The 72,089-nt window shown below is 37.1% G+C and overlaps 2 protein-coding genes and 1 pseudogene across 3 annotated transcripts; 2 read left to right on the plus strand and 1 right to left on the minus strand.

Annotated features, from left to right (window-relative positions):
* Window positions 1–12,914: 12,914 nt before the first annotated feature.
* Window positions 12,915–18,865, plus strand: LOC143561136 (putative cyclic nucleotide-gated ion channel 5). Its single transcript, XM_077049270.1, has 8 exons — window positions 12,915–13,009; window positions 14,565–14,615; window positions 14,783–15,359; window positions 16,729–16,941; window positions 17,012–17,313; window positions 17,395–17,506; window positions 17,595–17,831; window positions 18,070–18,865. Exons 2-8 carry the CDS (start codon window positions 14,587–14,589, stop codon window positions 18,760–18,762), a joined length of 2,163 nt encoding a protein of 720 aa, XP_076905385.1. The 5' UTR covers window positions 12,915–13,009; window positions 14,565–14,586; the 3' UTR covers window positions 18,763–18,865.
* Window positions 18,866–22,320: 3,455 nt separating this feature from the next.
* Window positions 22,321–27,449, plus strand: LOC143561145 (ARF guanine-nucleotide exchange factor GNOM-like; annotated as a pseudogene). Its single transcript, XR_013140245.1, has 2 exons — window positions 22,321–24,857; window positions 25,642–27,449. The product of XR_013140245.1 is annotated as an ARF guanine-nucleotide exchange factor GNOM-like (transcript).
* A 3,487-nt stretch (window positions 27,450–30,936) lies between these two features.
* LOC143560658 (putative WRKY transcription factor 32) lies at window positions 30,937–39,760 on the minus strand. Its single transcript, XM_077048919.1, has 5 exons — window positions 39,756–39,760; window positions 39,370–39,720; window positions 32,417–32,827; window positions 32,187–32,339; window positions 30,937–31,430 (listed from the first exon to the last, which is right to left on the minus strand). Exons 1-5 carry the CDS (start codon window positions 39,758–39,760, stop codon window positions 31,286–31,288), a joined length of 1,065 nt encoding a protein of 354 aa, XP_076905034.1. The 3' UTR covers window positions 30,937–31,285.
* Between the last annotated feature and the right edge of the window lie 32,329 nt (window positions 39,761–72,089).

The raw sequence follows: 72,089 nt of genomic DNA on the forward strand, positions 1-72,089 counted from the left end.
TCTTGCTTGTTACATAGAATCGGCTTGGTGATTAGTTTCCGCCTAATCATTGAGTATCTTGATATCACATTGAAAGATCCGTCACGGGACTTACATACCCTTCTTCGTTGCATACAATAACTCCATCTTGCATTATTTCACCATCTCAATCCGTGGCAAGGTTTAGCTCCATGAGACTATCAAAATGTTGCACACCATAAGCTCTTCTTACTGCAACCTTCCTGATTTTCTTCAAGTAAGCAATACTTATACAATCACCCAAAGCAACTTCTTTATGTTTCTTATAATACTTCAACGGTTAAAGGAATTGCTTCACAGAATCTGTCCTTTCTCTATTAAACCATCCTCTTTCTCATCTTGAATCTCCTCTTCATCGACAATCTGAGCATTTTCTTTCTCAGCCTCTTGACTTAGCATTTCAAATTCCTCATCAAATTCAGTCAAGAATCAATGGAGAGAGTCTGAGCATGTATGTTTGAAAAGTGATATGTTATACGGTGTGTAAGGATATATATAATGTGACATGTGCGCCGTATAAGTATCATCAAGTTATGCGGCGTATAAGTATCAACTTATACGCTGCAAATTGAAATTTTTCTGTGGTTTCAAAAACAGATGTTCACACCCATGTGTTTGATCAAGTCCAAGTTAATGACCTTGATTAAACATGATTAATTTAAAATTTAACCTTTTTTGCAGAAAATATATTGTTTACCAAGTTCACACTAATGACCTTGCATAAACAAATGATGTTTCAATTCTCAAACAAGTTATGGTTTAGAGACACAAGCTCAGCCCATATAACCTAACATATTTCACCATAGATAGTATTCCAACACCAATAGTAAAAAATAATTCAGAAATGTAAAATCTTTTGTTTTAAAGAAAGGCAGTAAAGATTGAAATGTAAAGTAGACAAAGAAATTTAAAACTATTTACCAACTTGTAAATCACACATTTTTGTGAGTTTGAGCAGTGAATCATATTAATCAAATTGCCCTTCCATCACAGTTTTATATTTCGGCTTTATTATGACTGGCGGTAAGTCAGTTGTTGGTATTGTTGTTCATAGGGCTAGCATATCGTGTATACCCGTACACGATAAGACACGAACATGATAAGACACGAACACGAAATGGGTATACCTGTACACGACACGAAAACTTTTCGTGTACCTGTATCCTAAACACGAACCTGTTAATACCTGTAATACACGATAATACACGATAAGAGCTGTTTAGTAATACATATTTGACAACCTGTTTAGGGAATAATAGGTAGGTAAAGATTAATAACTTACCAAGTAAGAGGAAGCACCAGTGGGCGGCGGCGGCTCTGACAGCGGAGAGGAGAAAGTCCGGTGAGGAAGTGGTGGCAGTGAAGGAATCACCGGCAGGCAGAGAGGGGCGGCGGCGGCGAGGGAATCACCGGAGAGGGGCGGCGGGCGGAGAGGGGTTTGTCTAGAGAAGTGGTGGCGGCGATGGAGTGAATGTGGATATCTGAAATCTGAATGTAGAAAATGGAAACGTGAGTTAGGGTTTGAGGATAATAATAGTTTATAATTATAATATTATATATATATATATATATATATATATATATATATATATAATTATAAAAATTTAACCAGGTACTTACAGGTAAACAGGTATTTTACCTGTTTAGACAGGTATTTTACCTGTTTAGAAACGAAAATTAACAGGTAAATTCGTGTCTACCTGTTTAGTACACGAAACCTGTTAAGGCCTTACCATTACCTGTTAAGGTCGTGCAGGTACGTGTCGTGTATTCGTGTATAAATTGCCAGCCCTGGTTGTTCACTTAAACCTTTTAACAAATTATTTTGAAATTTCTGTGATACGATTAAGATTCAACTAAGGCATAGAATATTCATATGGTTCCTACAATATCAAGACTATCACCCTCTAATCCTGATTCAGAAGTAGTTTTCATTTTCACCATGTCACCACAACTCGACTTAAACCCGACTAGTCTGATCACAAAAACTGACATTATGACACTTTTTGACTCTTTTAACACTTGCACATTTTCATTTTTTTGCGCACTTTAATCAATAGAAAAATAAATCACAGGGTTTAAAAACCTTAACCATCAGGTCGGATAGTCCTATCGCGCAGGAGAAAGTCCAAGGTTTTCAAACGAAAAGACTAACCAAGAAAATAAAGCAGAGGTTTCAAAAACCTTAACAATTATGTCGGATATTCCTACCGTGCAGGAGACAGCCCAAAGTTTTCAAACAAAAAGACTAACTAAGAAAATAAAGTTGAATGTCTTTTATTAAAATGATAGATATTTTGCAGTCATTTTCTTTTTACTATTTTTCTTTTCCTTTTGACTTTTGTACAATACTTAACTTCTTGACAGACACAGACTTTGAGCAGACATAGCAAGGCTTGAGCATGACAGACTATTACATTTTTGCCTTCATTACCAAGACTTTGCTAGAGACTAGCGCCCCATCAATCATGTTAATCCACTAATATTTGGCAATATTTAGGTTTATATCACATATTTTTCCTTACTTGTAGCAGTGGCGGACGCGACACGCAAATTGACTACCTTTTGATGAGGCGAGGAGACCGACGTTGGTGGAAGGACTGCAAAGTCATACCTGGGGAGGCAGTTGTGACTCAACATCGACTACTAGTGACTGATATAGCCTTCAGAAATAAGCTGACTGTTCGAGAGAAGAAAGGTACACCGAGAATTCGATGGGGAAATTTGAAGGACGAAAATCTCCTACTGTTTAAGGATAAACTCATACTGCATACGCGGGCTCAACTAAATGGGGACTCAACTCATATATGGGAAGCTATGGAGACAAAGATCATCCAAGTAGCAAAGGAGACTCTCGGGGTCACAACAGGAAAGTCAAGTGGGCATAAGGAGTCTTGGTGGTGGAATGACGCAGTGCAAGACAAGATAAGGGACAAACAAGGATGTTTTAGGGAGCTAATGAGGTGCACGAATGAGGAGGAGTGAGTAGAATTGAGGGACAACTACAAAACGGCCAAGATAGAGGCAAAGAAGGCAGTGGCGGAAGCAAAGAAGGCGGCCTTTAAACGGATGTATGAAAGTCTAGAAACAAAAGAGGGGGAACATGCTATGTTTAAGATTGCCAAAGCCAGGGAGCGTAGAAGGCAAGATCTAGGACCGGTGAAGTTCATAAAGGATACAGATGGGCATGTACTGGTCAAGGAGCAGGACATCAAGTTAAGATGGCAAACCTACTTCCACAATCTTTTTAACAATGGAAGAGCTTACCAAGAAGAACATGACAACACAAACTTTCAACGACAACAATCGAATAACTGCTACTGCCGACGGATCACACGAGAAGAGGTGAAGGACGCACTTAGGAGGATGGGAAGGTCTATGGCGGTTGGCCCAGACAACATACCCATCGAGGTGTGGAAGTGTCTGGGGGAGGAAGGAGTCATGTGGTTAACTACTCTGTTCAATAGTATTCTCAAATCAGGTAAGATGCCAGACCAGTGGAGGAGCAGCGTTGTAGTTCCTATCTATAAGAACAAAGGAGACGCCCAATGTTGTGGTAACTATCGGGGAATCAAACTACTAAGTCATACTATGAAGCTATGGGAAAGAGTGATTGAGGTTAGACTTAGACGAGAAACTCAGGTTACGGTCAACCAATTTGGCTTCATGCCGGGGCGTTCCACCACAGAGGCAATACACCTTATAAGAAGATTAATGGAAAAGTATAGGGAGAAGAAGCGTGATCTACATATGGTGTTTATTGACCTAGAAAAGGCCTACGACAGTGTGCCACGACAGGTGCTCTGGGAGTGCTTGGAGGGTAGAAGATTGCCCAGGAAATACATAGAGATAATTATGGATATGTATACCAGGAGTGAAACAAGTGTCCGTGCGCCAGTGGGGGATACTGATTTCTTTCCTGTAGAGGTAGGTCTTCACCAGGGGTCAGCGTTGAGCCCGTTTCTTTTTGCAGTAGTCTTGGATGGGTTGTCAAAGTCGATTCAGGGGACTCTCCCGTGGTGCATGATGTTCGCAGACGATATTGTGTTACTTGCTGAGAAAAAAACAAGATCTAAACATGAGGCTTGAGGAGTGGCGAACAACCTTAGAGACAAAAGGTTTAAAGATTAGCCGATCTAAGACGGAGTACCTACACTGTGATTTTGGTGAGATAAACGACAGTGAAGACGCACACATCATAATTGAAGGGCAGGTGGTCCCGCAGGTAACGAAGTTCAAGTATTTAGGATTATTTGTACAGAGCGATGGGGAATTAGACAGTGATGTGACCCACCGAGTTCAGGTAGGATGGTGTAGATGGAAAGCAGCCACATGTATATTGTGCGACAAGAGTTTCCCGACTAATCTGAGGGGAAAATTCTATAGGATGGCAGTTAGACCTGCAATGCTATATGGAACAGATTGTTGGGCCATCAAGAAGGCACAAGTGCGGAAGATGGAGGTAGCAGAAATGAGAATGCTACGTTGGATGTGTGGGCACACAAGGCTAGACAGAATAAGAAACGTTGTGCTTCGCGAGAGATTAGGGGTGGCGAACATAGCAGACAAGATAAGAGAGTGGAGATTGAGATGGTTTGGACATGTAAAGAGAAGACAGACGACGAATCCTGTTAGATCCGTAGAAAACATTACTATAGAGGGGAGGAGGGGTAGAGGACGACCGAAATTGACTTGGGATGAGAGGATTAGGCATGATTTGATAGACCTAAACCTCTCCGAGGACATGGTTGAGGATAGGAATTCGTGGAGAAGTAGAATTAAAGTTAAGGATTTTTAGAGAGAATTGAATACCTTAGGGCTTAGACTTAACTTATTTAGGTCACATACCATAATGGTATTTCCCTTACATATTTTATTATTATTATTATTAGCTTTTATATTGCGGTTAAACTGTGACCTTATTATTAATATTATTATAATTAGTAGTAGTTTTTTATATAACTGTTAAACTTTGATTTCCTTTTTTTTGCTTCATACACATGTTCTTAGAGCTGAGGGTCTCTCTGGAAGCCACCTCTTTATTCCTTTGGATAGAGGTACGGTGTGCCTACATCCCACCCTCCCCAGACCCTACCTATAGCTCTGCTGTCGGTGGGATTTTACTGGGTATGATTGATTGATTGATTGATTGATTTTTCCTTACTTGTTTGTCTAGGGCCTACCAACACACTGATGAAGTTAAGCACACAACCTTTTTCGCTTACTTTTACTGGACCTGGGACTAAGATGACCAATGTACTATCATGTTCCCTTTATGATTCAAAAACTCATTTTGAGAAGCATTTTTTAGTGTTTTTGGTTTTTAAAAATATCTGAATGTTAATATACTAAACCAAAATAGACAGAATGTAATATTATCACTTAGACACATACAATGCCCCAACTAATTGATCTATAAAGATTTTTAATTTTCTTAAAACTTTATCACACTTTATAACTATTCAGCTACATCTTCAAGTCCACTTTCAACTTTTTTTTTCTTAATGGCAATATGATTCCATGGTAAAACATTAAGCCTATCAATCACCAATACCTAAGTTCGAGCTTCAGAATTTAAACCGTCTATTATTAATTTGGCGCTCCATATATTTAAACCCATGACCTCTCTAGCATGAAACCCCTAAGGCTAAAGGGTATACATCACCATTCCTCTCATTCGCGACGTATGCGTCACCTCAGTGCCTACCCAGTTTTTCCTCCATTATCCAACGCTACACTTCAACCCTTGTTATGGTTAATTCCCCTCATTCTCCATCATACCATTTTATTTAATATAAGAAAGAAACAAAATGAAAAGGAGATAAAAAAGAAAAACAAATTTGATTGGTGGATGGAACCACCACCCTTTAAATGAGAAGAATGATCGCCCTTATTTGGGTCATGTCGTTAGTGAGATGGTTAAGGACGAACTAGTGTTCAAATGGTGTCACACGTAAGACTAGTGATTGACCCACCCACACCCACGCGACCACACCCTTTAGCCTAACAAAATCTTCTTATCGCCAGACATGACGGGAAGTCCACTTTCAGGTAGATCCACATCGTTCAGTTATTTTGACTCTACCAACAGGATAAAAGTAAAACTTATTATGCCCCACGTCAATAGTGTAAACAACCAAACATGGTGAACCAATCATGACTATTTTAACAAACCTCTAGGGTCAGCTACAAAACACATTAATTAAATAGTTTATTACTAGGGGAAAGTGAATATGGGGCTGTTAAGCATCTAACCTTAGATGCGAAACCCCCCAAAACTACGTAGTTTTGATAAAATACCTAATTAAATCTTAAATTAAATTCCTATTTTTTATGTTCAACAAAAAACGCCGCATACAAGGAAGGTTCTCTCCTATCCTAATAATCTAATTCAATCACTATTCACCTATTCGTTGATGCTAACTCTTTGATTGGATCCTTCAATCTCCATGAATAAATCACAGGTAGCACATAACAAAACTTATTTTATTACTTCAATATTCATGATATTAATTCTCTTATATTATTCTAATGCACATAACAAAACTTGATATCAATTATTTAATTACTCTAATGTATCGAACGTAAATCAGAAAACTTGATAACAAACCTGGATATTTTTTTTCTTTATATAGGATGTACAAGAGGATTTACAACCTCACTTAGAGGAGAAAGCTATTGAAACAAATGCAACTGGTGGTTTGAATGCTGAAATTGAGTATCATAATAACGTGAATGTTGATCCTGGGTTTAATAAGTATGACGAGAATAATGTGGACGGAATGGTATTCGATAGTCCTGATGATGCATATGATGTAACGTCCAACTTTTGTTAAGCATTTAATAACAAAAAGTTTTGTTAATAGTTGTGTGTCGTTAAATTAATCGTGTGTTACGTATTTGAGAGTTGGAAGTGGGAGTGAGTGGTGGGACCCATGAAACCCCTATATATATAGACCAACCACTTCTTTTCTTTCTTCCATTTCCTCTCAAAACACACAAACACCCACACACTCAAGAAACACACACCTTCCTATTCGATTAAATTAAGGAAGAGTTTGGTGATTCAAGTGCCTTCAACTGACAAGAATCACGTCCAGATCCTCGAGTTGTCAAGATCTGAACTCGAACCCGCAAGCAAAAGGTGGGTTTTAGTTTAAAATGGTTAACTTTTATGGTTAGAATCGGCATGCAAACAAATATAATGATAGATCGGGTTGTGAAATGTAAGAAAAATATAAACTTGGTAAGTTATAACCTCTCGGGTGCACTTTGTGATAAAAAGATGGTGTTTAGACTTTGAGAGATGGGTTCAAGATCAGGTGCATGGGGTCAGAATGTGTCAAAAGTTGGGCAAGAGTAAAATCAGGTCCTGAGGAAGAGCCACGAAGTAAAATGGCTTTAAAATGGTAAAAAACGAAGAAAGGAAGGCATTTCGCTTCGCTCAGCCTTGAGAAGCGAAACAGGCATTTCGCTTCGCTCAGCCATGCGAAGCGACAGTTTCATTCGAAGCGAAACGCTTCCATGCGAAGCGAAACAGTTTCATGCGAAGCGAAATTCTTCCATGCGAAATTTTATAAAATTCATTTTCTGATGCATTTTTGTTAAAGGACTGTTAATGAAAATAAAATTTTTCCGGGGCACTGCCCCTTGGACCCTGCTAGGGGCTGCCACCCCTAGACCCCGCTACCAGGGGCGCTGCCCCCGGACCCCCGTTAGTTGAGGGTGTCATTGACTTAGATATAGAAGTAGTAGTAATGGATATTTGACACTTGTAATGCGTTATACAGTTAGCCGTGCACAGCTAAAGAAGGGCATTACTATTAACGGCGAGAGAAACCGACTTCATGTGAGTTTCTAGCCCCCTTTATCCGTTATGTTTTTGGGGCTGTGTGCATACTCCTTTGTGATAGCTGTTAATACACTTAACTTAAGTGGTAAGTGTATGATATGTGTATGTTATATGTATGACTAAATATTGAATGTTATTATGGAATGTTTTTACGAATGAATATGTATATATACGTATATACATGACCAGAAGATATGTAAAGTATGCATGAACGAAAATGAATGGGTGATCGAGTGACGTGACATGTATAGTTATTGGAGACAAAGGGACCAGACCCTAAAAATATATAAGATAGAAGGGACCAGACCCTGACAATATTTGAGACAGAAGGGACCAGACCCTGATAATATTTGAGACAGAAGCGACCAGACCCTAACAATATCTGTGATGGTAGAGATAGAATAGCCTATGGTAAATTACAAGGCCTTATGAAAGAAAGTATGTAAGCGTGTGTGCATGTATATAAAGTTTGTATGAAAGAAGTAAGATTAAATAAGGTATGAATACGTATCTTCGGATGCGTATGAGTAAAGATATGAATGTATAGTATGTTAAATGATTAAATAGAACTCACTCAGCGTAACTGACTTTTAGTATGCACGCATGCAAATAGATTGAGGCAGCTGGCTTGAAGAGGGACACATGGCATGGACGGAAGAGATTGGCATCTACGAAGAAGTGTCATGACTGTTTTAATTAATGTTAATGGAAAGACAATTTGTATGTTAAGACAAAAATGAATGTTTGTAATGTGATGTTGAAGTTTTAAATTATTCCGCGAAAGTTTAAATTAACTCTGATTTTAGAACTGTGTTTATGAGTAAATCCAACACCAAAGTAGGGTTACCGAGAACGGGGCCTTACATATGAGTTCTACAATCAATATGCTTTGTTACATGGATTCGGAATACGTATTTTTACAACTTTTAAAAACAAGACGACAGGTGAGCCTTATCGAAAGAAATATGTATGCAACAAAGAGGGTTTTAAAGATTTAAAGTCTAATAGCTCTAGTAGGGATGTTAAGAAACGTCGTAGGGATTTAAGGACCGGATGTGAAGCATTTATTCGGATTTCAAAAAGTAAAGATGGAAAATGGAAGTGGACATGTTTAACGATGTACACAATCATGAGCTAATTATTACTCCGACCAAAGTTATGAAATACCGGTCACATGGTAGGTTTCACCGCTAAATGGCTTGCAAATCTCTAATGTCGGAACTTGGTTAATCTGGGTTGAAACCGTGTCAAATCAAGAAGGTCATAAATACCGTGAAAAGTCCACTTGAAAATGATGTTACATCAAAACAATGCGCTGACATCCTGGCCGAGGAATGAAAACAATACAAAGGTAAGGAGTTTTATGGACTCATTAAGCATTTCCAAGATAAACTATTAGAAGATCGTAACCTTTATTTTGTTGTTGATTTATTTGATGATGGGTCTCCAAGAAATATTTTTTGGGCTGACGGGAGATCAAGAGACTCTTTTGTAAAATTTGGGGACGTTCTTGTATTTGATGTCACGTACATGACCAACAAGTTTAAGATGCCGTTCGCTCCATTTGTTGGGGTGAACCATCATCGTCAATCTATACTATTTGGCAGTGCACTGCTGGAAAATGAGAAACAAGAAACTTTTGAATGGTTATTTAAAAACTTTTTAAACTGCATGTTTGACAAGTATCCGTTGGCAATAATTACTGATCAAGATAAAGCTATTGGAAATGCAATCAAAAGCATTTTCCCAAAAACTAGACATCGTTTTTGTTCATGGCATATTAAGAGACACGAGATTGAACATCTTTGATCTCTCAAAGTTCAGTACACTAACTTTCAAGAGCTACACAGACAATGGGTAAATAGTAATCAGTTGAAGAATTTGGGAGTCGATGGGAAATTTTATGTGGTAAGTACAATTTCCTAAGTGGCAGTTGGATAACGGAGATGTATAACCAACGTAAATATTAGGCTAAAGCCTTCTTAAAAGATTGTTTTTTTGCTGGTATGACATCAAGCGGAAGAAGCGAGAGCATTCATTCCTATTTTGATGGATATGTGAATTCAAAGACCATGTTAAATGAGTTTGTAATATAGTACGATAAAGCTGTTGAGGCTCGAAGGGCTGCCGAAGAAGATGAAGACTTCAAAACCATGGACTCACAACCAAATCTTTCTTCTGCTAATCCGATAGAGCCAAAAGCAGGTTCACGTTACACTAAAAATCTCTCTGATCTATTCAAGAAAGAGTGGACCGAAGCTACATTAAATTTAACTCATAAGACGATAAGCAAAAGCTCAGAAGAAATCAAATACAAGGTTGGACAATTAAATATTGATAAAATATACTGGAGACATGTTAATTTCTATCTCTCGGATAAGATAGACGTCACATGTTCATGTGCAAAGTTCGAAACCTATGGGATGTTATGCAAGCATATCTTATATGTCTTGAAGAAGAGGAATGTTGAAACACTTCTTGATCATTATATTTTATCTAGGTGGACACTTGATGCTAGATATAAGTCAAGCAATTGCAATACTGGGATATAAGATATTGATAATGAAAATGAAGTTAGTGCGTTAACGTTATGGTGTGTTCAGTCAAGTTTTAGAAAAGCAATCGAGAATGCATGAGACTCTCCATTTGAGATAAAGAAACTAAATACCATGTTGGTGAAGTTTTTAGACGAAAGGTCGCCCTAAAAATGCAACTAGAATCAAATCTTCTCTTGAAGCACTAAACAAGAGAACTTGTTCTTATTGTAAGGAATTGGGCCATTACATCAGTGGATGTCCAAAAAGGAAGGTAAGAGTGATACATATTAGTATTTAAATACAAATTTTCTTTGAAAGTGTAATATTTGTTTTTTTTTTGTTTCTCCAAAAGGATGAGGCTGAGGCTGAGACTTTACAAGAAAGAGAAGGATAATATGTGAATCAACTTGAAGAATGACTTGTTTTGATGATCATTGCAATGCTTGCAGTTGTTTAAGTACAATAGTTTTATTTTATTCAAACTTGGATTGATTCTACAAATTTTGAAATTTCTATTGAAATAGCAGGTTTGTTTCACAGACTCACCAGTGTTCTCATGTGGTTGGATGATTAAGGGTGGTTTGCTAGAATCTCTATCTACATCCTTTGCACAAGACTAATTCACCTTTGCAACAGAGGGTTCTTTTTGTTAAATTTTTTCCTTTGCACGCCAATTTAGTTCTTTAAAAAAAATCATTTTCTCCTTTGCACTTCAATTTAGTTCTTTTTTTTTTTAAATTTTATTTCATGTTAAGTCTTTTGCTTACTAATTTATGTTTACCATTTTGTGTGAACATCATTGACACTAACCAAATTCATGTCGGTTCATGGCTCGTTACTAAAATGATTATGAAAAAATCAAGAAAACAGATTAGGGGCCCAACCCACCTAAAATAACTACAACAACAATGTCATGAAAAATATTGTATTAGATAATCATATCATATTACAAAGAGTACCCACAACTCACAAGTACATTACAAGATAAAATGCCAAGTGAACCACAACTTATAAAATGCAAGCAAATGTAATCTAACAAAATATTCCATTAATTGCAATAACTCATAATGAGCATGGTTGTTGAAAACGTGGATATGGTCGCAGCGAAGTTGAAAACGCGGATATGGTCGCAGCTAAGCACCGAAGTAGCCACTGACATGCGAAGTTGCTGCTTTTGAAAACACCTAACCAAATAACAAATAAAAAACAACAGCTGTTAGGTTAGAGTAGCAAAAATATGCACTCATTATGTAATTAAATACTAAACATACATAGAATACACATATAAATTCTTGTCGTCAGTAGTCTAAGTTCGTCTTCTTTATTTGTTTGCAAAGAATTTAGCAATTTCAAGTTAGAACACAATTTGACTATTGTGTTGACTTTTGTTAGTTGCAGAACTTAAATCTGTAGGTTCATAAACATGAGCTGCAGGTTCATAAACATGGTGGTTACAGGAAATGGAAATGTAAGCATTAACTAGGACCTAAAAGGAATTAAAATAAGTAGTCAATTAGCCAGTAGGCAAAGTGCCAATAAACCCAAACAAAAACTCAAAACTTATCATATTAATTAGGAGGGAAAATGAGCCGAGCTTTTCCGATAAAAATCTCGAATTGAGCAGAGCTCTTTTGGGCTTCTATGTATTAATTTCACCCTGTACAGTCGAGCTCGAATCGAGCTTTGGTTCGTTTAACATATTACACGAGCTCAAGCCGAGCTTAAGCTCGTTTAAGGTTTTTGTCAAAATATACAAAAATAAAAAACAATAAACTATATAAATTCATTAAAATAAACAAGCCGAGCCCGAACTTGAAGAAACAACTCGCAAGCCAAGCTCGAAATGATCTGAGCTTTCGTAATTCAAAACGAGCACAGTTAATATTAAAAACTTAGCCAACCAAATTTCCATGACTAGCTGTGATTATGTCCAATTGTAGACTCCCCCAATTTCCAAACCCCTAACTTTTAGGAAGAACAGATTAAGAGCACAGAAGCAATGAATAAATATGAGCATTTCGCATAAGCAGTCAAAAAAATCAACAGTTATTACATGGCATATTCTTAATCTAAAAATTCAATTCTCTAATTCTAATCGAAAACCCTAATTAACTTTAAGAATTGGTTGGATTTTAAAGAAGGCTGCCGAAACCAACAGATGGTTATGAATGAACTTACAATCAGAAGTGGAATCCCTTTAACTGATATGCGTTATTAAGAAGGATTGAGAACCAGATAAAAATTGAAGATGAAAACAAAGAAAAATTGAAGATGTCGTTGGCCAGAAATTTGTTGTCAGCAAAATAGGAATTTAATTTAAGATTTAATTAGGCATTTTATCAAAACTACGTAGTTTTGTTTTGAGGGGTTTCATATTTAAAGTTAGATACTTTCCCATGATACCTTTACTATTAATATTAGTCGAAAAACAAAGTCAATTGACCATTTCTCCCTATTATCGGTGTTTGTGTCGCCAATTTCGTCCCTTTGTCTTAAACCTGTCTTCTTCTTCTTCTTCTTCTTCTTCTTCTTATTATTAATTCTTTCACTCTTCCCGATGATGCTTTAGTCCGACGGAGCTTCTTTTGTTTTTCCGTTCATCGTAAGTCAACTGTTGTTCAGCTTCTTGTTTTAATTGTTTGAGCTTGTGATTGATGCTGGTTGTTTTTGACTTTCGTAATTCGAGTTTGTTAGGTAAATTTTGGATTCTGGTCGTTTAATTTTGCTGCTTTTGAAGTTAATTTTTCATCAGTTTGTTGGGTTTTGTTAATTGTTGAGTTTTGATTAACAACAGTTCAACAGATGATGAATAAATTTAGGGTTTTTATAAGTTTGGCTATTATGATTTAATTTAACATTTAAGCGAGCAGTACTGAGACTTTTTTTTGTGTTGGAGTCTTGAAACCTAGAATTAGTGAGAATTGTGAATAATTTTATTTGATTTTTAGGGGTAACTGTACTGATGCCTATAATTGTTTTAGTAATTTTAATGTCGGGTTTATCGTTCCCAGTTTGCCCTTTATCTTGGTGAAATAAGGATTAAGGATTTTTCATTATTAGATTAGTTAGAGTTTATTGCAATAATCTCTACCATTGTTAAGAGATTTTATTTTATTAGGTTTCCTTTCTAATTATCCTCACTGCATTTACCTCGTGATAATCCTCATTGTGTGTGTATGTATATCTATATGTGTGTGTGTGTGTGTATTAACTCATTCTACGTGAGAAAACCAAAAAACTCCATATTACATATATGCCGTATATCATACTACATATATGCCTGGTATGTGATTAGATCCGTAGAAGACATTACTATAGAGGGGAGGAGGGGTAGAGGCCAACCCAAATTGACTTGGGATGAGAGGATTAGGCATGGTTTGCTGGACTTGCACCTATTTGAGGACACGGTTGAGGATAGGAATTCTGGAGACGCAGGATTAAGGTTAATGACCTTTAGGGGAATGTATAGTTTTTTATTATAAATGTTTCTCAGTGGTTTTTCTTTACCTTATTTTCGTCTCTTGTCTCTCTTATTATTTCTTTCATATCCTTATACATCTCCAAGTTTTTTTAAGTCAACTTAAATTAATTTGTTTTATCTATATATTTTTCAGTACTAAATGATATATTATTATAATCCTTTATTTTTAAATTCTTATCTTATATTTTATTATTTGTTGCTATTATCACTATTTTTATTTATTGATTTAGTATTATGACTAATGTTGTTATTATTATTATTATTACCTATTTATTTATTTATTATACATGTCTAGTGTTGAACTTTGTGTTTCATTTTACGGTTTTATACATATGATTTTGGAGCTAGGGATCTCTTTGGAAGCAACCTCTCTATTCTTTGGGATAGAGGTACATTTTGCCTACATCCCACCTTCCTCAGACCCTGCATATAGCTTTGCTATAGGCGGGATTGTTTACTATGTATGATTGATTGATATATGCCTGGCATACATGTATTATGCATATTGCATATATGTAGTATGTAGTTTTTTTTAGTTTTCTCACCAAGAAGAATTTTCTCATGATCTCTCCCCTATATATGTGTGTGTGTGTGTATTGTTGTATTTAATGTTTATGTATCTTACTTTAACATATGCATATTTGTTCATTAACATTATCTTACTTGTTGGTGGCAGTTGGGATTTCGTTTGATGCAATATGTTTGGCCAAAAAGACAAGTTTGTGAGGTAAGCTTTATCTTCACTAGTAATAGTTCATATCCTTCATATTCAACCACTATTCCTCTAATTATTCATTTTTACATCTCAAAAGCAAATTACTCCCCTCTTACATTAGAATAAATACATCACTTTTAAGTTTTAACATGAAATAACACCTATCATTTTATTTTAAGGTTGGATGATTTAGACTCCAGATTATCATCTCCTGCTTCATCAGCTGCAATGAACAAATGCGGATTTGATGGATTAACCCTTAACCGTCCACGGCAAACAACCGCCACCCCCACTCGATCATTCAAAAATGGAATTAGAAAAGGGTCAGAAGGACTTAAATCAATCCTCGGATTCAGGGCTTCTCATGCGGTTTTCCCTGAAGATCTTAAAGTGTCGGGGAAAAAGATATTTGACCCTCAAGATAAATTCCTTTTAACATGGAATAAGTTTTTTGTTGTGTCATGTATCTTGGCTGTGTCTATTGACCCCTTGTTTTTTTATCTTCCGGTATTTGATAAAACCAAAACCTGCCTTGGTATTGACCGGAAGCTGGCTATTATTGCTACAACGTTGAGAACGGTTGTTGATGCGTTTTATCTTATTCATATGGTGCTTGAGTTTAGGACTGCTTATATTGCTCCATCATCGCGTGTGTTTGGACGGGGTGAACTTGTGATAGATCCGGGACAAATTGCTAAGAGATACTTGCGTTGGTATTTCATCATTGATTTCCTTTCTGTGCTCCCTCTGCCACAGGTAAGATTAGGCTTTCTTTTCTAAACTCTTCAACTCGAGTTACTGGTTATTTTGGAGCAAATTGCATAGTCAACATGATGACATAGCAGCTGATGTTTTCATAAATTTGGCCATGATGGCTTTTTTCATTTTTTGTAAAAAATGACATAGCAGCTGATGTGCCTTTAAATTGACCATGCTGACTTTTCTTGGTAAAAGATGACATGGCAGCTAACCTGTGTTAGCTTTGACTTTTTCTCTAAAAGATGATGACATGGCAGCTGATGTATCTTAAATTTGACCATGTTGACTTTTTTTTCTCTGAAAGATGGCGTGGGACGTGTTCTTAAATTTAACCATGTTGACTTTTTTTTGTTGTAGTTGAAGATGACACGACAGCTGATATGTCCTTAAATTTGATCATGCTGACTTATTTTATTTTATTTTAATTGTTTTGTAAAAGATGATTATATTTGAGCATGTTAACTTTTTTAATAAAAGATCAGGGCCGTCTCCGAGGATTTAAATACCTCGGCCGAGCCGGAAAAAAAAGGCCCATAGCCTTAACGAGTAACGAAATATATAATCTAATTTTTTTTAAACAAGGCTTATTGTTATAACAATAAACATAGAAAAATATATTATTAAAATCAAATACCGTAATAATTAACGATTAACCAATGATTCATGAAACTCTCTTAAGTCCTAACATTGGAAAAAAAATAGCTTGGTCATTGGTGGCTAGCTTGGTCAACCGTGGAGGAGCCTGGTGGTTAACAACGAACCAACAGTGGTGGTCGGCTAGGTTGGTCGTTGTTCAGCATTCGCAAAGAAGGAAAGAACCAAAGAGAAATTTCATCGACCGCTATTTCTTTTATTTTGCATAGGGTTTTTATTTATTTTTTTTTAGTTTTTAGTTTTAGTTTGGGCCCAATAATTTAAACTTAATTAAATGGATTGTGGATAAAAAATAATTTCGAGCCCAATAATTATAAGATGATAAAGAGCAATTCATATTTTATAAGTTTTATATTTTTAAATGTATATATAAAAAATATAGATAAAAAAATTTTGGCCCCTAAAAATTACGTGCCTCGGCCGATGGTCCAACCGGCACCACCCTCCAGCCGGCCCTGTAAAAGATGAAATGGTTGCTGACTTGTTCTTAAATATGACCATGACGTTTTATTTTGTAAAAGATGACATGGCTGCTGATGTGTTCTTAAGTTTGACCTTGTTGACTTTTTTTATATAAGATGGCATGGCAGCTGATGTGTCCTTAAATTTGACCATGCTGACTTTTTTTCATATAAGATGACATGGCAGCTGACGTGTTCTTTAAGTATGTGCTGATATGGATGCTTAACGCTATTTTTATATCTGTTTCCAGATTGTTATATGGAGGTATCTGCAGAGGTCTACAGGCTCAGATGTACTGGCTACAAAAGAGGCCTTACTATTTATCGTATTAATTCAATACATCCCCAGATTTGCCCGAATCATACCCTTGACTTCAGAACTAAAAAGAACCGCAGGTGTCCTTGCCGAAACTGCTTGGGCAGGAGCTGCTTATTATTTGTTGCTCTACATGCTCGCCAGTCATGTAACCAGCTATTTAATCTGGTCTTTTATGTTAATGTCCTGAATATATATTAATCAATTGTCTTTTCCAGATAGTTGGGGCCTTCTGGTATTTATTGTCAGTAGAGCGTAACGATACATGCTGGAAGAAAGCTTGTGAAAATGCTAAATACGATTCAGATTTATTATACTGTGGAAACGAGCACTTGAAAGATTATGCCAGCTGGATCAGTAACAGCACCAATGTTTTAAATGAGGCTTGCGCTACAAGCGATGATAAAACGCCATTTGATTTTGGAATTTTCACACAGGCTTTATCATCAGGCATTGTGTTCTCCACAAAATTCGTTCAAAAATATTGTTACTGCTTGTGGTGGGGCCTGCAAAATTTGAGGTAAATTGAGTTTCCTTTCGAATTGGATTAGCTCGAAATACTTTTTGTCCAGTTTTAATATTATTTTTGTTTTTCTGTCAGCACGCTAGGACAAGGGCTGCAAACCAGCACTTATCCAGGAGAGACAATATTCTCAATTGCACTAGCCATATCGGGGCTCATTCTATTTGCTCTGTTGATTGGAAACATGCAGGTTGTGTTGTAACTCATATCTACTTATTCTGGTTAACCGTTTTGTAACTTTGACTGAATTTGGGTTGTTGACCGTTGACTGTTGACAGACGTACCTTCAATCTTTGACCATCCGGCTTGAAGAGATGAGGGTTAAGAGGCGCGACTCAGAGCAGTGGATGCATCATCGGTTGCTTCCAGAGGATCTTCAGGAGCGCGTTAGACGGTACGATCAGTACAAGTGGTTAGAAACTCGTGGTGTCGATGAGGAGAATTTGGTTCAGTCATTACCTAAGGATCTCAGAAGGGATATTAAACGTCATCTTTGCCTTGCATTGGTCAAAAGGGTAATTTAAATTTTGACTTTTCAGAGTCAATGGACGAAGTCATAAGTTTTTCATAATTTCAAATAAGTTTGTATTTTAAGTCGAATAAGTTTACTATTTTATTAAACATGATTTGTAGTATGACCATTATACCCTTATTCTTTTTCTTACACTTAAAACTCTTATCACCTAAATGCATACATAGGGAAGGGCATTTATGTGAAAAAATATTTAATTCTTTTTGAAAATTCCATTGCAGGTTCCTCTGTTTGAGAACATGGATGAGAGGCTACTAGACGCCATTTGCGAGCGGCTAAAACCCTGTTTATATACAGACGGCAGCTACATCGTCCGTGAAGGAGATCCTGTTGATGAAATGCTTTTCATCATACGCGGCCGCCTCGAGAGTGTGACCACCGATGGTGGCAGAAGTGGGTTTTTCAACCGCAGTTTGTTAAAAGAAGGCGATTTCTGTGGTGAGGAGCTTCTCACGTGGGCCCTGGACCCCAAATCAGGTGCCAATCTCCCATCATCTACAAGAACCGTGAAGGCGTTAAGAGAAGTGGAAGCTTTTGCCCTACCGGCCGACGAGCTTAAATTCGTCGCCAGTCAGTTCCGGCGGCTTCACAGTCGGCAGGTGCAACACACTTTCCGGTTTTACTCACAGCAGTGGCGGACATGGGCGGCCTGTTTCATTCAGGCGGCGTGGCGGAGGTATTCTAAGAGGAAGATACTGGAGCAGCGACGAAAGGAGGAAGAGGAAGAGGCGGCACGGAATAATCCTGGCGGCAGTGGTGGCCCGTCTTATAGCCTTGGGGCGACGTTTTTGGCTTCAAAGTTTGCGGCAAATGCGCTTCGTGGGGTCCAGCGGAACCGGAATTTGAGGACTGCTAGGGAGTTGATGAAACTGCAAAAGCCTCCAGAGCCTGATTTTACTGTTGATGGTGATTAGTTTTTGTGTATTGTTTGTACTTTTAAGATTGGAGTATAATATAGATTTTATGAAATACTGAATGTGGTTTGGTCAGAAGGTTTGAAAGTGTACCATAGTTGCTGTAAAAATGATTGTATAAATTATATTATTATAATCATTATTATTCTTATTGGTATAATTATAATTGTTATTAGTAACGGTGACTCTTCTTCGAACAATGAGTTTCTCCTAGAATTTGTGACGAGTCTAGTCACCCACTCACCAATGCTATCTGCTAATATGGGCGTAGGTGGCCTTTTGTTGAATGTTGGCGCGGCCGTGACACCCGTGCTTTGTTTGCCGTTAAAAAGAATCAAAATTAAATCATAAATATAAATAGACCCTCACATAAGTGTATTAACACACAACCCGCTTGTGTTGAAAGACTGCTAATATAGATTTTCTTTGTTTGCCGTCAAACGCTTGGTGAGTATACATAGCGGAAGATCCAAGATGGCGATGCTCCCTGTAGCAAGGTCCAAGGTGATAACTGCAACCAAGGGTTTCTCAGCCCATTCCTATAATGCGAGTTATGCATCATTTGGTCATTCACACAATTCACTTTTGGTTCTAAAAATTCACATAAATCATACTAACTTCTTGTTGCTCTGCGTTTTATTTGATTAAGTATTTAGAGAACCATCAAATAACGTTAATCTGAAAGTAATATACGACTCTCGAATTACATCCGAATCCCTAACACATTAAAACTTTTTTTAAGTGGCATATTTTCAACATTTATTAAATAATATATAGGGTTTGTATCAAATACAAATGAAATTAACGTGCAAATTATAAGAATCAAGTAGAATAATTATATATACAAGTAAAGTCATAGAGTAAATATAATTACTCTACTTGTATATTGTATATATAATTACTCTATCACAATTAGAACTTCATTTGTACGTTAACTTTCCTAATAATATATAAAAATTATAAACTTATACACAAATAACAAAATGGTAAAAGAAATTATATTATAAGGGTTAGGTTCAAATAAGAAGTTTGATTTTACTAAGAAGGCTGGAAAGGAGGGTATTTTTGTCTTAACACTTTTATATCAAAACCCACTTACTTTAATCTCAAAACCCACTTACATTAATTTCAAAAATCCACTTATATTCACTCATCTCCTACATCCACCACCACTTCACCACCCACCGCCACCACACCCGTCACCCACCGCCACCACCTCGCCGGAAAAGTCCGAAAAAACACAATGGAAAACACTATGAAAAACACAATGTAAAAAACACAATGGAAAAAAACACTACAAAAAAAACACAATGATAAAAACACAATAAAAAACACAATTGTATGACACAATGTAAAAAACACAATGAAAAATACTATTGAATAACACAATTTGGTAAAACACAATTTGTAAAAAACCCACTATTTTTTTTTATTTTTATATTACAATATGGTACTCATATAAAAGATAAAAAGACACTCGTTATTATGGTGAATTTGTTTTTCAATAAAAACGTAGTAATAAAAAGTTATGGACGTTTTAAAATGATGAGGGGAATTTGACATGTGCCTTGTATGTGAAGAGAAAAAATCAATAAATGTGTTATTCCTTTTATATCCTTCCCCTTTATGTTGACACTTGATTTCCCTTTAAACTAATCTCAACCCTACGTGTTCAAAATCTATAATTACTTATATAGCCTAACCTGTAGTATTATAATAGTAATTATTACTAATGGCCCGTAGTTTCATGCATTTCTTTTCTTTCAATTACAGTCCCATTGACTGAGTCTTGACTTGTGACCCTCCCAAAGTCCGACGACTACCGGATCTCCGTCTCCGTTAAGGTACTACCTACTATCATCTCCATCCACACTATTTCTATTTCTATTTCTATTTCTACTACGGTTCCAGTCAATTTTACAAATTAATAAATACGAATAGTTCGTCTTTAACCTAATCCAACTTCATTGTAATCTTCTCTTGTCTTGTTCATCTTAAACAACAGATCGATATGATTATGTTCAAATTAGGCTGTTATATCAATGCAATGCTTTATCATCATCCTCTGTTCAACATAATTAGGTTATTGTACTTCACTTCACTATATACATACATACATCATTATTATTATTATTACTTGCTCATAACCTCTAATTTGGAATCTTAATTTAATAAATTTAGGTCTCAGATTTAGGCTATGCACTCAATATCGCTGAATATATCACGCAATATTGAACTGATATATCACCGACTTTCCCGATATCAGTTTTTTCAGTTTTGATTGTCAATTTTAGCGTGTAATGTTAGTGTTTTAAGTCTTAATAAGTTTATACTTGCTACAACTGTTAGTGTTTTTTAAGTTGCAATGGGTTAATTTGTTAATGCTAGGAGAGGATACTGAATTGTTAGTGTTAAATTGCTATATATATAAATTCTGCATGATATTAAATCACCGATTCTCACTGCAATATCTGATATCTCAAATAATGATTAAAAGTAGCAGTAATATTATGTAAACTCGATACTTGGTGGTTGTTATTTTCTTTTCTTTTATAGTGTCTTTTGAGTGTGCATCACCCAAACATGTTTCAGTTAGTGTTTTTTTTTTTTTTTTTTTTTTTTTTTTTTTTTATGAAAAAAACTACAATAAATGATATTGGCGTAAGTGTTCGCTTATTTTCAATTGTCCAAAATATCAACTGGTAATTGAACTAAATATTAATCTCGTGGGTGAATTTAGATATGGAAACAGATAGAATATTTCCATGAAGTGCAGTTAGTATGAAGCAAATGAAGGAGAAACAAACCATGGTTTTCGTTGATCTTTTATGATGCCATGAGTTGTATACAGTTTCTAGTAGTGATATATGTTTTCATTGGTGGTGCTTTACTGTAGTATATAGGTTTGTTGATGAGATGCGCCTGATAAGTTGAATACTGTTTATAGTAGTTATATATGTGTGCATTTGTGTTGCTTTACTATGGTATATACGTTTGTTGATGATGTTAACGAATGTTTTAGATTAATATAATATAATAAGATCAGCCCGACAACAAAGTGTGAACTCTCAAACTTTAGCTGAGGATATACTTTGAAGGTGGGAATACAACTTTCATGACTAGTAAGGATATACCAATAACACGTTGCTTTCAGAATCCCCATTATACATAGTGTGCTAAATTGTTTCTTGTATTCATGTTGTCCCCATTATAAACAGTTTTAACAGACTATGTATAAAGCAGAGCTCCAAAGGCGACTGGGCCGCCTGTGTTATTTGTATTTCCAATAGTCAAAGTTGGATTATGACCTTCAAAGTATATCCCCAGCAAAAGTTTTGAGAGTTCACAGTTTGTTGTTGGGTCGATCTTATTATATACTATAAAGCATTTGTTACCATAATCAACAAACCTGTATGCCATAGTAAAGCACCACCAATGAGCACATATATCACTACTAAAACTGTCAAATGAAAATGTTGCATTTCTTTGTGGTGGAGGGAGTAGTATTATTTTTTATCACAATTCCATTTGGACAAAATCCACTCTATAGATTTTGTTAATCATTTCATTGCCTTTTGTATATATTTTCAGTCAACTCTTTAGTTTGACTAAAATGCTATCCAATCGTCTTTTTAGGTCATAATCTGCATATCAGAGAGTCTTCAAATGGGGCGATTAAAGATACAGCCTGGAATCAATGCAATTGAAGAAGAACCAGAAGAAAATGAGAATGCCATTTCCAATAATAAAGCTGCTTTAGGATGCATGATTAACTCAGAGATCGGTGCTGTGCTAGCTGTCATGAGAAGAAATGTAAGATGGGGAGGCCGTTACATGTCGGGTGATGATCAGCTAGAACACACCCTCATCCAGTCTCTCAAAGCATTAAGAAGACAAACACTTTCATGGCACCATCCGTTGCATACTGTAAATCCAACCGTGTATCTACAACCATTTTTAGATGTGATCCAATCTGATGAAACTGGTGCACCAATAACAGGTGTCGCATTGTCATCTGTTTATAAGATCTTGACCCTTGATGTGTTTGATCTGAAAACCATCAATGTTGAGGATGCAATGCAGTTAGTAGTCGATGCTGTCACAAGCTGCAGGTTTGAGGTAACCGATCCGGTTTCTGAAGAAGTAGTTTTAATGAAGATCCTGCAAGTTTTACTTGCTTGCATGACAAGTAAAGCTTCGGTTATGCTGAGTAACCAACATGTTTGTACCATATTCAACACGTGTTTCCGTGTCGTTCATCAAGCAGGCACAAAAGGTGAGCTGTTGCAGCGAATGGCCCGCCATTCGATGCATGAACTCGTGAGGTGTATCTTTTCACATCTTCCTGATACTGTTTCAGATGATTTGAGTTTAATGACTGAACCGTACGGGGTGCCTTGTATGGTACAAATATTTCAATTTTTATGTCAGTTATTAAATTCGGTTGACCACATGGCGGCAAGTCAAAGATCAAATGCTATAGATTTTGACGAAGACGTGCCTCTTTTCGCTTTAGGTTTAATCAATTCAGCAATTGAGTTAGGTGGGCCTGCCATACGCCTTCACCCTGTGTTAAACCTAGTTCAAGACAATCTGTTTCATAATCTGATGCAATTTGGACTATCACCGAGCCCGTTAATTCTTTCAATGACATGCAGCATTGTGTTAAACCTATATCAACATTTGCGAACCGAGCTCAAACTACAACTCGAAGCTTTCTTTTCGTGTGTGGTTTTAAGGCTCGCACAGAGCAAATATGGAGCTTCTTATCAACAACAAGAAGTTGCTATGGAGGCGCTTGTTGACTTTTGTAGAGCCAACTCTTTCATGGTCGAGATGTACGCCAATCTAGATTGTGATATCACATGCAGCAATATATTTGAAGAACTTGCTAGCTTGTTGTCTAGAAGTGCATTCCCGGTAAACTGCCCGTTATCCGCGTCGCATATTCTCACGTTAGACGGTTTAATCGCTGTAGTTAAGGGTATGGCCGAGAGAATAACGAACGCGCCTGTTAGTTCCGAGTTAGTTCCAGTTAACCTTGACGAGTATACGCCTTTTTGGATGGTGAAATGTGATGATTACAGTGATCCCGATAAATGGGTCCCGTTTGTACACCGGAGAAAATATATAAAAAAGAGGCTAATGATCGGAGCCGATCATTTTAACCGAGACCCAAAAAAAGGGCTCGAGTTTCTTCAAGGGACACATCTTTTACCAGGAAAACTCGATCCCGAAAGTGTGGCTTGTTTTTTCAGGTACACTGGTGGTCTAGATAAGAATCTTGTTGGCGACTTTTTGGGTAATCATGATGAGTTTTGTGTTCAGGTTCTTCATGAATTTGCTCAAACTTTTGATTTTCAAGATATGAATTTGGATACCGCCTTGAGACTGTTTTTAGAGACATTTAGGCTACCGGGAGAATCTCAAAAGATTCAAAGAGTGTTGGAGGCGTTTTCTGAAAGATATTATGAGCAATCGCCTCAGATTCTTGCTAACAAAGATGCTGCACTTTTGTTATCTTATTCCATTATTATGCTCAATACAGATCAGCATAATGTTCAAGTTAAGAAAAAGATGACAGAAGAGGATTTTATTAAAAATAACCGTCATATTAACGGTGGAAATGATCTGCCTCGCGAATTCTTGTCCGAGCTCTATGATTCAATTAGCAAAAATGAGATACGAACAATTCCTGACCAAAGTGCAGCTTTCCCTGAAATGAATCCGAGCCGTTGGATCGATTTGATGCACAAGTCCAAGAAAAGTGCTCCGTTTATTGTGTCGGATTCTAAGAGTCATCTTGACCGTGATATGTTTGCTATAATGTCTGGCCCCACAATTGCTGCTATATCTGTTGTGTTTGACCATGCTGAGGTGGAAGACGTGTTTCAAACGTGTATTGATGGGTTCTTGGCGGTTGCAAAGATTTCTGCGTGTCATCATCTTGAAGATGTTTTGGATGATTTGGTTGTTTCTCTATGCAAATTTACTACACTTTTGAACGCTTCGTCTGCTGAGGAACCTGTTTTAGCTTTTGGTGATGATGCAAAAGCCCGGATGGCGACTGTAACGGTTTTCACCATCGCTAATAGGTTACCATGATTTCCTTATGCTTTCTCTTTATGTTGCTATGAGATAACAGATAAGGTAACACGCACAAGTTGTTTAAAGCTGGCCATTTTTCAATGCGTGACTCACAAACACTTTTATGCCCTTTTTTAGTTTCTAATAAATAGTATATCTCTATAATAATCTGAATCTTTGAATAAAACAAGGCTGCTTACTTTGAAAACAGAAGGGTGACTTTCAAGCCATTGGACCCGTTAACCACTCTCTTTTTGAAATAAAACAAGACTAGGGGTGTAAACGAGCTGAGCCCGTGCTCGACTAGGCTCCAGCACGGCTCATTCAACTTATGGAGCTCGAGCTCTATTTCTAAAGCTCAAGTTCAGCTCTTTTATTATTTAATAGTTAATTATATAGTTTTTCTATATAACATAATGTAAATATTTAGTTATTTTTATCATAATTTTATATAGAATAATTGTTGTTATATAAATATATATTTAATATATCAAATATAAGTTATATAAATAAAAGGCTCGTTTAGACTCGCGAGCCGGCTTGAGCTTGATGAATGAATTGCGGGCTCTTGTGCTCATTTATTAAACAAGCTTATTTTTAGGCTCGACCTGAGGCTTATTTAAGCTTTGGCTAGATTCAACGTTTTGGCGAGCCACAATCTCGAGTAGCTCACGAGGCCTCGGTTACACCCCTAAATAGTAAATACGACCCATTCATAAGTAGATAGATGGAAATATCAACACCAAATGATAATATCACTTGCTTAAGATGTAACTGTCAAATTATAAACAGGTACGGTGACTTCATCCGTGCGGGCTGGAGAAACATTCTTGATTGCACTTTAAAGCTTCACAAGCTCGGCCTCCTTCCTGCACGAGTTGCTAGTGATGCAGCCGATGACTCGGAGCTTTTATCCGAACCCGATCATGGTAAACCTTTAACAAACTCCGTATCCAATACCCACATGCAAGCTGTCAGCACCCCAAGAAGATCATCCGGGCTAATGGGCCGGTTTAGTCAACTCCTGTCTCTCGAAACTGATGAACCGCGCCTCCAACCCATCGAGCAACAGCTGGCCGCTCACCAACGCACGCTTCAAACAATCCATTAAACAACCGGGACAGAATCGTAATTCTTTGGCAGGGCGTTTATGAACACATCGCGAATATTATTCACACGACTGCAATGCCATGTGCGCTTATTGAAAAAGCGGTTTTTGGACTTTTAAGAATATGTCAACGGCTTCTTCCTTATAAAGAGAATCTAGCAGATGATCTTTTGAGGTCACTTCAACTTGTTTTGAAACTTGATGCGCGCATGGCTGATGCGTATTGTGAGCAGATAATACAAGAAGTGAGCCGGTTAGTGAAGGCAAATGCGTCTCACATTCGGTCCCAAATTGGGTGGAGGACGATTACGTCTTTGATTTCCAACACCGCGCGCGACCCAGAAGCTTCTGAAGTCGGATTTGATGCACTTGTGTTTATCATGTCAGATGGGGCCAACTTAGTGCCGGTCAACTTCACCGCGTGTGTCGATGCAGCACGACAATTTGCCGAGTCACGTGTTCAGTCTGACCGGTCGGTTCGTGCACTCGACCTTATGTCGGGGTCCATAACCTGTCTAGCTCAGTGGGCCCATGAGGCCCGGGAAGCATCAGGTGAAACCGAGGCTGCCAAAACATGTCAAGATATCGGTGAAATGTGGTTGAGACTCGTACAAGGTTTAAGAAAAGTTTGTTTGGATCAACGAGAAGATGTTAGGAACCACGCGCTTTCATCATTACAAATGTGTTTGACCGGGGTTGACCAGGTCAACATCCAGAATGGGCTATGGTTACAGTGTTTTGATATGGTCATCTTTACGGTTCTTGATGACTTGTTAGAAATCTCACAAGGTCACTCTCAAAAAGAGTTTAGAAACATGGAAGGAACCCTAGTTTTGGCAATAAAGCTTCTTTCGAAAGTGTTTTTACATCTTATTACCGAGCTTTCACAAGTAACTACTTTTTGTAAACTATGGTTGGGTGTTCTTAATCGGATGGAAAAGTATATGAAAGTCAAAGTCAAAGGTAAGAAGAACGAGAAGCTTCTTGAACTTGTCCCCGAGCTGTTAAAGAACATTTTAATTGTTATGAAAACCAAAGGCGTGCTGGTTCGAAGAACTGCCCTCGGTGGAGATAGCTTATGGGAACTCACTTGGCTTCATGTAAATAATATTTCTCCGTTGATCCAATCAGAAGTTTTCCCGGATCTTTCTAATGCAAAATGGACAAGAAACAGCCTGATGAATTGAATCGAGCATTTTGATTATTATTGTTATAATTTTTTGTTTTCCGGTCTATATGTGTGTATGTATGTATGTATAAAACTCAGTTGCCAGGTTTTAAAAAGCGCGGTCTCGGGCCTGAGCAGGCTCAGATGAAGTAGTTTAGTCTGGTTTGCTTTTACTTAATTATTTTAGTTTTGGGCTTTTAGTGAGGTTGAGGTTATAACTAAGGTTGAGGTAATTAGGTTTAGTGGTTTAATTTATGTTCATAATAACTGAAGACTGAAAGCAGTTAATTACCATGAGACAAAGGGAGATTTGAGGTTTGAAGCCATGGTCTATGAGAGTAAAAAGTGAGATTCTGCTTGCAGCAGCAAAAAGCTTCTAACGTCTGTACTTGATTGTAGTTGCAGAAATGAAAATGTTGTTTTCAATCTTTTATGCATGATGTGGGTGTTTTTAGAAGTGATTGTAAAATTTGATATCCTCAACTCATTTTTGAAAGCGTACAAAGATGCTCTGAATATATACAAACTCATATATATTTTGTCGTCCAACTTTACACATAAAAATAGATGTAACATTTCACCAAACCACAAAGTGCGCATTTTTTTAGTAGACTCGAATTTATCCTCAAACTCATTTTTGAAAAGCTAGTTTTAAAACAAGTTTTTGTTGTGAAACAACGGTCTATTAGCAGCCAACTTTCGTACTACATAAACATAAGAACATAATATATAGTGAGAGTATAGAATGATGAATGGGAGTAGTTTTCTCATTAAGTATATCTTCTAAAATACAGGAATACAATATATACAGGCCTTACATTAATGTAAGAGTAACTAAAGAGATATGGGTTATATATGTGGAGAGTCACCACATAATGGATGCATTCATAACACTCCTCTTTGACTATCCACATGATAAAAAATTATTCTTTAATACGCTTGGTGATGCTGTCTCGTTAAAAACCTTGCTAGGAAAACCTAGTGGGATAAAACCACGGCAAAGGGAAAAAGAGTGCAGTGTGTATATTCTTCAATGAAACTCCCGGACCAGTTGTGTTGCCTCGTTGAAAAACTTGCTAAGAAACTTGTTGGGTCGAAACTTAGCGAAGGGAAAAGAGTACAACATTTGTAATACTCCCCCTCATTTTTAATAAAGTAAGTTTCATGTGACAATGCTGATTTATGGAAATTTCTACAAACTTTTGTAGTTAATAATGTGTCATTTGATCTCTTAATGTGCAACTCTTTAAGCTGAACATTGATGATCTTCATTCCAAGAATTTTAGTTAATTCTTTAAGTTGAATAATGTTGTATAATTAATGTTGCCTCCTTTCATAAATAAATGCCTCAAAATCAACAAACGTGATATATTACATTCCTTGCATCAACAAGAGTAACCAAACCTTTTCGACGGGTTAGTACAATTTAATTTTATATCATATTTTGAATGTATCAAAATACTTATTTATTTTTCACTCATTTCGACGTCTCTTCATTTGAAACAAATTATATCTTATCAATAAATATAAACAAATATTATATCTAGTTGTGTATAACTAGCAAAAAATATTGCATCAATTGCAATAAACTATAATACTTCTTGAACAAGAATTTCTATTTAAAGTAAGAGCCATTTGTTCTATATAAGATGAACTTCATCCATATTAAAATGGTCCAACATCTTCTAATAAAGTTTGTTCGATATAAAAATATCATTATATAAATGTTCGACCCACATACCATCTCTTTATGAGATACAATGCAATCATCAAATGATAATGTTGATTTTAATATTAAAATATTCAGCACATGGATTGAATATAACATATACCATGTTTGACTCAGCTATTATAGTCCACATATAAAACTTGTTAATTTCTTATAATAAATATCTTGAACTTTTAGTTGAAATGCTTCGTGCATGTATAATCTTTCATGAACTTCCTTTCATATTGGCTAATCATGCATACAAATTTATTCTTCAACAATTTGGCATCTATTTACCACATCACTTTCTATATCATATTCAAATATTCCATCCATAATTACATAATTATAATTTCATATTGTACCATTCTTGTACATAGTTTATTGAATATTACCATATGTTTCTTGATGCATAGGAATTACATCCTTAAGATGTTTACTTCATGCAATTAACCTTGAATTTGTATTTTGCAATCATATCGTTCTTGAGAACTTATTCCATATTATTACGCTTTTGCACAAAAAAAACACACTACTCTATTCTATCTCATATATTTTACAACATTTAGTTGTATGGAACATTTGTCCAAAACTAACAAAGTCATGAGAGAATACAGTTTTGCATTATTTGCTTCTTTTTATTATGGCCGATCAATTAATATCTCATTTTTGACATAACTTATTTCTTGATTCTCATTATTTTCATTATTTCAAGCGCTATATTATGCACACATTTATCATCGACATCGTTTTTGTTTCGATTCCATATACTTCTAGACATGATACAGTATGGAGATCTCTTTATTTTCTTGTAATGTCTATTGTCTCTTAAAAAGAATCTTTTATTAGACCTCGACTTAACCATACTTATCACTTGCTCCTTTTCGAGGATTTGATTCATAGAATTGATTGGTATACCATGCTTTAGGTGTGCCATAGACGCTCTACCAATATGTAGTTGTCCTTCCGGGACATTAATATTAACTGGAGCATTAACAGTATATGTAACTTGGTTAGTCACTGTATTTAAGTCAATGAATATGTCTAGTAATTAATACAATAATCTAGGTAAATGAGTTATTCTTTGAACTTTGGTTCATACTATCTAGTTTGAGGATCAATGATAATTCCTTCTAACTCATTAAATCTCCAACTGTTCTTTATCTCCCCCTCATGCTAGGAATCCTAATTCATTCATACGAATAACCAATTATGAAACTATAAATGATTAGTCATACCTAACATGTATTCTCTACCTCATTTGAGGTCTTATCTGTGTGCTGTGGTGGAACAATTACAGCATATATCACACAGACAAAGACATATATGGTAAATACTCGGTTTTTGACCAAAAACCAATATAATAGGAAGTATAAATTATTGGCCAGCTGTGAATTATTCTTACCGCATGTATAATCACGTGGATATACAAACATGAAATTTTGCTCTTCATGATAATTAGTTTTGCTGTAGACGCTTGATAATTGTCTTAACAAAAGCAAACGTGTATATGAACATAAATTATGGAATGTTATTACCAAACTCAATATGTCAATTTGGAATAATAACGCGCCTACTATCTTATTAGCTAAGCCACAAATCACGCAAATGCAAGTTGCAAACTTTATAACCATTTAAACGATGCATTGATTTATAACACTAACTGGTATTATCTCGGTATATTTATATACAAGTTTTCAATTAAATGTTATATTTAACTACCTTGTGGCTGCCATGGTGGTGGCGCAATCTGCCACACAGACAAGTTTTTGACACGTAAGTATGCCGTCATAAAAACTAACGACGTTAAGATTTCGTTAGTCAAGGTTAGTTATTAGAAACAATGATAAAATATGAGACTGCCACCGGCCATTTCGTTAGTCGAGACCAGCAATGACCAAAAGGTGATAATTGAAATTACTTAAAAGCAATATACCTATTAAAAAAGGTGCAAGAGCCTCCAATGGGAAGCAGGAAAACAGTACAAACAAGGAAATGAAACAGAAAAAACTGAAAAACATTAGGCAAGAAACAAAGTCGACCGCCTTTCAAACCTCGAAGCAAGACACCGATGAATTGACCCAAACCAACCAATCCAAAACGCATGCTGAATAATATAATTAAATGTCACACAATACTAAACGGTCCATAAAACCTAACTTTGACCCCATAAATGGGTCAAATCAATTTGTTCCATCAACCAGCCACCTTAGTAAATTAGCAAGAATCATCGGCAGACCAGACAACTCCACCACAGAAAGTCTACACCGTATCACAACCATCCAAATATCCGATCTACCACAAAAAACCCATACACAACTAAACGGGCCAATGAATGCTACCATTTAAAGTAAATGGGTTATAACTTACCTAATTGTGGCTCTCAGCAATGCTTGATTTAATATTAGACCATTACCGTATTTAGTCTAATATTTAATTATAAGACCGCTCGCTAGGTGGGCCCATCCTTGTTTGGGGCTGGGATGTCGTGATTATGCAGGCCTTTGTATGTTATGATCACTTGTGATGAACCACCAACAACTTTCTGGATGTGTTTCTTGACTGTACATCCAGCATAAGTGCACTTGTAGCAGTTCCTGAAACAGACATACATGCCCAGATATCAAGTTAGCATAATAAATTAACTCTAGCTTTGCTTCATCACCAGAAAATACTGATATATCTACGGCTAAGGTCATACAATTAAAACAAACTTTCATTTATGTTCAAATATGGTACATGTACTATCTTATTGCAGATAAAATAACAATATATCTAGCGCTAAGGCCATACAATAGAAACACACTTTCTTTTATGTCCAGATGCTGCACATTAGGTCATTAGACTTTCAAGTTATGAACAATGTAATCGTTGTGACATGATGTGGCTTTTGCTGTTCATTTGTTGGCATTCATTTGGCTTTTGTTGCTGATGTGGCAATAAAAAAAGTAAAAATATGACTATAAAACTTAACGCTCTTTATATAAGTAACATCTTTATATAAAACTTAACGCTCATTTCTCAAGAAATGCCACATATGTATAACCAATAATCAGTCACTACTCACCACAATGAAATAGAATTTGAATGTTTAATGATTGTATTGACAATAGAATGGTACCCATACCACATTGGGACAAAAGTGAAAGTGCATTGCCATTGACCTTAACCCACAAATCTATATTTCACTTTAGAGTGTTGACAAGAACAAGTACTAAGAAACAAAAAGTATAAATCCAACTTAGTTTTTAATAAATCAAACATTTTACTCAGAGGAATAATCCATACTATTTCATTATTCAGTTGTATAATATTTGTGTGAGAAATGCTATAGGAATAAGTAAGTAATGCACCTGGGGTGAGGGTTTCCCTTCACCATCTTCTGCCCATACTTCCTCCAACTGTAGCCATCTGCCGATATCTCCACGTCAGCAGCTGCATGTACAATAAACTTGGGTTTTTTTGGATGTTTGAAGACATAACTTTGTGAGCTGTTTCTCTTGAAACTGATTATCAATCAAAAGGATACAATTAAGTTAACACCATATAACAAGATAATATTAACATGACATTCATAGCTAACCTCTGCTTTAATTCTGAATCATCAACTTGCACAACTTCAATAAAGTATTCCTTTGATTCAGGGGTTGAGATTGATTTTCTTTTTAGTGATTTTGCAGTCAATATAACATTATCTTCATCCAAAATTGGATCGTGTTTGTGCTCGTTTTTATAAACTACATTTATAATAGAATTAAACTGATCACACAACTCCACCTTCTTAGCACGACAGGTACTGTATTTGCATTTATAATAGCTTCGAGAACCTTCAGGACTCTTCAATGTAGTCTGACCATATTTTATCCAGGCGTAACTGTCAATCGGTATCTTAACAGGTTCCGAAGCAGATAAAGATTTGTAATCAGTGGAGTCCTTCTGGTCGGGCGTGTTTGGATGTTTGAGGACAAAACTTTCTGAGCTGTTTCCCTTTAATCTGATTATCAATCAAAGGAATGCATAGTTAACACCAACAAAATGTTTGTCAATTTCGGCTGGCCCATGCAGTAGGTTAAGATAATCAAAAGAAAAGAAAAAAACAAAAAAATTGGTTATTATGAATCTTTTATATGTTTCATAGTTTAGAAGATTTTAGCTTAATCTCGAAGTTTTGTTTTCTCTGGATATAGTTGATAGTTACATAGTAATTAGGTTTTCAGTTCCTCAATTATCAATAAACCAGAAAACAGTCGTGGGTAGTTCCCCACAAAAATACCTGTGTTTACTGCCCACATCTGATTGTTCTCTACAAGTGGTATCAGAGTCAAGTTATCTAATCTAGAGTAAACATATTACATGGGAAGCATAGTTGTTAATAACGCATTTCATGTTTGGCGATACACTAGAAGAAAATTTTAGAAATATTTGTATGTATATTATATCCAAATATGCTGTTTTAATACGCACATTTAACCAAAAAAAAACTAAAAATCCTGCCATTTTATATGTATATTTTACCGCTATATATTAAAACAGAAAAAACCTAAATTTTCACCATTTTCACGCTATGGAGGCACCAAAATCGGATAGTGTCCCATGAGCGCTTAGCTACGGTATTCGCTATAGCGCCCGCTATGAGCGCTATTAACAACTATGATGGGAATAAAGGTGAAACAATAGTACAAGACAAGATCTTCAAAGATGCAAATTTGTGGGAATGCAACTCTACTAAATATTCCATGGACCCAGATCGGGAAAGATAAGGATCAAGAGTGTGTTAATGTGTTATGACCAAAGCCCAGGAAGCCGGCCTATCTGCAGCCGAACAGCCCACATGTAACCAGTCGGCGAGAATAACTAACAATCCAGCTCGTTATATGCAAGATTGATGGAAGATAAGGATGGAAGATTTTTCTCTACCATGTGGCAGCTCGATCTTGGTTTCAAATTTCAATCCAAGGTACCTCAAGCTTTGATACCACTTCAAGGCACATGATCGACAAACACTTATTATTGCAAAAGAAAATTGACTAAAGAACTAGTTACAATAATTATCTATTACTCACTCATCCAAAGCCTCTACCCAAGCCCTATATTTTATTAGAGATAATAATCTCCCTCCAAAGAAATAATTCAAATTCAAATATTGTAACTCTTATTTTATATTTAGATAGTCTTAACTAGGTTTGATGATAGCTTATTTCTTGGGATTTATTCTTGCAGTTTTGATTTATGTGTGTATATATTGATCATGAAAATAATCAAGTTGATTTCCACTCTCTTATATGGTATCAGCCAGGTTCATAATACTCCCCCTCTAAATTTTCCAGAAGCCGTCAGCTAACTACAAGCTAACGGCAGGCCTGTTTTCACACTTCACTATTTTAAACAGTTTATTAACCACTGCTGCAGCAGTTTGTTGTTTGCACAGTTTTTTTTCTTCCTGTAAACAACCATTCACATGGTGGGTGTTTCATCTACACAAGGTTCAAACTCTCCTTGGCTTTTTTTCATAGTGGAGCGTCGCATCACATTACAGACGACCCCAAAGCATTATCCCTACACGCACCCTACGATGGTACCGATGAACTTGTCATCGGCGATGGTTCATCTCTAAGTATCACTCATGTTGGTTCTTTAATTTCTATTTTGAAAATACTCCTTTCACACTCAAAAACGTTCTTTGTGTCCCCTCAATTTCTAAAAATATTATTTCAATCTCTCGCTTATGTATTGATAATAGTATACTAATCCAATTTTTCTCTTTCAACTTCATTATCAAACCTTCACTCCAACCAAATTCTACTCCGGGGAACGGATAGTAAAGGACTCTATAAACTTCGTTCAACATCTCAACCTCATGCTTTTCACATCCACCAAAATAAGTTCACTTAATGGCATCATCGTCTTGGGCATCCACATTCTCAAGTTTTACAATTTTTAGCATCTATTGTTCTTTCTATTAAAAACTCAAAAACTAATTGTAATGATTGTTGCATTAATAAAAGTCGCAAGCTTCCATTTCATACTTCATCTCTTTCATCCACCGTACCATCACAATTAATCTTTTCGGATGTTTGGACATCTCCCATAACATCATTTGACGGTTTTAGATACTATATTATATTTGTAGATCATTTTACTAAATATATCTGGATTTATCCGTTACAACACAAATCCGACTCCCTCACCACTTTCATCAGATTTCAAAGACTTGTTGAAAACTATTTTCAATCAAAAATTAAACAGTTATTCTCCGACAATGGAGGAGAATACATTAAACTCATTCCCCATCTTGCTTCCTGTGGTATTTCTCACTTAACATCACCACACACACACCCGAACATAATGGCTATGCCAAAAGACGACATCGTCATATAGTCGAAACGAGTCTTTCCTTACTCTCTCATGCCAAAATTCCATGAAATTTTGGCCTTTGCTTTCACTACCACTACTTATCTCATAAATCGTCTCCCCACCACTACACTAAAAAATAATTCTCCATATTCTTGTCTATTCAAAAAAATTCCCAATTATGACACTAAAAAATTTTGATTGTCTAGCCTATCCATGGCTATGTCGATACTCACCACACAAACTTCACACAAGATCTACTCCTTGTATCTTTGTGGGATATTCCTCTTCTCAAAGCGCTTACCATCTCCTTGATCCTCTAACAAACAAAATCTACACTTCACGACATGTATATTTCGTTGAAGCTGAATTCCCTTACACCACATTAACCCAAACCGACACCCACCCACCCCCAACACCTGATAGTTGGCTTCATATACAACTTATTCCCACACCTCAATCATTTACCCAAACTCCTCAATCAGCCATCAATACTTCTCCAACCGATCCGCCCATACACACCTACACTAGACGACCACCACACCAGCCAAATAAAACCCAGCCAGCCCTGTCCAAATACCAAGCCGTAGCCCATCCCAACTCTGTTTTGGACACTACCACCACCGTAAACAGCCCCACACCACCCTCACAGCAGACCTCCCCTACACCTACACAACAAACTTCCCCTACACCACCTCCACAACAACCCTCAACAACAATAAATCCTAACAGCACCAATTTTTCCTCTCAAACCACTGATCAGCCTAACTCACGACCTATTAGGCAATCACGAAACCCAAATCCAAAATATTCTTTCTATTCTACCGCTCAATCATTCCCTGAACCAACAACCATCACTCAAGGTCAAACAACCTAAATGGCGCAAAGCCATGGAAGAACATGAGGCTATGATTCATAACAATACTTGGTCTCGTTCCTCCTAATTTCGCACCTAATATAATTGGTTGCAAATAGGTTTACCACACTAAATCCAAACCCGACGGGTCTATTGATCGCCTTAAAGCATGTCTTGTTGCAAAAGGTTTCAATCAACGTCCCTGTCTTGACTACAAAGAAACCTTTAGTCCGGTGGTCAAGCCGGCCTCTCTCAGTCTTATGCTAACCCTAGCCGCTTCCCATAATTGGTGCCTACGCCAATTGGATATCAATAATGCTTTTTTACAAGGCACTCTCACCCAACCCGTCTATGTCCCAGCCTCCCAGATTTGTTAATCCATCATTTCCAAATCACGTTTGCAAATTACACAAAGCCATTTATGGCCTTCGTCAAGCTTCCCGTGCTTGGTATGACGAACTCAAATCCTTTCTTCTCTCAAATAAATTTAAACCTACCATTTCCGACTCTTCTCTATTTATCAATCATTCATCTACTCATCCTATCTATATTCTAGTCTATGTCGATGACATTATTACAGGTCCTAATTCTTCCCTCGTTAACTCCTTTATCTCAACTCTTGCTAATCGTTTCTCCTTAAAGGATTTAGGCAATCTCTCTTAATTCCTTGGTGTTGAAGTTATTCATCAATTCAATGGTTTATTCCTTTCACAATCTAAATACATTTTTGATATTCTCAATAAGGCCAACATGAGTGAATGTAAACCGGTATTCACACCTATGTCAACCTCGGTCCATCTAACCACCACCGACGGCACCCCTCTACCCACACCTACTGATTATCGGTCATTTAGGGGGGGGGGGGGGGGCACTACAATATTTGGCATTAACCCGATCGGATGTTAACTACACTATAAACAAGCTGTCAGAATTTATGCACAATCCTACCTACATGTATTGGGCTGACCTTAAACGGTTACTACGGTATCTACATGGTACAATCCACCATGGCCTTCTTATCCGTCGTGACTCCCCATTACAGCTGATTGGGGCGGTGATAAACAAACTTATAGGAGTACTACTGGTTATATCGTTTATCTTGGATCAAACCCAGTAGCTTGGAGCTCAAAACGACAGCCCACCTTAGCTCGTTCCTCCACTGAAACCGAATTCAGAGCTGTTGCATCAACAACCGAAGTTCAATGGATCATCAATCTATTGTATGAACTCGGGTTTAAATCTACGATCACTCCTGCTATATATTGTGATAATCTAAGTGCTACTCATTACTCAGCAAACCATGTTTTTCATTCATGAATGAAACATCTAGCAATGGGTTTTCATTTTGTTCGTGAATAAGTACAAGAAGGCTCAATACAGGTTACTCATATCAAAGGTGATGATCAACTAGCGGATGCACTAATCAAGCCTCTACTGAAAGACCGCTACAGAACTCTCCTATCTAAGATTGAACTTATTTCAAGATCGTCCATCTTGCGGGGGCATATTAGAGATAATAATCTCCCTCCAAAGAAATAATTCAAATTCAAATATTGTAACTATTATTTTATATTTAGATAGTCTTAACTAGGTTTGATGATAGCTTATTTCTTGGGATTTATTCATGCAGTTTTGATTTATATGTGTGTATAAGTCAATGAAAATAATCAAGTTGATTTCCATTCTCTTATATATTTATAGATCTAATCCTAACTTGGTGACCAACACATTACCATACTATTTTTCAAAAGGCAAGACACTACCATACCAATGACTAATCCCTATTACAATTATAAAACTTAACCAACTTGGTCGAGTTGTCAACTTAGGTCCTTTCATATTCACCGACTTGTGAGTACGTTCCGGAATTACCAACAGTGATGAGGCATGAAAGTGGAATCATTGACTTTGAGCTTCGTTATAGGAGAAATGGTGATGGAGCTTTGGTCAATCGAAACTGAATAGTTGTTTTGATTGAGATAATAAGGTTATAGGACTCTCAACATAAAGACACAAATATTCATATTAAACCCTCTAGCTATATAAAACATAACATTATTGGTTTAGTATTCCCCCGCAAGTTGAGGGCGGGGAACAACCTGCAACTTGGAACTTAAAAATAGAAACAGTTGAGAGGGTAGTAGAGGCTTTGTGAAGACATCTGCAATCTCATCAATGGTAGAGATGAATTGAACATGTAGCTGACCATGATCTGGTTTTTCAGCTCTGATACCAAATTGAAACTGAATAGTTGTTTTGACTGAGATAATAGGGCTGCAGGACTCTCAATATAAAGACATAAATATTACATAACAAACCCTCTAACTATATAAAACATAACAATATAGGTTTAACATGATGGGTTATAGTAACAGCTCACATGGGAGTGGTTTGAATGCTTGATCGCATGGTGCAACCAAAACAGAGTATGGTTACACTTTCATCATGTGAAGCTGAGTTCATTGCAGCAACTGCGAAAGCATGTCAAGCCATTTGGTTAAAGAGTTTACTCGAAGAGATCACGAGTCAAAGTATAATATCGTAACACTTCGAGGGATAACAAGTCTGCTATCTTGTGATGAAGAATCTGATGTTCCATGGGCAGAGTAAGCATATTGATGCTGGTTGTCAATTTATCCAGGAATCTGTTAAGAAAGCGCTGATGATGATCGAGCATGTTAGCGAAGATGAGAAAAAATCGATATCTTGACCAAAGCGTTACCAAGGATCAAGCTTATCGAAATGAGACAGATGATGGGTGTTGAAGACTTAATTGAAACCAAACTCAAAGGAGGACCACAAGCTCGGGGCTCGACGAAAGAGAAGGAAAGGACTGGAATCAATGGGTAAGTGTTAGTTAAATTCGGCAGTGGCCCTAATGGAGTCGGTTAGGAATCAAAAGAATAAAAAAGATCTTGTTTATTTTGAGTGTTTTATCTGTTTCCTAGTTTATAAGATTTCAGGTTAATCTCCAAGCTTTATTTCTCTATATATAGTCGATAGATAGATACATTGTTATTTTGGTTATTGGTTTTTCAATTATCAATAAACCAGAAGCGTCGTGAATACGTTCCCCACAAATATAGATGTGTTTTTACTACTTTCATTTGATTTTTCTCTACAACAAGCGTAACTATTAAAACCATCTCATAGCAAATCTTACTCGTAGGGTCTGCAGGGGATGGGACGAGAGAGTAAACCATTTTTCTATTCCGGGGGATAGAGAGATTGCTCCCATTTAGATCCTCGAATCTTAAAAAAAAAAAAGAAAAGAAAAAACTTTTTGACATATATAACAAGATAAAATCACCATGATATTGGTAGCTTACCTCTGCTTTATTTCTGAGTCATCAATATGCACAACTTCATCTCCCTTCACAATCACTCTCTTAGGTGGATCATGTTTGTGTTCGCCATTATGAACTACATTTATAATGGAATTAAACTGATCACACAACTCCACCTTTGTAGCATAACAGGTACTGTATTTGCACCTATAATAGCTTCGAGAACCTTCAGGATTCTTCACTTTATTCTGACCATACTTTATCCAGCCGTTACCGTCGATCGGTATCTTATCATATTCTGAAGCAGATAAAGATTCAGAACCAGTGGTGTCCTTTTGGACCGGTTTTTCTTGATGTTTGAGGACAGAACTTTCTGAGCCATTTCTCGTTGATCTGGTTATCAATCAAAACGATCCGGTTAAGTTAGCACCATATAGCAAGATAAAACAACCATGCAATTAGTAACTTACCTCTGCTTTATTTCAGAGTCATCAATATACGCAACTTCGATCGAATGTTCTTTTAATTCAGGGGTTGATGTTGATTTTCTTTTTAGCGGTTTTGCAGTTGATATAACCTTACATTCCTTCAAAATTACTTTCTTAGGCGGATCATGTTTGTGCTCGCCTTTATAAACCACATTTATAATGGAATTAAACTGATCACGCAACTCTACCTTCTTAGCAAGACAGACTCTGACTCTGTAGTTGCACTTATAATAACTTCGAGAACCTACAGGACTATTCAGTTGCTTCTGACCATACTTTATCCAGCCGTAACTGTCGGTTGGTATGTTAACTGGTTTTGAAGCAGATAAAGATTTGGAACCAGTGGAGTCCTTCTGGTCCGGTTTTTTTGGATGCTGCATTGAACTTTCTGAGCTGTTTCTCCTTAATCTGATTATCAATCAAAGGATGCAGTTAAGCTAACAACGTATAAAAAGATAAAATTACCATGACATTAGTTAGGGGTGTGCACGGAACCCAAAAAACTGACTCGAAACCGGAAAACCAAACCGAATTAGAAACTGTTTTGATTTTAATAAAAACCACAGTTTTGCGTTTTGTGAAAAAAACTGAAAAAACCAATTTGTTGAATTACTTTTTCGGTGAATTGTTTAAGTTTTATAAACTTGGATATTTGTTTTATTTTTAACGCTAATAGGTTATGTTTTGTCGATTTGGATGAGATTAAATCATTTTAAAGTAAGTATTTTTATTATCTCTTAATATTAATAGGCCAAAATATACAATATTCTATTAATCACCACTTTTTTTATAAAATAGTAGACCTAATTTCAAAATATCATGGGTCAAATTTGTTTGGCCCAAAAATTATTAGTCCGATTAGCAAAACCAAAACCGAATGGTTTTGAAAGATAAAAAATACAGAAACTTTTGTTTTCGGTTCGGTTTTAGCCCAAAACCGCACCACGCACACCCCTAATGTCATTAGTAGCTTACCTCTGCTTTATTTCTGAGTGAACAATCTGCACAACTTCAATTGAATGTTCCTTTAATCCAGGGGTCGAGATCGATTTTCTTTTCAGTGATTTTGAAATTGATATAACCTTAACGCCCTTAGGTGGATCGTGTTTGTGTTCGCCTTTATAAACAACTTTTACAACGGAATTAAAGTGATCACGAGACTCGACCTTCTTAACACGACAGCCGGTGTGCTTGCATCTATAATACTTTCGACATCCTTGAGGCAGTTGACTGAGGCCATACCTCCACCAGTCGTAACCGTCAATGGGTACCTCACCAGATTTAGAAGCAGTGGTGTCCTTGTGGTCCACTTGCGCCATGCCAGCAGCAGCAGCAGCATTCATCATCGATCGAGTGACAGGCATCTTGTGAATGAAGACGGAACCCTAGCCCTAGGTGACTTAATCACAGCAGCATGAACAGGTAGCTTTGAAGATGATTCTATGGTGTAAAACGTTCATAACTACAGATACATTCTCATATTATTATTATTATTATTATTATCATAAATTCCATGGCACAGATGATTAATTTTTATCTCGGCTACTGTAGGTTATATGCATTTAACAAATATACATACAGTCCTAAATATATATATACATACATATCAAACTTCAAGGAACAAACAATTGGGTTCAAATTACAGTACAGGAAACAGAGGTTACCGGATGCTGCTAGGGCTACCGATTGATGAATTCTAGAATGTTGTTGAGCTGAAATGTGAGAAATGCGGAATGTACTAACAACATCTCTTTAATAATTTGTCTAATCAACAAGATTCACTGTGCATTTGAGCTGCTTTGAAATTAATCCATGGCGGAGATTGTGGCGTGATGCTGTGACTGGGAGTGAGTACTTTTGTCTGTAACCTAGGAGTTGCTACTCATTAGCCTTTGGGATTTTACTTTGGTGCAAAAGAACTTTTATTTTTTACAAAATAGTAAAAAACGTACTGAACGTTTTTTTGAATAGAACGTTTTTTTGCGAAAGAAATGGTAGAAAACATATTTGATGTTTCAAATCTCTTTCACGTTTAGTTCTTTAGCATTAGCCTCATTAACTTTTCTCGTTAAATCTGGTCATGTGCAAGACACATGAGAAAAATTTTGTAATTTCAAATATTTATTTATTAATAAAAGTAAAAACATATATAAAAACTCTCTCTCTCTAAATGAAACCCTTAAAACCCAAAACCAACTCATTCTTTTCTTTATACTCTCTCTCTCTCTCTCTATATATATATATATATATCATCGTACTCAGTATATCCCACCAATAGCAAAGCTATGGTAGAGTCTGAGGAGGGTAAAATGTAGACAGTCTTACCTCTACCCCGTAGGAATAGAGAGGTTGCTTTTGATAAGACCCCCGGTTTGATAGTAGTTTTGCATCAAGCCTTGGACATAAGGCACATAACACTCAACCATCGGCACACCGGTCGATTGGTGCATGTACCCTTGTCTTTCGGCTATCAATGCCACCACATGATGCCTGATTAACCTTCCGCCACGTTTAACATTATTTTCACGAGATTAGTAAAATAACGTCAAAATTAGTGTAATTTCACTTTTGCCCACCCGAGGGTTCACACATGTATACATTAATATATATATATATATACACACACACACACCTTCAAGGAACCACCATCTGCCACCGCCACATACCACCACGCCAACTGACCGGGTTTGTTTCATGTTTTCCCCCTAATTTGAAATCTATGACAGGTTTGGTTCGACTAAATTAGACGCCAACAATAACATCGAATCGCCTGTGGCAACAGATTGGCTTTCTGGTGAGGCATTGTCATATTACAGAAGGCAAAGAGTGTAAATGAGTGGCTGTTCTCACAGCCTGCAGTGGCGAATTGAAGGTTCAGGTATGATTTTCCGGTGACCCTTAGTTTCCCGGTAAGGCGGTGACACACAACCAGCGCTCTCCCAACAACTTCAGTTGATGAATTCGGATTTCGTTTTATGTTAATTCGTTTGGTCTAAGTTCAAGTGAAGATTTGCTATTTTACTTCGTTCAATTTGGGTTTATGTGAGAATTTCGGATCTGGTGTAGACGTTTGATTTGGTTCGTTCGGCAATGTGGACGAAGATTTCGATTTTGGTTTGGTGTGAGATATATTTGGCACCTCAATTTTATTTAGGTATTTGGATGTCAGTTTGTTACTTTAATTAGGGTTTTGGTTAGGTTTAGGTTTGGGTTTGGATCTTCAGTTACCTCCCAATTTCTGTTCGATTTATGTTGGTGGAAATTGGTGGTCGTCATGGCAGGTGAAGAGTGGTGGCAGCGGAGGCAAGCATGTGGTTGTTGGTGGGTGGTGGTGGTTTTGGATGTTAGAGAGATAGAGAAGAAAGATGATGCATATGGATTATAAACAGAGGGGGGGGGGAGGGTTATTTGTTTTTTAAATATATTTATTTTATTTATTTCTAATTATTAAATAATGGTGTAAAGTTACAAAACTATCCTCATGTTCCTTGCACATGACCAAATTTAACGAGAAAAATTAACGGGGTTGGTGCTAAAAGGCTTAATGTGAAAGGGATTTGAAACATCGAGTATGCTTTCTGCCATTTCTTTCACTAAAGGACGTCCATTAAAAAATCGTTCAAACATAAAGGACGTCTTTTGCTATTTTGTCTTTATTTTTTTAAAAAGTGAAAGTTAAATGACTAAAAATGACAAATTTTTAACAATAATAATAATAATAATAATAATAATAATAATAAACATTTGTGAAAAATGATCTAATTGCAATAAAGAGTCAGATAAGCGGGCAATAAGCTTTGGCGCAGCTTTTTTTTGAAAGACAAAACCGATCCCACTGAAATAAAGCTATGGTTTTTCATTGTTGATGAGTTGGAACCCAACAGTTCTCATCACAGACTTTCTCATGCTTAGCAACTTTCCCTGATTTTAACTTCAACACATCCTGCCTAGCAACAAACCCGTTGTACTTGAGCCCAATGATAAGGGACCCTCCAGCAAGGTTTGAGAGGTGTAATGGGTAATTACCAATCATAAGTTAATAAGTCACCATCCAATAACTTATCAAAATTAAATTATTTTTAGTATTTCAAAAGTTAAAACAAAAGGTCTTTATGAGTTTGCCAAACAAATTATTAACCTTTCACAAAAGTTAATAAGTTATAAGGAGTTCATATAAGCAATGGCAAATAAAATAATAAGTGAATCCTATTTGATTAAAAATTTAAACAAGTAAACATAAGCAAACATAAATAAAAGAACATAAATAGAGGTTCACAAACATAAGTGAATGAACAAAACATGTGCTCATGTTTGTTCATTCAATTAAACGAATAAACGAATTTCTTGTCGAACAGGTCATGTACAGTTCATGAGCATTTGATTCTTTTACAGATTTATACACACACACACACACATATGTGTGTGTGTGCGCGCGCGTGTGCCTTTTAAACATATTTCAAATTTTGTTGGCCCCAACCCAATGAGCAAACCCTAAGAAGAAGATGAAGATTACAGTATTTGAAACAAATATAAACTAAAAAGTTTTATTAATTGAAATTGGCATGCATCAAAACAAAGACCAAACAAAGCCATTTATAACCTAACCAACCCTAACATATTATGACTCAAATAACTTACCTTGCAAAACAAATAAACCTACTAGATAACTTTTAAACATATAAACTTACTAGATAATTCAAACTATTTATTAAAAGAGTAAAGTACAGTATGTGCCCCTATGTTAATTTGCGAGAACAACTTGCGACCCCATTTTTAAAATTTCACTATATTTTATGTGCCTCCAATTTCGTTACACTTTACATCCCCATCTATCTCCCGTTAAATGTTAACAAACAGGTAGAATTACATCTTTATCCCTTTGGACGCAAATTGAAATTGCACATTTCTCTCTTCTTCACTTTCCACTCTCTCATACCACCAACCTGTAATATCCCAATCGATGATAGAATATGTCAAGGCGAGACGTTGATGATTGCTTAAAGCATCGTAACACTAACTAAAGTGACAATATATTAAATTCATATTATTAAAAGTCATTCCAACACATGTCATAATTCAAGACAAACAAACAAACAATCCCAAAACAAATATCCCAAAACAAATAAAAATATTTTTTATTAAATAGCCTAAAGGTATCTTAAAGGTCTTCGGAATGGATTTCAAAACTATAATCGGATCAATCCATGATAAAGGTGAGCGGAAATAACCTAAACCACTCGGATTGATAAAGGTAAAAACATAGAGAGAGAAAGTAGAAGTTTAAGGAGAGAATATCGCACTAAGTTCTAGGAAGAAGTCATGAATAGTGTCCTTCTTATAGGGCATCTCTTGACTTCCTGGGGTGTTCATTATGGGCCTAAATGCGCTTGCGCATTGGGCTTACAAGTCATATAGGCCTCAGGCCCAACACACAAGTTAAACAAAATCAAATGAGAATATTACATTATTGAACCATCTAATACATGAGCAAGCCTAAACAAAGTAAACAAAACGAAGGTCCAACAATCTCCCTCTAGGCTTTTGTATGGATGGTAGCTTCTGTGTCCAACTCTTCAATTAGTCTCGTACTCATATGTGACCCTTCCTCAAACAACCGATTATCAATGATGCTATTAACAAACCAATTGAATTTATTGATGATGTGGGTGTAGCAATAGCCAACGTCTTCAGGATCTTCCATTGGTATCTTTTGAAGCTTTAAGATGTCTTGCTTACCCAATCGAAGAAGCTCATGCTCATCAAAGAAATGAAGCTCAATTCGACCATTATAGTACACAACCGCTTCACATGCATTTGGATCAAAACTCTAACCATTCAAAGGATCAAACATGTTATCTTTAAAAGCATCACCGTGATAAACAATAAGTCCACTGGTTGGTATCTTGTACTTCCAAACGTCATATGCTAAAAGCGGTCTATAAAAACTTAACATAACGTAGTCTCTCCTAATGCTAGACCATTAGACAGGCAAGTGTACATATCAATTGTAGTAAAGCCTAATGAACTTCGGATATCAAAACCAAAGGACACTAGCGACACCAAAACTGAACTCTGACTAAAAGCTTAATGATTTTACTAATTGGACAATCAAATAATTAAGACAGAACTGACACTGACACACTTCAACACTATGACCTAGACGAACTCAAAGATGAAGAAGCACTACCTAGATTTAGAATCTTTCTTGTGAATCTTGGGTCTCTCTTGGCTATGGAAACTATTGTGGAATCGGGATCTTAAAATACGACACCCTCAGACAACCTAGTGGATCCCTGATCATTCTCCTGGTGTGACCTAAAAACAAACACTAAAGAGCGTTTAAACTTACCGGTTGGTTGGATTACCTGTCAGTCTCTCCAACAATACTAAAGTATCCTAAAAGATAGATTACATGTTAGTCTCACTATCTCGATACATCCTAAAGTGCAAGGGGTAACCTAAGAACAATCGATAAGACATGAAATTACAATGGAACTAGGGAAATCTAGGAAACCTCTTGTCAGAGCGTTCTAGCCTAAACACCTAATCCCAAGGACAACCCGACTATCTATTACCTTTCAGTCTCTAGATAGGTAGAATATAAAACTCTAACAAATCACCAACCAATGTTTCTATGGATTACTACGTCTAGTAAAACCATAAATAATCACAAACACATAGTAAGCGACCTTAACATGCATCTATAATTGAAAGACATTCAACAAGACACATGCGAAACAAAGTTTAATCAAAACTAAATACATATGCACATCATATCAATTGTAAAAAGGTTCTTTACTCTAACATTAATCCGACGTTAAAACCAAAAAGCAAGATAATATCCGCAAATCACAAATTAATCATCAAAAACCTAGGTAGTTATAAGAGAAACTAGCCACTCATAGTCAATAACGAGATAAAAATAAAATACATATTACGATTCATCGAATAAACAAAAGAAAAGAATTTAGCTATTAGTCTACCAGCTTAAATTAATTGACATGTGTGCTAGCGTGATTGAATAATTATCGTGCTTACTAGCTTGTTTCTTTAATTCATTCTCGATCAAACTGCATGTTTTGTTTTTTTTAGTTCCCTGTGTGCTAGCTTCTAATATATTTCTTCTCTAATCTTTGTTGTCATCCAACAATCTGTTATGCAAGCCTTCTAGACTGCCGTAGGGGTTTTCTTTCTTTTCTCCTCTTTTCTTTCTTGAATTATCCAATCCTCTAAATACCAAAAAAAAAAAAACCCACCGCCTCTCTGTCCTTGCTAATTGTAAATGAGTCTCACAAATTGTGAGTCTATACCACTAGAGTTTTTTTTTCAACCCATATAATTATAAATTTTGAATAATTTTGAAGCCCACGTGATCCTGTTCAACTCATGGCCAACATGATTTTTTTAGTTCTTTCATTTATTCTTCTTACTCACCAAATCTCCATTTATTATGACACCAACTTGAACCCTTCATTTATCATTAAGTACACATAATCGTTAAGTTGAGACTCGGACTTAGATAATTCACTATTTCAGCTCACGTTCTCATCAACCCTACAAAATATATAAAGAACGATCAATAGTTACTATTGTTGGGTCACTTTATTAGTTTTAGCTTGTTGTCTATTGACACCTTGAAAATATTAATATGAACCATTAGGAACATTATTTAATAAAAATTAGCTCAAAAGTATTTAAAAGTGTTGGAAATATTTATATAATAATGTGTACCTTTTAGATCTTATTAAATATTCCCACACTTAAACCTTTTTTCGTCCCCGAAAAATATGTAATGCAATGGAATCATAATTTAAGATTGATCTTTAAAACATATTGGTTAATTTTAAGCACAGATAAACGTTAAACCGCGATTGTTGATATTGTTGTCCGCTTAAACCCAGCCACCAACCTATCAACCGCTATCATATTTAACGATTAAGTCCAAGTGATATCAATACACCTATGGGTCTCACACCTAAAGAATTACAGATATGCTTACCACCATCTCAAGCATAATCAAGGCAATTTAAACCAGGTTGAAGCAGACTGGTTCAACCTATCACCGTAAGCTAAAAACCCTTTAACGGTAAGAAGAAAATGCACTTAGGTGGAATTTAGATGGATTAAAGATCAAGTGAGGTCGTACGGGCAATACCTAAACCTAAAATTATATTAGCGGATTTCGGCCCAACATTGTTTCACCCGAGCTGCAACTCAGTGTATGACGGTTCCAAACCTCCACCCTTAGTATTTCCTAAAAATATTTATTGACTACGAAATCTCAAACCCCAATAGCGTACCCTCAGAGTCACCATCCCCAAGGTAACGCGCAAGTTCTTGGCCCCGTCTAGTATGTGTCTTTTGGCCTCTTTTACTATTTTTTTAATAGTTTTTTTTTTATTTTTTTAAGTGAATGCTTCTTTGGCAATTGCATAGCTTTCTCATTCACTTTTACTTTCTAAATAATTGCACATCTTTGATGTTCATGCAATTCAAAACTTTGTGCTCTTACGCATCTTTTAACCCAAATATATAGCTATTTTTCTAAGCTCGTATAAATTTGGACTTTGCGGGGCGCCACAATTCATTATTTACTTTCATAAAACATAGTGGTGTGCTAGTTTAAGAGTATTTAATTCTCACCACCTCGAGGTAGTCAGATTACTGTAATACTCCCTATGCCTTATCGAATTTTCAGTTTCACTATCCCCCCTCAAGATGAGAATCCACAAGGTTTATGATTATTAGGTATACTAATAATATTAATCAAGGAAAATATTTCAAAGCTAGTTGAGTCTACCAGCACATCACAAATTGAGTGTGTTTTCCATATTTTTATATCCTATATATAGTAGTTTCGAAAAACCAATCTCCAATTTTTCTATCATTTTACATTATTTGCAAAAAAATTTGTTAAATTCTTGGGACATTTTTCAAAAAACTTTTCAACTTTTATTTATTATTTTTGCTTAAAAACTTTAGTTTCCCATTCCCATGCTTAAATTTCACATTGTCCTCAATATAAGAAAAAGGAAATGATAAATAAAAATAAAGCAAAAAATATAAAAATAAGCTAATAAAATGGAACAGACTCCCTGGTAAATTGTAGTGGTCGCGTGTCATGAGTCGTGTTTGTGCCCTCCAATTCGAACACGATCAGCAAACTATTTCCAAATAACGTAATCTCCCACGAAAGAAAACAGCAATCCTGAAGCAAATGGCATACCCACGCTTGTTTAAAACCATAGCTCATCAATCATCTCATAAGTAACCCTGTAACAACTTGCAAGCAAGAGAAGAAACACCCAACAGAGCAAAGAAGTAAAACAAAAATAAAAATAAAAGATAATACCGGGTTGCCTCCGAAAGCACTAAGTTTACTGAAGAGTTTTCAGCCAGAGTTGCTCCTAAACCACAATTAGGAGGCTTCTTCTTTATCCTCTTCTCATCTACACTCCTCAACACTCTCCTATTACACATGGTTAGGAAGAAAAACCGACTGCAAAGCTCTCATGGGCCCTAAGATATGAATTCAATTCAGCCCACCAACTGTTAAATTTTCCGAGACCAAACTGTATGATATGCATGTAATCCAAAAGATGGTCATACCTACATAATGATTTGGTAAAGTTAGGCGGGTATGACGAATTTCTACGAACAATTCGATCCCTGAGCCTCAGCATCCTTTCTCTTCTAGCCAAATTTTCAAACCTCAACACGTTCCAAATGGAGATTGAGTACGGTTCATGTTTTGGTTTTTCTAATTCATGTTGTAATGTTGTAGTAACCGAGTCACTCACATCCTCATGACTCTCCTCATAAGGCTCCTTCTCGATCCCCACACTTGGCTCGTTATATAGTAAATCTTCAAGGCACTTTAAATCACCAAGTGGGTCAAACTCTTCTTCACAACATGGAGTCGGTAAATCTAACAGTTCATCACCAAACTCCACCTCCCATGAAGGAATGTGATCCTCCTTCATGTAATTCTCCATCACCTTATCGCCCTTTTCACTTTCAACCGCGGTGTCATTAGGTAACTCTACTACCTCTATCTTCTCATCACCCAATAATTCATCATCAATGGGTTCGGATCCATAGTACCAAAGTGTGGGATACTGATGAGTTGAATTAACTCCTTGCTGAACCGAAGGTGGGACTTGTTCGTCCATTATTGTTTCTTGTTCTGACTCTGACTAAAGATCTTCGTTGTTCATTATAAACTTTGAGTCTAACTATAAGTATTATCGAACCTATGACAATTTGAATTGTAATCAAATTTCCTTTCGTATCATAAAAAGAAATATTTCGCGGTTTCGGGATCGCCTTGATATGATCTATTATAGCTTGAATTTCTTGATCTCTTTCTCCCTTTCTTATCTCATCCGTTCAAGTAATTCTTCTCGTGTTTCATATGGTTGTGGTTGCGAATACGGGTTAGCATCGTAGTCCATGGAGTACCCCCCGATGAATTTGGACAACGTATAGTGAAATGGGGTCCTCCACAGATCTCACACATGATATAAGACACAGATAAAAGACACAAAAATACTCACAAGACAAACCACAAAAAGCACATAAAGACACGGATTCACAAGACACACCACAACTCAAAACACAAAAAGACCATTAATATAAATGATAATATATATATATATATATATATATATATATATATATTTATAAAAATTACTAGACACACTAAAAAGACTCCCTAAGACATACTAGACATTGACAACTAGACACAAAAATAATACCAAGCAATCAATTAAGTATATTAATCAAAGCTAGTTTCGCTATCGCCTAAGTATCCCCGATAACGGCGCCAAAAACTTGATGTGCTGAAAGCGGTCTATAAAAATTTAACATAACCTAGACACTCTAGTTTTAGGTTTATAAACCTAGACTCTCCTAATGCTAGACCACTAGACAGGAAAGTGTACTTATCAACTGTAGTAAAGCCTACTGAACTTTAGATATCAAACCCAAAGGACACTAGTGACCTCAAAACTGGACTCTGACTAAAAGCTTAATGATTTTACTAATAGGACAATTAACTAATTAAGACAGAACTGACACTGACATACTTCAACACTATGACCTAGATGAACTTAAAGATGGGAGAAGCACTACCAAGGTTTAGAATCCTACTTGTGAATCTTGGATCTTTCTTGGCTATGGAAACTAATGTGGAACCGGGATCTTAAAATACGACACCCTTATACAACCTAGTGGATCCCTAAAAGGAAAGACTAAGGAGCGTTTAAACTTAACTGTTGGTTATATTACCAATAAGTCTCTTCATCAATACTAAAGTACCCTAAAAGATATATTACCTGTTAGTCTCACTATCTCAATAAATGTAACAACCCCGAAAATAGGGCTAGAATTTTTTTTAAAAGAAACTCATCGTTAGATATCGAGTGCGATGTAAGTCGAATAGTCGAAGCGAACTGTACGTCAATGGGCTTCGCCTGAACCGTTGAGATAACTAATGGGATCGGCACAATGATTATGTAGAACCTGATGGAGAGACAAGGATAAGCTTGATATTAATACCATAATTTGTAACTTGGGCTCGACCCAAATTAATCTACGAAACTGAGACTCGTTTAACCTAAACGAAACCGAACCTGATAACTTCAAAAGTTATACGAACCATTTAACTATTATTTTAAATCATACTTGGTATCCAAAATATTTAACCCAAACATCAACGGTTTCATATATTACAGCTCGATCACCGAATCAAACGAAACAAATTCCAATGAACTAGATTCGGGACACGCTAGATATTATCTAAATTACATAGCCCTATGTTTTAATATTAAAAATGATTCCCTAATTATTTATTTAAAACTTATTAATTGAATTTTATAGATATAACAAAGATATGATAAGAGATATTATGAAATAGGAATATTGGTCTCATATAATCCCAGCTATGGCCCATTGGCAAATATAAGGACCAACTATCGAAATGGCAAAATATAATTCCAACTACGCATGTGGGTGGAAAATTAACAGGAAGTTAACCTTCCGTTAGTTTTTGTGACGGAAGATTAATTGCAACAAATGTTTTTTTTAATTAATAGCCAGCTCAGCAGCCCCTCAGCATCCCAGTCAGCCGGTTACGTGACAACTCAGTCGCCACGTCACAAAAACTAACGGAAGGTTAACTTCCTGTTAATTTTCCACCCACATGCATAGTTGGGATTATATTTTGCCATTTTGATAGTTGGTCCTTATATTTGCCAATGGGCCATAGTTGGGATTATACGAGGCCAATATTCCTATGAAATATTACAAAATAATCTAAATCAAATCCAAATCCCTGCTCTCCAATCCAAACCATCGCCCCTGCCTCCAATCACCAGCTGCTGACAGTCCCTGCCCCCTTTCATCTTCAACCTCAGCCTGCTTCCAATCAAGATTCATGCATTTTTCTTCACCCAAGAAATCTCCTGCAACTTGGTTTCTTCTCTATTAATCCCCTTTCAGTTGCAATCTTAACACACTCTTACAATCATATGTAAAATTGTTCTCTTGCTTGAAGAACCGAACCTGCCAAGAATAAGTAAATCAGCCTACCTATTCTTTTGCTGATGGATTGCTCGAGGGACTAGCCCCTGTGAATTCTCCGATCATTGAAGTTATCTGCGATTACGTATTCATCATTACATTCGTTTTGTTTCATGCATCAGAACCCATGTGTTAAGACCAGTCCTGACACATGAAAAACCACATCATGTGCAGGCACCGAAACCATCCAAAAACCCTAACATATGACCAACTATAAACTGATTTTTCCAAGCCTCATCCTAACCGAAAACTTAGTTCTTAAACCGAACAAACGGGGTATAAACGGATCTTATTAATCTTGTTAAACTTACCAGAACCCACAAAAATATAACCCGTTTTGTAACAAAAAATCTGGGCAGAAATGGTGGTGAAACCATGACCAAACTGGAACCACCTTAGCTGCCTAATTAACGAAAACAATTCAAAAACGAACCCAAACCAAGACTGTATAAAATCTGGAAATTCTCCATATTTTCTAGAAGCTTATAACAACACTTGAAGCCCCTAAAATGCCAAAGTTAAACTTTCAAATGATAGTATAAACACCTTGATATTTAACTTAAAAACAGTCACTTTAAAAACCCGTAAAAACCAAAGAACTGACCCGAAAACACAACCCCCATGTATGACAACTTTTATGTCTAGTAATGATATTTATAATGGGGTTAGCATAAGCAAACAATCTGCCCAAAAGCTGGTAACACTTCACACGCCGTTATCAAAACCGAATAAAGGGTGCTAACGGGCCAAAACGAACCAATAAGTGGCTATGTAAACTTTTGGATGTTTAAAATGATTTTCAGAAGTTAAAAATGTTTATTTAAGTCCTTAAACCAGGAAAAGACCAGCCCCAACTGAAAATAATAAACCGTGCATTTAAACCATCCGAACCGGCACTTTAGTGAGTCTTTAACTAAGAAACAAGCCATACATCCCAAGTGATAATATGATGTCTTTGTGTAGCCATAAATATAATGTTTTAATGTCATATAACCAGACACGAAGTTGTTTGATGCGAAAATATACATTTAAAACCGAATTATGTCCTTAACGGGACAAAAACCGAAACAATGATATTAATCAAAGCGCCAGTTGTTTTATGAACCAATATATGATATTACAACATATTTTATTATATTATAGCAGGTCATAAATGGGTTGATGATCAATACTGAGTTTATCTTGATTATATAGTTAAAAGGGTATTTTTGGAACAAAACTTTGGTGAGTTATATCCCTAAATTGTGGTTAGATACAAATACTATATCAAACAGAAAAATGTATGATGTTTCAGCTGAAACAAGTTATAAAAATATTTAGGACTAACATGGCTAGGAAAAGAAACCTGCTTACGAACCTAGACGTGTGTTTCAATTAAAACCGACAATAAACCAACATATATAAGTCTAACTGTTTCAAGAAGATTAAACACATGCCTTTCCAGAAAATATACTTAAAATATCTTATAATAATGATATATAACCTGACACGGAACTGTTTAACATGAATCATCGTTTTTAAAACCGAACAAAAGGTGCTAACAGGCCCAAACCAGACTAAAGCCACTATTAAGGTTCCGAGCACCCTAATATCAACCCGAAACTCTAAATAAGTCATTACCATATGTTACAACATGACCAAACATGCTTTGAGAAGAAAAATGAGTTTTAGATGAATATTGGTAACCAAGGGTATTTTTGGAAGTTAACTTGAACCCAAATCAAATAAGTTACAAAACAAAGCCTTAAGAACAATATATATGAAGGAAACTGATATGAACATGACCATGAACCTCTTAAAATTTCACAATTTGCAGCCCTAAAACCGAAGCCAACTTGTAGGGGTTCGGTGACCCGTTTAAGTGAAAACTAGCTTGAAAACAAATCCGATGGGTGACCTTATTAACTTCTGGGCATTTAACATAATTTCCAAAGGTTACACATGTTTATTTGAGTCCTTAAAAATGCATAACCCAGCCCCAATCGATAATTTTGAAATCGTGTATTAAAAACCTTTTAAACCGACATTTTGATAACTCGTTAACTAAGAAACTAACCCGGCAACCTAAATAATATTATAACATATATTTGTAGACCTAAATATAATATTTTGAAGAATAATAACCTGACCCAAAAACTGTTTTTTATGAAACATTGCTTTAAAAAGCGAACTAGAGCCCAAACGGGCCAAAACCGGGGCATTACTCGCAAGAGCAGCCATGAATATATTTTAAAAGCCTAAGAAATGTTAAAAAAACTTATTTTGATGTATTACAACAGGGCCTAAAATGCTTGATAACTAAAATTGAGTTTTGTTAAAAATGTGATAACGAGCCCAAACCGAACCGAACCGAAACCACTGTTTGGGTTCCCAGAACCCTAACGTCAATATAAAACTTTTAATAAGTCATTACTAAGTATTATAACAGGTCTATAATTATTTTGTGGTGAAAACACGAATTTTAATCAATAAACGTGGCTAAGGGCATTTTAGGAACAAAAGAAAACGGGCAGCTTCTTAAAAACTGAAAATATGATTTTAAAACAGAAACTCACGAGTTAAAATTTGCCAAAATTAGGTATAAAACATTTTAGGATAAGTGGATTTAGAAAGGGCCCGTTTACGAGCTTAAAAGTGTTATTTCGTTAAAACCGACGAACGACCGGCTTCTAAATAATAAAATGCTTCAAAAATATAATGTAGGTATTTTCCAGAATTTAAATGTAAAATACTTTATTGTAATGAAATAAACCATTTTCAATACATAAAACACCCTTTTTGTCAAGAATAGGCGTTTAAACGTGACTTTTGGTAAAATGACATAAACCGAATAAGCATCTTAAAAAATACAAAATTATGAAGTTTTTGATTTCTAACAGTAAGTATAAGTTATAAAACCATAATTTGAGTGTTTACATATTTTACCAAAATTAACTAAGTCTTTAACCCGATCTTTTTTCGAAACGAACGTTAAACGAAAGTGCGAGTACTAAACCTGTACAACACCAAACTTTCTGAATAGTCAGACCTGGAAATAGCATATTTTTGTATAATATATGTTTCTGGAAAAATTTGAAGTTCATTCGTTTACTTAATCAATTGTTTCTAAACTTCTCGTTAAAATCCGACAACACCGGTTTTCACCGGCATTGTCAATTTTTGTAAACACAGGACATGGTTGTTTTAAACAAGAATCATAAAACTTTTTATATGAATAAAATATATAACTTATGTGGTTATATGGTAACACGACCGAAGGCCCGGACATTCCAAAAATGGAAACCTAATCAAAACCCGACAAACGAACAGAGGTAACTAAAACTCTCGGAAGTTGAACTATATACCTAAACACACAACACCAATAGTATTAAGTTATTTAAGTATAAACTTCCTATAAAAGGAAACTTTATTCACTGGGAACCAAACGCATTCGCCGACACTTAGAACTAATTAATGCATAATACCAATAACGAATTTTACTATGCTGTCTAATAACTTATTGTTGATTAATATATACTAGGCGTACTTGATGGTTCTTACCATAGTTGCAAGCTCCTAGATTGTCTTTCATTTACACATATTGCATACGGACCGAGGTGAGTTTCGTGCTGCATCTTTTACTTAAACTTTTTGGGCTGAATACATGTTGTGATTTACTTCTGGTGTGGTATTTATCAAGAACTGTTTCTGCCATGTTTTTATCCCACTTTAAATTACGCAATCATGAACTCTGGGAGTGAGCCTATGGCTCGTATGGATAGTACTATTTGGGAGACCCGCACGCACAGTGACCCTATGTAGGGTAAACCACACTGGGTCTGCGGACCGTTGCGGCACCTAACGTTTGGATTATTGCTTGGCAGAGTAATAATCGGGGACGGGTGCCGTTCGGTTGTAAGTCGAGGGGAGGCTTATAATCAAATGCAGGATTGATTGTAGACTTGATGAGGTGCACCATGCTTTATACTTACATACACACAAACTTGCACGCTGTTATAGATTGACTCTTTTATGTGTATGTGAGCTAAACTCACGAACTCACCAACTTTTTAGTTAACGCTTTTTAGCATGTATTCATGTACCTTGTGGATAGCAATTTGGATTAGCATTGTAATGGGTATGCCTAAGGATAGAGGCGTATGCCGAACAAGAACAATGAAGATTAGATACAAAGGAGATTAGTAGAACCCAACACGGGTTGCAGCAGTGCCAGAGAAGAGATAGTTGTGTAGTTACACCTTGTTTTAAATTCATAGTACAAACATTGTAGCTTATCTTTGTTAATGATATTCCGCTGCTTACATTGGTACCAATTTGTCCATAAAATGACTAGCCCCCCATGGCAGGGTGTGACAATACATCCTAAAGTGCAAGGGGTAACCTAAGAACAATCAATAAGACACAGAATTACAATGGAACTAGGGAAATCTAGGAAACCTCCCGTCAGAGCGTTCTAGACTAAACACCTAATCCCAAGGACAGCCTAACTATCTATTACCTCTCAGTCTCTAGATAGGTAGATTATAAAGCTCTAACAAATCGCCAACCAATGTTCCTGTAACATCTCGGATTTTTCGTATTCGTATTCGTCTTGTTTACCCGATTCGGGAATGTAATTCGGATCTTTCGTATCAATAAAATCATGAATTTAATTGTATTTAATTATTTTTAATTTAGTTTATAATCTTATAACCCTCAATTGTGCCAATAGCCCTTAGAAACTCTTAAAATCGCTTAAAATGGCTTAAAAATGTATTTTTGGAACTTCAGGGACTAAAACTGCCAAAAATCAAAATCTGTTAAATGTCCTTCCTTTGTGTAGCGCGAAGGAGGATTCCTGCTTTGGTAGCGCGAAGCAGTACCTGATCAACTAAAATTGTTTTTGATTTTCGTTTAATGCTAAATCTTTCCCTAAACGACCCTAAATCACGAAATTTGAGTAACAAGTTATTTAATCTATTATGGAATAGTGTCTAGGTTCATTCTCTATATTTTGATCGATATATTAAAGTTCACAACACTCGATTCTGTCATCAATATGTTATTCGGTTACCTAAACGAGTTAATTTCTTGTTCTATAAGTTGTACCTCTGATTATTTAAACAAACCACACCTCCAAACCCTATAATGTTACTGAAATATTAACTCTCAGCCGTCACTTTCATCACACACTCAAGTTCTCCTTCATTTTTGCTATTTTACTCAAGGATGATAGTGTTCGTGTTGACTTTCAAGCGTTCTCAACCTTTAACTTTGCTTTCTCATTGCTTTTAAGTCTTTTTAGGGTAAGATGTTCATTGTAAAGTTTTTTCTTATCACTCATTAGTTAATAACCCTCAATCAATTTCTGAGATTGAGGGGAATTGACGTATCAATTTGACTCCGACTCGTTTAAGGGCATATTGGTCAACAACTTTGACCAAGCAATTTCTATCACTTCTGGTCAGAACCGAATTTTAGTCCAGAAGACTTTTATTTTTGTTTCGAGATTCTAAGGCTAGTGACCAAAACCTGACTTCCGACTCGTTGCTCGGATTCTGGTCAGTATCAGCTCGCTTAAACCTTAATTATCTCATAACCGGAGTTCTAGACACCCGTTTGGATCGATTCCAGCGACTATATTCTCGGTTTTAATCATTTTTTTATTAAATCTAAGTTTCAGGTCTGTTCGATTTATCTTAGTCAGCACGTTAAAGGACGGTTTGTTCGTTTAATTGTGTTTATATTCTATTTCTTGCACACTCGCTTAGGCAATAAGGTGAGATATCATTCCCCTTTTATTTTACTGTTTACAAACATTTTGTGGGACGTATGCATATTTAATTCATATTTTGATATCATATATATACACAAACTCGCAAACGTAAATATTGTGTGTATTTCAATTATATGCTAATTGCTATTTGTGTAAGTTTTTATTTTCTTGCATTCGGAGAGGTCCATCATAATATATCACAGTAAGTATGATTATACGCCGTCTTAGTAGCTAAAGCCCGTTCTCATGGCGATGGTCAACCGACAATCACATTTATATGCTAGTCTTAGTAGCCAAAGCCTATTCGCTTGGCGATGGTCAATTGACAATCACGTTTGTATGCTAGTCATAGTAGCCAATGCTCAATTCACAAGGAAACGGTCAACTAACACCTTATTTACTCACGGTTTGATTGATTATCACTCACATTATTTTGTTTGCGTATTTTAGCATTTATTATTTACCATTTATTACATATTGTTATTAGTGTCGAAACTGGTGATCATCTCACTCAACATGTGTTGTTGACAAATCTTTGTTTATTTTCTATGCATATGCAGGTTATCCATTGACTTGAAGCTAAGGTGAAGAACATATAGAAAGACCTTAGACAATAAAATCAAGAAATATTTACATTATTATTTTGTTATAGATTATTTATCTGTTTTGGGTTATATTTGTCGTGTTTGGGAACTTGTTCACTTAAATTGAAATTTGAAACAAATGAATTAATAGATATTGTCATATTTTATACATTATGATAGTATCTTGTGAGCTGTGAACCAACAGTTCACACACCGGCATTTCCGCCTTAGGTTGGGGTGTGACAGTTCCTATGGATTACTACGTCTAGTAAAACCATAAATAATCACAAACACACAGTAAGCGACCTTAACATGGATCTATAACTGAAAGATATTCAACAAGACACATGCGGAACAAAGTTTAATCAAAACTAAATACGCATACTGTAACATCCGTATTACGAGATTACTAAATAAAAGAAAATTATTGTTTCATGTGTGTCGCTCATTTAATTGTGTGCGTGTTTATATTGGATAAGGATTGGGATTGGTGAAGGAAGTGGGTGGTGGGGTCCATAGCCCTCTATATAAGGCCATTCCCCATCCCTTCACCATTTTCTTCCCAAACACACACACACACACACACACTCCCTAGAACACACACATACTCTCTCAAGACCCGAATCCGAATCCGAGCTAAAGTAAGGAAGATCTTGGTGATAAAGTGTCTTCAAACAACAAGAACACATCCAGATCCTCGTATTGTCCGGACCCGAACTCGAACCCAAAGCAAAAGGTAGGTTTCGGTTTAAATGGTTAAGTTTTAAGGTTAGAATTGGCATGCAACCAGATATAATGGTAGATCAGGTTTTGAAATGTAAGAAAAATAAAAACTTGGTAAGTTATAACCTTTTGGGTGAACTTTAAGGTAAAAAGGTGGCGTTTGGACTATGAGAGATATGGGTTCAGGATCAGGTGCATGGGGTCAGAATGTGTCGAAAGTTGAGAAAGAGTAAAAATTAGGTCCTGAGGATGAGCCACGAAACAAAATGGCTTTAAAATGGTAAAAACGAAGAAAGGAAGGCATTTCGCTTCTCTCAGCCATGAGAAGCGAAACAGTCATTTCGCTTCGCTCAGCCATGAGAAGCGAAACAGTCATTTCGCTTCGCTCAGCCATGAGAAGCGAAACAGGTATTTCGCTTCGCTCAGCCTTGAGAAGCGAAACAGGTTATGCGAAGCGAAATTCTATGCGAAATTCCTCCCATGCGAAATTCTAAGCTCAACCCCAGCAAGGGGCTCTGCCCCTTGGACCCTGCTAGGGGCTGCCGCCCCTAGAACCCGCTACCAAGGGCGCTGCCCCCGGACCCCCGTTAGTTGCGGGTCTCATTCACCTAGATATAAGAAGTAGATGTGATAGATAATTGATACCCGTGCCTTGTTATACAGTTAGCCGTGCACAGCTAAGGAATGACATTACACGTAACTTAGAGAGAAACAAGACCCAGGTGAGTTTCTAGCCCCATTTCTGCGTTATGTTTTGGGGCTGTGTGCATACTCAATGTGATTAGTTAATACAGTTACCTTAACTGGTAAGTGTACGTCGCATGAATGTTTATAAATATACCTAATTAGTATAGAAAGAGTTAAACGTATGTGTGAAGAGGTATATGAGAATAGATACAACTAATGAAAGGATGGTAAGTATGAGGTGTATAATGTATGGATGGTATGTATGATATGTATAGTTTAATATATAAAGGGTTGCATACCCTAATAATATATGCGAAGAAGGAAGGGTTTGCATACCCTAATAATATATGCGAAGAATGAAAGGGTTGCATACCCTAATAATATATGCAAAGAATGAAAGGGTTGCAGACCCTAATAATATCTGCGAAGGTTATAGGGCGAAAGGCTCTTTAAAATGTAGAACGATATGTACGTATGAAATAACTAAAGTAAGAAGAAGTACGAATGTATGGAAGTAAGAACGTAAGAGCGAATGTAATATATGTCTTCATATATATATATATATATATATATATATATATATATATATAAATGTGTAAGAATGAGAATGAGATGTATGTTACATGCTTAACTAGAACTCACTCAGCGTAGCTGACTTTTAGTATGCACGCAGGTAAATAGGTTGAAGGAGCTGGCTTGAGGATGGCACGTGGCAGGGACTGGAAGACTGGCATCTTGGAAAGGAATGTCATGAATTAATATGATATGTTTTAAGACAAGTGTAGTTTTGTTAAGACAATATTCGATGATGTGTAATGTAATGCATGAAGTTTTAATGATTCCGTGAAAAGTTTTAATGAACTCTGATTTTAGAACTATGTTTATGAGTAAATCCAACGCTAAAGTAGGGTTCTGGGATCGGGGCCTTACACATACTGTAGGTTCCCTGGATGGATCTGCACGGGATATCTCGATCTACACAGGTGCGGAATCCCTGCGTAGGTTGTTACGAGCGTAGAACACGAATCAAACAAACACACGATACGAATAAACGAACACACGTTATATTATAACCAAAACACGTGATATAATCACTGAATACAGACTCAATACTCTCTGGTTCTCACGTCTCTCGACTCACACACGTCTGTATACGATTACCTTCAACAACCTAAACAAGCCGTGACCTAGCGTATAAATACACGACAACTTCGCCTGATATGTTCAGGCGAAGTTGTTGCTAACTTCGCTTGACTAACAAGTTCGCCTGATAAGCGAACTTGTCAGTAACTTCGCTTAAACATAAACAAAACACAATTAACATTACAGACTGGATTACAGACACTAGACTATGAACTACTGACATTATGCACCAACAGACTCCCCCTTGGCAGTAGCTTCATATCTTTATCTTTAAGCACTTGTCTTGTAATCTTCATGCATGCACTCCCTCTCTTACACAAACCGTGACTACTCGCTGATATTTCCTCGCTTCGCCTTTCCAAGCAGGAATATAGAATATCTTCTTCTCGTTTAACACCTGCAGATCAGCTTTAGATAAATTAACAAGATGCATCGGATCATACACTCTTAGCACTTCTTGTTCGTCTTCGTCTAACATCATGGCTTCAGCAGTCTGGCAATCCACATACCACCATTTCAGATCTTTCAGCACATCTTGAGGCATAGTCTTCATTGGAACCTCTTTCAAACACCGAATCGGCTTATATTTCATCACGATCCAAGTTTGCCATCTGCTCTCATTCCTCTTTCAGTATCTTCAACTAATTTCCCTTTCTGTGGTTTTAACAACTCAAACTTTTTCTCTTTAATACTTTCTTTCCATACTATCTTCCCAATAACTCTGGCCATATTATCATCACTTCTATTAATCAACCCCAGTCTGGCCAAATCCTTTACCTCACACTCAGGTAAGGTATTTAGAGATCTCAACGTCCTCTTAAAGTATTGGATCCCATCACATCTTTTCACCACGAACACTTGTAGCTGTTCATCATATAACCAACAGATAATGCCTTTCTTTGACTCAGCGTACCCTTTAATATTATAACTTTTCTTGAACATTGTAGGTACCACTGGCTTCTTCGTTTTGATAAACCAATGAGCATAGCCTTCCTTCCATCTAGGCTGCTCCTCCCATTCTGTATCATCAACTACTGTATCTTCACATACATTCGACTTCTCAACGGTTGGAAGCTCGTGTTCAACATTCTCCTCTACAATTTCACCTTCTTCAACATCATCTTCTATCACTATCTGTGCACCAATCTTCTCAATTTCTTCTAATGGCAGCACATCATCATCACACACATCATCAACATCTAACATATCATCATCCAACTCCTTCAAGGCATCGATCACATCATCTCCCATCTCCTCGTCATCTACCATCACCACCTCATCACCACCAGAACCGCCAGCTGCACCTGCAGACTCCCCCTGAGCTGTGGTTGTCCCAAGAGCTTGAGTAGTTCTTGGCAACTCACCAGCTGCACCTTTCGATGCATTGGAATCATCGTCTCTGTCATTCTTCTTCTTTGTCCTGAGCTCGTCGCCTTTACAGCTCGTCTCCCCCTGAGATGCCAAGAACTCCTTCATAGCATCTATAATTTTTCCATGTTCAACCAGGAGGGACGACTGTAGTTGATTTTCTGCTACTAGGCGCTGAATAGCCTGGGTCTGGATAAGATATATCCTAGATTGCTTTGCCACGACCCGCTCTAGTGCAGCTATTCTTTCCGAGTCTGATAGGGTTGCATCGAAATCGAACCTCATGTGAGATATGGCTTGAGTATACTGAGGAGGGATTTCGAATGAAACCGGGACATCAGAAGTAGCTGTGGACGTAACCGCAGGTGGTATCGTGACCGACAACCCTGCAGTATGAACCACTGTCGACTCAATAACCTGTGCAACAACCTCCGACGGAGTAAGCGTTGGAGGCGGCAACAATACAATATCTGGAGTCGTCAGCTGGAGTGTGATGGATGGGAGGCCAACAGATGATGATGTAGCCACCATGGGAACGTCCGTGGCGCTTGGCCTTGTGACCTGTAATGGTGTAGGGACAATTGGCATACCGGACAGTGCGGGCGGAGCGAAACGTATGGCTCTAGAGCTCTCACCAGCTCCCCTACCTGCACCTGTCCTGTCCCTTCTTGAACGTCTGATCAACTTATGAATGTCTTCTTCTTCTTCTGACTCACTGTCGTCATCTGTCCTCTTTCTCTTCCCATACGTCCTCTCTTGAGTCACCATCATACGTCTTGCCTCATCCATTACATCATCAAAATCTGAGTCATCCACCGTCGTAGCTGCTCTAGTAACATTTACTCCCGTACTCTATGGAACCGAGACCTGTATATTTTCTTGAAGATCAACTCGGTCCATGTCAAAAAATCCTTGGCCGCCAAAAGCAGCGTCAAGGTCTACCTCTTCTTCAGCTGACACAACAGGCGCAGCAGGTACAGCTTGAGGTGCTCCCGCCTGTTGTGTTTGAGGATCTCTAAACTCGTCCCCATTAGCAGGAACATACTCCGGGTTGATTAAATACCCAAACAGTGGAGTATGCCTAGGACGCAGTTCAGGCTTGCTTCTAGCACTCGAAGTTCTACATTGAGCAAAGATACGCTTGTTCACACTCTCCACGTATCTGATAGGGCGACGTTGAGGCAACGTGGGAGAAACATGATTCAAGATCATTTGGAGAAATCTTGGATACATGATGAATCTCTCACGCCCCATTGCCCTTCGCTGTCGATCAATCTCATAGAAGACCATCTGACTCAAGCTGTAACGCTTGTTATAAGTCAGAGCAGTCATCGCCGACTGCAAGGTCGCGCCCATCCCGTCAGTGCCCGCCTTCCTCCCTGACATGCAGACAATCATTACGTGCATGAGGAAGCGCCACTGATCGAGCAAGAAACCTTTCCTTCTTTGTGTATCCCCCAAGGGACCAGAATATCCCATTCGTAGAAATGCTCCATCACGGAACGGAGCAACAAACTCTGTCGGGTCGTCCCTCGTCTCCTCTCCGAATTGCAAAGCCACCCGGATTTGTTCAGACGAGAACTGAACATCCTGACCATTTACCGTTGCACGCATCACCGGGGGGTCGACGCGGCAGTTATATTCCACCGTCTTCCAGAAATCCTCAATGTTGGGCAAGGAAATCGGCAGAGTTGTCGTAATGGCGTGGAATATCCTCGAGCGTAAAAGGAAGGTGATGATTTCGCGGAAATCATCAACTCCGCTCGCTTCCGGGTCTAAGGTGATATACATGTTGTGACCCGGGAAGAACTGTCTTTGTTGATCACCTCCGTCATCACCGCCTGCACCACCTGCTCCAGCAACAGCACATATATGCAACAAACAGGTTAAGTTAGATAAACATCAAAGCGAATCACAAGTTCGCCTGTTACCATGAGCGAAGTTGTGATCAATTCTGTATAGGCGAAGTTAAAGGTGAGGCGAAGTTGGGAAACAACTTCGCTTCAACTTGAACTTCGTCTGATAATAGTTAAGTAAAATGATCCAGGCGAAGTTACGGATAACTTCGCCTAATCACAACATCGCCTCATAAACTGTTTCAAAATCAATAATCAGGCGTAGTTAAACCTCAGGCGAAGTTACGGATAACTTCGCCTAAACTGTAACTTCGCCGAATTTGAATCGGCAACAGTTAGGGATTTAGAACGACGTGTAGATGATGATTTCGGAGATCGAGGACTCCGAAATACATGATTTTATGAAGTTATAGACGTTCATGCAAATTACTATCACGTAATATCAAGTTTGAAAATCGGGTGTTTAGGTTTCAAATAATCGAGGTCACGAAACGGTTCGAATCGACCTGTGATTAACATTAACGACCATGATTATACGAATATAGAACCCTACACACCTTTAATCTGATTTGAATCGAGGTAAAAAATAACAGATGATCGATGATATAAGTTCGCCGGTTGACAGGGAGTTAAGTTCGCTGGGTTTTTGAAATTATGATCCTGTTTGACCTTAAAGCTTCTTTATATAGGGTCAAAGTTAGTACAGGCGAAGTTATCGACAACTTCGCCTATTCCAGGCGAAGTTATCAACAAGTTCGCCTGTATTTACAAAACACACCCCTATACTTTTAATAATTTTCAATAAAGTTTTAAAAACATCCTTTAAAGCGTTAAATGATACGATCAAGACCAAGTAACCAGGTATAAAATCAAACAATTACAAAAGTAACAAAAAATTGAAAAATTAAAGTACACGGGATCAAATTTCAGTCTCGACAGGGACTACCATGTTTTAGAAAAGATCCGAACAGGAATCATACTAATTTCGTGACTGTCACACAGATCCGTGTTCAGCTGTATTATGACATAAAGAAACAGGTTGTAAGCAGGTAATCTACTTAGAATGGTTTTCATCGTTTCTGTGATACGAGTTAGGTTCAATTAAGCTCAAAACTTAAGTGGGCAACAACTCAGAGATTATGATGCCTCCTATCTATTCTCAAAGCGTATTTGGCTTTCACCAAGTCACCCCGAATTGACCTTGACCCGTAGTGTCTGATTAAGTAGTGATTACACTTCGATCTTAGACTCTGTTTCCCGTTCACCTTCTTGCGTCTTGATTGAGAATCATTAACCTTATGAACTCTAGAATACACACATTTTTTTTAATCTAACATATATATACACAACTTCAAGTAGAAAATAACTGCAAGTCCCGAATCTGGATCACTGCAGTGTCTTGACACGCTATCTTCACGGGACTCAGAACACTAACAGGCTCGTGTATGACTGGGTAATCGCTTTTCTGCCTATCATTCGGAAAGATATATATGAAGACATGCAAAACTCTTAAGGAGTTTCCACGTAAAATCGAGTAGATTTAGTTTGTATCACATCTACTTTTACGCACCATAAAAAGCTACCATGACATACAATGACTGTTCTAAAGCCTTTTAAGCCTAATAACTTCACTAGTCAAGCACACAGAATCAGTAAATCTATCATTTTCCAAGGTTGGATCAATTTTCTGTTAAAACATAGTAACAGAACTTCTTACGAAGTAGTAGACTTGAAAAATAATTTCATTTCCCTAAAAAAATTTTTTTGACTTCAATCGCCCCGATCAGTTCAAAGTCTTCAGGTAAACGGTTATCCTGAGGATCCAATGGATCCGCTGGACCGACCACATACAAGTATGTGTCCGTCTAACTAAGTATGAACGACTAATTTTCAGCGAAAGAATAAAAACACATCATAAACCGCCCCGGTCACATTCAGTCATCTGGTTAATGGCAACCCTCAAACTCTACAAGTAGAAAATGAGGACCAAACATATCCGAGGATATGTCCTTCAAACTGAGGTAACCGACATAATTTTAAGCGATAGTGACATTTTTTTTATATATATGCACAAAAAGCATGGTTACTCGGGATTGATCATCCCATTCAACTCAACAAGGTTTTGAAATCTTGATTTGTCAAACGCTTTAGTATATAAATCAGCGAAATTATCAAGCGTATCCACCTTTTCAAGCACAATCAGTTTCTTCTCAGCACAATCCCGTATAAAATGATGACGTATGTCAATATGTTTAGTTTTACTGTGCTTTACGGGATTATTAGTTACTGAGATCGCAGCAGTGTTATCAATACAAATTGGAGTAAGTGAGAGATTCAGACCACAGTCGCGTAACTGTTGTTGAATCCACAGAACCTGGGAGCAGCAGTTGGATGCTGCCATGTATTCTGCCTCACATGTTGAAATGGCAACTGATGTCTGCTTCTTGCATTGCCAGGACACTAATCTGCCTCCTAGAAACTGACATCCTCCAGTAGTTGACTTCCGACTCTGATTGCACCCTCCATAATCAGAATCTGTGTAAGCGACTAGCTCCAAGTCTCCTCCTCTCGGGTACCACAACCCCAGCTTCGGCTTGCCCTTGAGATACCGCAGTATCCTCTTCGCACCCTTCAAATGAGATTCTTTTGGGTTTGCCTGAAAGCGTGCACAAAGACAAACAGCAAACATTATATCAGGCCTAGAAGCAGTTAAGTACATTAAAGAACCTATAATAGCCCGATATTGGGTTGGGTCCACGTCTGCATCGTTATCTGAATCAGCACCCAATTTGTGATTGACGCAGACTGGAGTTTCATATGGAGTGCTGTCCTCCATCTTGAAGCGTTTGAGAACATCATGGACATACTTCGTCTGATGAATGAACATCCCGTCTTTCTTCTGATCAACCTGCAATCCTAAAAAGAAAGTTAGTTCACCCATAGCACTCATTTCAAACCTTTTCTTCATGACGGCCTCAAACTCCTGACACATGGAGACTTTTGATGCAGCAAAGATAATGTCATCCACGTAGACTTGCACCAGCAGGAAGTCGCTTCCTTCTCTCTTGAAGAACAACGTGCTATCTATCTTCCCTCTTTCAAACCCATTTTCAAGCAAGTAATCTGATAAGGTTGAGTACCAGGCACGAGGTGCCTGATGTAGTCCATACAACGCCTTGCTTAACTTGTACACGTGGTCTGGAAAGTCTGGGTCAGGAAAACCCGGAGGTTGCTCAACGTACACAACCTCATCAACTTTCCCATTTAGGAACGCACTTTTCACGTCTAACTGAAATACCTTCATCTTCTTATAAGCAGCAAATGACAAAAACAATCTAATGGCTTCCAATCTTGCCACAAAAGTGAACACTTCATTATAATCAATCCCCTCTTGTTGATTAAAACCTTTAACGACTAGCCTCGCCTTGTTTCTTATAATAATCCCTTTCTCATCTCTCTTGCACTTAAAAACCCATTTTGTGCCTATCGCATGCACATTCTTTGGTTTTTCAACCAAAGTCCAAACTTCCATTTTCTTGAATTGAGCCAGCTCTTCTTGCATGGCTTCGACCCACGAGCTGTCCTTTAGAGCCATTTGATAATTCTTTGGTTCAATCTGGCTGATAAAGCAGGTGTACAAGCATTCGTTGATTATGCCTGTCTCCTTAATGCTTGTGTAAACACAGGTGTGCTCATTCAAGCTACGTCTTGTTTGTACACCGGAGGACACATCACCAATCACATTCTCCAAAGGGTGATCTTTATGAATTCTCGTGGTCGGAACCGAACCGACATGCAAATTGTCTTCCAAGTTAGAAGAGAGCTAGTCAATGGTTGTTCTTTGCTGAGAGTGAAACAGATTGAAAAATTCTTCTTCAGGAGAGGCAGCAGGGGTATCGATAGCATTTGATGAGGAATGTTGACATTTATCAAACAGCTGTCTTTGCACTAGATTTTCTTCCTCATCAAGGATCATCTTCGTAGCAACTCTTTCTTCTACTTCTGCACTATCCAAATAAGGTATGTTAAAAGACTTAAAAAGTCTATCATAGTCGAAAAACTCAGCAGGTCCGTTGCTTGGTTTTGGCGGTTTGTAACTTGTGATATCGGTGTTACACACCACCTCAACCTTGCCGGTCGATGTATTAAAGACACGTCTGTTGGGAGTCCCAACAACATAACCGACTAAGATTCCTTCATCGGCTACTTCACCAAATTTAGAATTTGTCTTTAAAATCGAACAAGGGGACCCGAATGGTTCAAGACCACTCAAGTTGGGCTTCCTCCCATGCATAAGCTCATAACACGTTTTATTAAGTCTTTTAACAGTCAAGACTCTATTCAGGATATAACAGGCTGTAGCAACAGCTTCAGCCCAGAACACCACAGGAAGCTTCGAATCAGCCAGCATAGTTCTGGCTCCTTCAATTAATGTTCTATTCTTCCTCTCAGCCACTCCATTCTGTTGCGGAGTATACGGAGCGCTGTACTGGTGCTCAATCCCTTTCTGAAGGCAGAAGATCTCCATTTCATAATTCTTGAACTCCGTTCCATTGTCACTCCTGATGAACTTAACCCTTTTATCCATAACGTTCTCAACTTTGGTAATCAAATTCTTCACCATCTGAGCCGTTTCATCTTTTGATTTCAGGAGATATACCCACGAATATCGTGAGTAATCATCAGTGATCACCAAGCAATAAGAAGTACCTCCTAGACTTTTTGCATTCACGGGACCGAAGAGATCCATGTGAAGCAATTCTAGAGTACTGACAATAGAATTGACCTTCTTGGTGTGATGGGATTTCTTGTGCTGCTTTCCCTTCTTGCACGCTAGACATTTGTCTTCAAAGTTGAAACTTTTCAAGGGAACGCCCAGCACAAGTCCATTCTTGACAATGTGGTTCATCTTCCGAAGATGAATGTGCCCCATTCTCCTATGCCACAATTCGGACTCCGATTCGCTCACTTTTGTCATAAGGCATGATTCTTCCGTGGCCATTTCAGTCGACCTCATATCCATAATATACGTATTCCTCTCACGTGGAGCCTTCATCACAATCCACTCCTCTGGTATCTGAAAACCAGGATGCAACACAATCGCCTCATTCTTTGTAAAATGTACGGTGTACTCCTTATCACAGATCTGCGACACACTCAGCAGATTGTGCTTCAATTCTTCGACAAAGTTTACTTTCTCTAGAGTCATCTTTCCATTAGACACCGTTCCCATTCCTGTAATCTTGCCTCCACTTTCTCCAGCAAAGCTCACTCTCCCTCCTTGAACAGGTTTCAAATCGTGTAACAAGATTTTGTTACCCGTCATGTGCCGGGAACAGCCGCTATCCACAACCCAAAGATTATTGGCAGCCCTGTTCGACTGTTCCTGTACGATTAAAGCAAAAGATTAGAATCTAGGGACCCAAGACCAATTGGTCTTGGATCTATACATCCCGAACTTTGGCTTTCCAAAGTTAGTCTCTGTATAATTCCTGTAAGTCCTATTAGTATACCTCCTTGTAGATTGATTGTGAGGCCTTCCAAACCTTTGTGAATTGAAAGAATTATAAGTTACTGTTTGGTTATCAGCAGTGTGAAACTGAGATTGGTTTCTTTGAAAACCTGAATTAGTCTGATTTCTGAATTTTGAATGGTTTTCACTTTTACCAGTATTATAATTACCATTAGGCTTAGTCTCAGTTTTGGTATGCCTCACACCTCTGAATCGCTGCTTCAGAGGGCAATCTGCAACTAGGTGCCCTAATTGATTACACCTAAAACAACACCTATGCTCAACTTTCTTTTCAACAGTTGTTTTGGATGTCGAGGCTGTACTACCGCCCGTTCGTCTCACATATGGTGGGACATAAGGGTTTAGCGGAGAACTCTTTTTAGTTGTTTTATCTTTCTCTCCACTATTTGGTAATACAACCTCCTCCTTTGTCTTACCCGACTCGAATGACTTATCCGAATCTGATGAGACCGGAATCGGAACAGAAATTTTAACACTTGACACAGGCGGACTTGTTTCGCCTCTACTAACATCTGGTTCTTTACTAGTTACCTTAATTGGAACTGTCTGAACAACCTCAAAGTCAACAGATTTCTGATTACTAGGATTAAAAATGTAATTGTGATTATCAGGTGGTGGAACCTCATGATAACCAATTCCTCCCCTCTTAACTGAGGAACCTTGATCACTAACAAGGTGATCAAGAATAGCAGAGGAATTTCTGAACTGCTCAAGTTTTCTATTCAGTTCCACCACTTTCACCTGGTGATCAGCAATCTGTTTTTCTCTTTCAGCTATTAGTTTGGTTTTTTCTTCCAAAACTTCATAGCTTAGATCAATCACTTGAATTTTTTCAGCAAGTTTTGCTTTTAGACTTTTAATATCTTTTTCACAAGCTTTTATTTTAACTTTATAGCTATTTTCTCTTGCTTTTGTAAAATGATGATCTTCTTTTAGAGTTTTAAACTCAGCATCCAAACTAACATACTGATCAGTTATAGTTGCTAATTGCTCAGACAAGTTTTCACATTTAGAACAAGTAGGTTTAGAACATACCTCGGAGAGCTGGTCTTTAGCATCAGCCATGAAAGCTTTTTCTTCTCCAGTAGCTTTCTCACTTTCTTCATTTTCCACATTTGCCAAATTTGCCTGTTCAAAGATTTCTTCAGAATGCAGGTTCCAGTTATATTCACCATCTTCTCTGGAAATCATGGCACTATAATCTTTACTACCCCCATTATGCTGTGTAGACTTGCCTTGACCACGTTCTACACGCTCATTTCTGCACTCCTTAGCAAAGTGGCCGTTTTGCTGACAGTTGTAGCATCTTACCTTCGTCTTGTCAAACCCTGGCCTTCCACCGACAAATTTTCTTCCGGTCTTTTTCATAAACCGTTTCACTCTTCTCACGATCATAGCCATCTGCCATTGCAGATCCATTTCTTCCAGATCATCAGCATCAATCTGGTCATAGTCTTCATCCAACATAGCTGGATCAACAATCTTCCCCTGAATGTAGTTCTCATAGGAAGCAATAAAAGAAGCATAGAGAGCAAACTGCTCTTCAGCAGATTTGACACTCATAGGCATCTTAGAGTAGTTGTTGCTAGGAATACTTGGAGAGCAACTACTCTTGCTTGCTTGCGGTTTAGATGCACTAGATCCACCTGCTACAAAGCAAACATCACCATTCGTGTTGACTGACACATGCCCCTCATGTGATGAGTTGGCGCCCGACTCTCCCTTCGAGTAGTAGGCAGCTGATTCAGTCTTCGAACCTGAACTAGAGTTGACTTTAGCACCATACATACCTGGATCTTGAACCTGATCCATAGGTGTCTCCTTTCTAACCATGTTAAGCTCAAAGGTTCGGAGCTTGTTAACTGCTGTCTCAAGGTCATAGTCAGCAAAGTCTTTATCTTCTCTCATCAACACAGTATACATCTCCCATTTTGGTGGGAGAGCATCAAGAAGCTTCTCAACAATCTCATCTTCTTTGTATGCAATTGAATAGTTGCTGAGTTCAGTCATCAGATGATAATATCTGGTGATGATATCATCAAG

Source organism: Bidens hawaiensis, unplaced genomic scaffold (assembly GCF_021521415.1).
Source record: "Bidens hawaiensis isolate Kalapana, Puna unplaced genomic scaffold, B.hawaiensis_p1.1 tig00001143_1, whole genome shotgun sequence".
Lineage (NCBI taxonomy): Eukaryota > Viridiplantae > Streptophyta > Magnoliopsida > Asterales > Asteraceae > Bidens > Bidens hawaiensis.

Bases quoted from the DNA above. Each gene is read 5' to 3' on its own strand.
- LOC143561136 (XM_077049270.1), top strand. From the start codon at position 14,587: ATGTTTGGCCAAAAAGACAAGTTTGTGAG. The intron at 14,616-14,782 runs GTAAGCTTTATC...TTTTATTTTAAG, and splicing joins CAAAAAGACAAGTTTGTGAG to GTTGGATGATTTAGACTCCA. The intron at 15,360-16,728 runs GTAAGATTAGGC...ATCTGTTTCCAG, and splicing joins CTGTGCTCCCTCTGCCACAG to ATTGTTATATGGAGGTATCT.
- LOC143560658 (XM_077048919.1), bottom strand. The intron at 32,340-32,416 runs GTTAGCTATGAA...ATTGATAATCAG, and splicing joins GATTCAGAATTAAAGCAGAG to TTTCAAGAGAAACAGCTCAC. The intron at 31,431-32,186 runs GTGCATTACTTA...TGTCTGTTTCAG, and splicing joins AAGGGAAACCCTCACCCCAG to GAACTGCTACAAGTGCACTT.